The 68,220-nt window shown below is 55.6% G+C and overlaps 10 protein-coding genes across 10 annotated transcripts; 5 read left to right on the plus strand and 5 right to left on the minus strand.

Annotated features, from left to right (window-relative positions):
* Positions 1–2,318: 2,318 nt before the first annotated feature.
* BESB_023060 (RWD domain-containing protein) lies at positions 2,319–5,255 on the plus strand (the record flags this gene model as incomplete). Its single annotated transcript, XM_029361008.1, has 5 exons — positions 2,319–2,535; positions 3,127–3,236; positions 3,589–3,756; positions 4,284–4,518; positions 5,188–5,255. 5 exons carry the CDS (start codon positions 2,319–2,321, stop codon positions 5,253–5,255), a joined length of 798 nt encoding a protein of 265 aa, XP_029215823.1.
* Positions 5,256–6,777: 1,522 nt separating this feature from the next.
* Positions 6,778–10,746, minus strand: BESB_023070 (uncharacterized protein; the record flags this gene model as incomplete). The annotated part of the gene is made up of 5 exons (XM_029361009.1): positions 6,778–7,863; positions 8,388–8,579; positions 9,060–9,224; positions 9,730–9,887; positions 10,104–10,746. 5 exons carry the CDS (start codon positions 10,744–10,746, stop codon positions 6,778–6,780), a joined length of 2,244 nt encoding a protein of 747 aa, XP_029215824.1.
* Positions 10,747–11,586: 840 nt separating this feature from the next.
* Positions 11,587–12,365, plus strand: BESB_023080 (uncharacterized protein; the record flags this gene model as incomplete). The annotated part of the gene is made up of 2 exons (XM_029361010.1): positions 11,587–11,641; positions 11,950–12,365. 2 exons carry the CDS (start codon positions 11,587–11,589, stop codon positions 12,363–12,365), a joined length of 471 nt encoding a protein of 156 aa, XP_029215825.1.
* A 2,125-nt stretch (positions 12,366–14,490) lies between these two features.
* Positions 14,491–16,173, plus strand: BESB_023090 (ubiquitin-conjugating enzyme subfamily protein; the record flags this gene model as incomplete). The annotated part of the gene is made up of 3 exons (XM_029361011.1): positions 14,491–14,874; positions 15,230–15,433; positions 16,045–16,173. 3 exons carry the CDS (start codon positions 14,491–14,493, stop codon positions 16,171–16,173), a joined length of 717 nt encoding a protein of 238 aa, XP_029215826.1.
* Positions 16,174–18,183: 2,010 nt separating this feature from the next.
* On the minus strand, positions 18,184–21,480 carry BESB_023100 (putative MC family transporter; the record flags this gene model as incomplete). The annotated part of the gene is made up of 6 exons (XM_029361012.1): positions 18,184–18,243; positions 18,609–18,716; positions 19,257–19,495; positions 19,990–20,049; positions 20,362–20,565; positions 21,195–21,480. 6 exons carry the CDS (start codon positions 21,478–21,480, stop codon positions 18,184–18,186), a joined length of 957 nt encoding a protein of 318 aa, XP_029215827.1.
* Positions 21,481–23,966: 2,486 nt separating this feature from the next.
* Positions 23,967–27,363, plus strand: BESB_023110 (mediator complex subunit MED18; the record flags this gene model as incomplete). The annotated part of the gene is made up of 6 exons (XM_029361013.1): positions 23,967–24,197; positions 24,983–25,106; positions 25,470–25,557; positions 25,737–25,868; positions 26,328–26,421; positions 27,016–27,363. The coding sequence occupies 6 exons, from the start codon at positions 23,967–23,969 to the stop codon at positions 27,361–27,363; spliced, it is 1,017 nt and encodes a 338-aa protein (XP_029215828.1).
* A 5,444-nt stretch (positions 27,364–32,807) lies between these two features.
* BESB_023120 (uncharacterized protein) lies at positions 32,808–33,275 on the plus strand (the record flags this gene model as incomplete). The annotated part of the gene is made up of 1 exon (XM_029361014.1): positions 32,808–33,275. One exon carries the CDS (start codon positions 32,808–32,810, stop codon positions 33,273–33,275), a length of 468 nt encoding a protein of 155 aa, XP_029215829.1.
* A 2,197-nt stretch (positions 33,276–35,472) lies between these two features.
* Positions 35,473–43,258, minus strand: BESB_023130 (1-deoxy-D-xylulose-5-phosphate synthase; the record flags this gene model as incomplete). Its single annotated transcript, XM_029361015.1, has 12 exons — positions 35,473–35,643; positions 35,891–36,229; positions 36,467–36,563; positions 36,921–37,009; positions 37,249–37,390; positions 37,572–38,059; positions 38,259–38,779; positions 39,198–39,326; positions 39,683–39,793; positions 40,227–40,329; positions 40,851–41,010; positions 41,343–43,258. The coding sequence occupies 12 exons, from the start codon at positions 43,256–43,258 to the stop codon at positions 35,473–35,475; spliced, it is 4,266 nt and encodes a 1,421-aa protein (XP_029215830.1).
* A 2,662-nt stretch (positions 43,259–45,920) lies between these two features.
* Positions 45,921–47,659, minus strand: BESB_023140 (uncharacterized protein; the record flags this gene model as incomplete). The annotated part of the gene is made up of 3 exons (XM_029361016.1): positions 45,921–46,915; positions 47,132–47,316; positions 47,463–47,659. 3 exons carry the CDS (start codon positions 47,657–47,659, stop codon positions 45,921–45,923), a joined length of 1,377 nt encoding a protein of 458 aa, XP_029215831.1.
* A 1,556-nt stretch (positions 47,660–49,215) lies between these two features.
* On the minus strand, positions 49,216–59,679 carry BESB_023150 (DEAD/DEAH box helicase domain-containing protein; the record flags this gene model as incomplete). The annotated part of the gene is made up of 16 exons (XM_029361017.1): positions 49,216–49,912; positions 50,395–50,534; positions 50,887–50,983; positions 51,329–51,487; positions 51,712–52,186; positions 52,713–53,314; positions 53,872–53,936; positions 54,114–54,204; positions 54,503–54,623; positions 55,104–55,164; positions 55,473–55,574; positions 56,217–56,344; positions 56,687–57,284; positions 57,784–58,002; positions 58,195–59,236; positions 59,492–59,679. 16 exons carry the CDS (start codon positions 59,677–59,679, stop codon positions 49,216–49,218), a joined length of 4,785 nt encoding a protein of 1,594 aa, XP_029215832.1.
* Positions 59,680–68,220: the final 8,541 nt, after the last annotated feature.

The raw sequence follows: 68,220 nt of genomic DNA on the forward strand, positions 1-68,220 counted from the left end.
TGTCAGAACGACCCGGCTTGAATGGAGAAACTAGGTTATCTGTGGAGATACGTAGCGGCCACGGGATGTCCACCGGCCCGTGCGGCTGGGTGACCCCTACGCAAACAGCTCCGGCGACTCCATGGATGCAGACAGCCTAGTTTCGCCGTTCGAGTCGGATCGTTCGGACAGCCGGTAACTGATCCCTGTGGCTCAGAAGTCGAACCATACATACATCAAGACTATCTTCCATTGAGGCACCAGTAATCGCTTGAATATCTGGACGAGCAAGCGTCTAGCGACAATTCCCGATACGTGGAGGTGCTGCAGGATAGAGTAGGACGGGGCCTGTCGACTGGAAGACTCGGTGTAGACTTCTAACAACCAACAGTCGACGCAGTGGCACGGCAGAGCTGTCTGGTCAGGGAGCCCCAGCAGAATGGCTGCCACAGGAAAAGATGAGATATAACAGACATCAGAGCAGGGTTGAATTCCGATCGGTTGTGGTGGGTCCGAAGATGTGGAACAACGAAAGCGGTGAGCTATGGCGCATGTGAACTGGAAAGATATGTGGCGTGTATGGCCCTCTGTTCGAGCGGGAGTTTTCGCGCACCCTTTCCGGGAAAAGACGCACAATGACAACGGCCATGCCCTATTTTTTTTGCTTTCTACCAAAGACATCTCAGCTATCGCCATTTGTTGTTTGAATTGTTGGGGCTCAATTCTTTCAAAAGACCACGTGCTCGCGCAAGTGATACCACTGCCCGCACGACAGGTAAAGCACGTCGAGCGTTCTCGAGCATGCTTACGCTTGCCACATTCAGCATGCGTGTTTCTCAAACGACTTGTGGGCTGACCCGCTGAACAATTGCGAGCCCAAGGTGCCGAAACGAGATTTGAGAGTCGCCTTCTCAGCCGCTGCAGAGTCCACGAGTTGCTTGGGGGGCGCTGTTACGTCGCTTCACCTCTTTTCGAGGGTAGCTTGCAGTTCCGAGCATGAACCAGCTGAACAGTGGCTACGTGTGTGCTCGGCAAGACGGACAGGCAAGCTTTGTTTTTTCCTGTGTTCGGACTTAGGACATGTTCATTATCGCGGCGCCGCCAATAGCTGCTTAGGTTTGACCCGATGGCAGAACACAGGCACCAAAGAGATTCTTTTTGGAGCTGTAACACCCCTGGGTTTCGCAGGCGAATGCAGCGTCGGGTCCGCACGGACCGCACGAGACACCGTTGAGCTTGCATGGTAAAGTACATGCGTACAAACGAAGCTACAGAAAATGATTGTCCACTGTGATTATTCATCATCAGGCAATTCACACACCAGGTAGTTGGAAACTAATCCAGTAAAACTTTTTGTTAACAGCGCCAAGCTGACAAAAGCTGGTCCAAGCCGCTACCGCAGAAAGTACAGCCATGTACTCGGGCACGGGTGCATGCAGTTTGGCGCATGCAGCTCGTAGAACGAATCCTCAGATGACACGTCACGGGAGAATTAGACGCGCTGAACCACAATCTCTTGGTTACCGGGCGGGTTTTCGCTTTTCCGTTGACTGCTACAAGCGGATAACCGAAATGCGTCTTCTGCTGGATGTTCTGTTGCGGTGACTTGCCGCTGCAAGCTTGTGCGGATGGGTGTCTGTCATGCGCAGGTAGACAACCTGTCATTCGACGTAATATCGTGCTCTGGGTTCCACCATCACACTTGACCCGTGTGAATGTAAGCATTCTGTTTCCTGCGGTTTTTTGAGGTGGTCCGCCTTTCGTCCTCAACCACATGCAGTTTGCCCGCCGCACGGATTACGCCGCGAACAACAACGAGCAAACCCGAGGCAAACCACGCGGCTGTTTAGCGTTTCGTCTCTCTCGCTCTCTTGCGCCGCTAGGAGAGGAGCTTCCGCGACTCGCGTGTAAAGTATGAGCAAGATGCATGGCTTTACCCCCGATTACCCCAGACGAAAATCCCTCTGAGCAGGGCAGCATTCGGACGAGGGAGCCTTGCGTCAAGTGTTGCGTTTCGTCGCTCGGCTACCTTACCCAGCACCACAGTCAGCCGTTTCGGGCATTTTGCCTATCGCCTTCACTCGAAACGAACCCTAGATTGGCCCGAATATCGCTCTGCCTGTTTTGCTGCGGAGGCCTTACCGTTGCAGGCCTGTTTTTGTTTCGCTCTTTTCGCCTTGTCGCTTCGCTCGTTCAGTCCATTTCGCCCGCGTGAGTGCGTCTGCGGGATTCACCTGGTTGTTTTTGTTCTCGTCCCGCAGTCTACCTATTTTCTACAGATCTCACGACTCTAGGGCCTGCGCTCGCCTTGAAAGCAAGTTCTTTTTTTTAAAGGCAAGATGACGGACCACACGGAGGAGCAAGAGCTCGAGCTCGAAGCCCTAGAGGCGCTCTTCACTCGCGAAGGCGAGTTTGAAAAGCTCTCTTCGTCCTCTTTCCGGCTTTCTCTCGTTCCATGCCAGGATAACGAAGGCACAAACCACGTCGCAGTCACGCTCAGCGTTCAATATTCGGCGACGTACCCTGATGCGCCTCCGGAGTGGGAAATCCAAGAAAGTAAGGCGACCGTGGGTTGCGCACCCGCCCTGGTGCGTACATGCATGCTTCAGAAGCAATGCGGAGCAAAAAAGCTTCCGGGCTTCAACCCTTTGTTGCCTCAGCGTCCCTGCGGATCCTGATGCCTCTGCATGTGCGAGTCTGGGCGAAGAACGAAGTTCGTGTTCATTCGGAGCTCCTTCCCAAGAAAAAAGTGTGGGTCTGCGACCCGGAGAGAGACGCGGAGAGCGCTGGTCTCACACCCGGGGTTCATGCGCTTCCAGCTGAAAAGTGCTAACCTGGAGAGTTTTGCAGACAGACCCTGGAAGGGCACGGGTTGAGGGGTGGATTCGCGGCATTTTCTCAGTTCATTCCTCTCTCGCCTTCCTGCGGCCAAGTCCCTCGACTCAGGCGCATTCTACCGCAGGCATGCATCTTGCGTCGAGAAGAGTCTTTAACCATGGACGCCCGCGTGCGTCTGTCGCATCACTGTGCTGACGCGGGTCCCCGTCTGCGTCGATAGGCGAGTCTGTCTACATCCGTGGCCTTAGTCGCCGTCGGCAAAGCTCCGTTCACATTGTCTTCCCTTTTCGCTGCGTGCGCGCATGCCAGGCAAAGGCCTCGATTCTGAGGTTTTGCAGGAATTCAAGAAGGAGGTCACTGAAGCGATGGAAAGAGAAGTTGGAGCGCCTATGATGTACACCATTGCGGAATTCATCCAAGTGAGGGCTCGCCAGCGGCTGTGGAGAGTGGCGCATCCAGCGCGGCGCGTCATGTGTATACACACAGCCACTAGATATACTCTCCATCAGCTGAGTCTGCATCTGCGCTGCTGCACTCTTGCATGTCTGGACGCCATCTTTCCTTTTCGAGTCCAAGTCTTTTTCAGGGTCATTCTCTGTGTGCATGCATCGGCGTCCCGTGACGTGGCTCGCCTCGTTTTCTGTAGATATTAGGCGACAGGTTTTTGCGCAGAGAGACCGGTGTCGCAGGCCGGCGTTCAGAAGGAGAAGAGGCGTTCACCGTGGGTAGAGGGGGGGGTTTGAGGCGTGCGCCGATAACTTGTTTTTCCAGGACTGGCTTCGCGCCCGAAACAAGCCGCAGCAGTCCATGTACGACCAGATGATGAACCGTGAGAACGCGGGGAAGAGCGAGAGCAGCGAGGACGAGGACGAAGACGAAGACAGGGAAGACGAACCGCAGTACACAGGGCTCGGCGAGAAGCAGCTGTGCGCCGCTGCCGTAGGTCCCTCTCTCCGGTCTCTGGCGCATGCCACAGCGCAACGCGTAGAAGCAAAGCCTGGCCTCATACAGACCAGCAGCGATCTTCAAGAGGCACGCTGCCGCGCCCGCTAACTTTATCGGTTGACCTGCTCAGTGTGTGCGTTCTCGGTGGCATGCTCTATGCAGACGTATGCGCGTTGTCGCGTCTTCACGCGCGCTTGCATGGCTCTGCTCAGCGTGCGAGAGACGCCTGCATGCACTCTTGCGACAGCAGACGCTGTTCTGTGACCTGCGATGTGTAGAGATATATACATATATGCAAATATATATATATATATATATATATGTCTGCGCTTGGCGGTATACGCACTTTATGCGCACCTCCTTGTGAAGGCTCGAAGTGAGATCCGGAGAGTCGCAGACCTCGCACTCTTCCTGTCGATCTGCCTCTTCGAGGCGTCGTTGAGGGCTCGGGGTGCTGTCCGGCGTGCGCACGCCTCCAGGCGCGACATTCGGTCCGGTGCGAGTGTCTCTGGCGGTTTTAGGAGCGATGCACGAAGGAGGAGTTTGAACGCTGGGCTGAGCGCTTCCGCCAGGAAATGATTGACGCAGGAATTTGGAAAGGATCGGCAATCTCTGGAAGCCGCAAAGGCGTACTGACGGGCAAGCAGCTGTTCGAGAGAGACGCGTCGCTCGCCACAGCAGATACCAGCAGCGCCGAAGCGGAGGCAGATGAAGACGAGGAGAGCGCCAAAGCGAAGAACGGCGACGGCGGCGCAGGTGAGACGCACTTCCCACACGCGTGCCTCTCAATAAGAACGCACGCCACGCTCTGCTTCACGATGCATAAATATATATATATATATATACTATGTGCCTACGGATGGGAGCACGCGGTTTCATGCGTACTGAGACGCCGCCTTATAGTGCTCGAAGAGAGCCAGGCGGCGACAATAGGGACCCCTAAAGGTGGCTTGGCGCAAATAGGCCGCGAGCCAAAAAAGACAATTGCTGGCGGGTATCTGCCTCCACGTTCGCCCCTATATGTGTACGCCACGCGCCCTCGGTTTCGAGGAGGCGCACCGCATCGCAGAGTTGGAAGCCACAGCAGCAACTCGGCATCGTCTGGCACCCCGCAGTGAAGCAGTATGAAGACAGACACGTCGGCTAGCACTGGCAGTTCTCTTTGTCTTTCTGTAGCTGACGTGGCGAACCGCTGGAGCTTTTCGCCTTCCCCCCGCGCGCTTGAGCGGCGCTCGTTGCTGTCCGCGTACGCACAGAGACAGCGAATACCAAGATAGCGGGAAACTTGCCGCGTGCCGCAGCGAAGCGAAAACAGAATAGGAGAACGGCCGGTCGCTCCAGTTTGGTGCCTCCTGCGTCTCTTCGGTTAGCTCAGGGGTCAAGCCGCGTGGTGTCTCTGTTGCGATGTCTGTGTCCTGTGAGCAGAAAAGCGAATGTTTTGGACGGATGAGAGCTTGTTCGACGGTGCAGACGAAGACCTTCCTTCGGACTGAGCCCCTGTCTTGTTTTTCCGTTGCCGGTGAACCCGAGTTGCGCGCGCTACCTTCCCTTAACTGTGTGTTTATGCGCTGATACAGAGGGGGTGAGCGCATATTCATGGTTTTTGTCCAGATGTGCGCAGCGTATGCCTGCTTTCTGATCTAGATTTCTCCGAATTCCGAAGGAATTTCCGCATCTCACGCTGTCTCGTATCTATCCGCTGAACCTATTGTGATACGCATTTCGACCCGGTGGGTTCATGTATGCAGTATTTGTTTCCCGGCTTTTTCTGAACACGTTTCCCACACCTCTGAAGTATCAAGCCTGCTGCTCGTTCGAGTTGCCTCGGAAACCCCCCGCCCCATCCGCATGCAGGACGATAGGAGACTCGCAGAGCGAGAACGATTTTCCGTAACCGGTGTTTTTTTCCTGCATTTGCCCCTCTCTTGTAGCGACTCCGTGATGGCAAACATGTAGGTAAAAGTTTGCCTCGATTACCAGTTTCTGCGTGCCTCCCACGCATTCGCGGTGCAAGGGGGGGGGGGGGGAGGGGAAACGCGCCTGTGGGCTCTAGGATTTTAGGATTTCATCGGCGTGCTGCCGTCAGAAAAGGTAGATATGTTTCACATTGCTACGGTTGGAATTTATATATATTTGTCATGGATACTAGAAGACGACTTTCTCGGACACGCCCCCACGGCGTGCACATTTGCGTGCTGAATCACTTCTTACGTTCACCTAATGAACTGACAAGGGGCAACGGTAAAGGCTCGCGACCCCGAGAGGCACGTGTGCGCTTTCGCTGGTAAACTACGTCACGGTAATCACGTTTGCTTGGAAGGTGCAGCCTGGGCACCCGGCTACCACGCAGATATCTGCAGCGGCAACACGACAGTATCGGATGGCTCCGAGGTATCTTTCAGTTCTGCAATGACCAGACTACGCTCACACGGGTCGTATACTGCTACTTTTATAGACGCCGGAGAGAGCTACAAAGTAGCAATGAGCACCAGGCACCGCCTTCAACAACCGAGGGAGCTTCCTCGCGCTTTTCGGGCTCCAGGAGGTGAACATCTTGATGATTCAGATAGTAGCTCTTCACCGCACGAGTGTATAAATATCGTTTGCGAGAAGACCCGTGGAACACAAACTCCTTCGCTCACGGGCGTCAAAGGGTTTCAGAAGAATTGCTGCTCACACGGACAAACTATTCCTGCGAACATGGGCGAAGACGAATGACATCGCTGGGTTCACAAGCTGCCCAGAAAATAAAAGGCGGCAACCCCGAAAGGGTGAACGCCGACAACTCCACTCGGCCGAGCGCGTGCGCCTGTCGTTCCTGCCGGTGTATGTCGATGACGGGGGAAGCCATCCTGATTATTCACTTGTACAGAGGGCTGAGATGAGGAAGAGGCAGGAGGGTGACTGTAACTGTCAAATGATACACTTTTGAAGCGAGTCGTTTGTGAGCCAGAGACCTGACAGTAGGACAGGTCCGCTATACTGCTTGCGTGCAGTCTTAACTGCCTTGAAGCATTACCCTGGGACTGTTCTCCTGAAGTCCCTCCCGTTGGGAATAAACATGTCGACCTGTCTTATGTCCACTCTCAGGCGGTAATCGAGCCAGTCGTAGACGAGCTTATGAATTTTTTTCATGATGTGGCCGCGGCATTCGACTTTGTTACAGTGCGCCTCGAACATGCCCACGAGATGGATGCAGGCACCTCCCGGGGGAATCTTGGCCATCAACTGCATCTCCATATCAGCCGGTAAGTATGCTCCTTGTGAAACTGGCCGTGGCTCTTGCAGCCTCCTTCCGATGCCATTGCCTGAGCCGTTTTCGTTGACTGAGATGTCAAAGCCGTCTTCGTGGACATGATAATCTGTCACTTGATGTCCTGTTTTCGCAAAGACAGCCGTCCCAGGCGTGTGCAGTGGAGAAACTGACCCATGAAGTGGAGCCTCCCCAGAGGATTTTTCCATGACGGCAGAGACCATGTCGCTCGAACTACTGAAGATATCATGAGTGGCCTCCGTCGCAAATTCGGGTCGGGCAAATACTGCATCGCGAGCCAGGCTTGCGGTATCTGCAGGCATTCTTGGACTGACCTTTTTCTGCAGTGACCGAGTTTGACTGGTCTTTTCAGGGACACTTCCTGAGTCCACCTCTGCCTCATCGATAATCCATATCTCATCATCCATATCCTCCACGTCAACGTCCTCCTCTTCGACATCCTCCGCCTCTTTCTCCTCCTCGCTGTACGCTGCTCTTTTGACTGCTTTTTCTCCCAGGTTGTCGCGGCTAACCTCTTGCCCAGGGATAGCTTCTGTTTCTATATCTAATTCCTTGAGCGTATTGTTTAGGACTACGTCCACGAAGGGGGCTGGAAAGAAAGCGCGGAGCTCCTCGGCAATGCTCAGGGCTTTCGCTTTCTCCAACTTCAGAGACCCTGACCCAACCGGCGTCACCCCTTTCTTAAGCGATCTTTGCTGTGGTGACGGCGGGCCGGTGTTGGCCGCCGCGGCTACCTTGTCAATCGTTCCGAAAGCGTCCAGACTGCTCCCGAAGGGCAAATTAGGAATATTAAGACCCAGAGGGATAAATCCATCCGGACACCAAACCTGAACGAGTTCACACAACCACACGATTCTTCTAGGCACTCCTGTAAAACTAAAACGGCACGCACGACAGTGTGGTACAGACTTTCCAGCATTACACAAAGGTGACCGGCCGGGAAACGCATGCGGAGCCAGAGAGCACGAGCCACGGGCTGCAAACTTGCTAGCAGGTACTGACGGGAGATCTGCTCGTGTCGAGATGTATGAATCGATGGGAAGGCTGGCCAGAGAGGGGACCGGGCCATAGCCGCTGACATTTGGTAGACAGAGACCCAGTGGGTAGAAAGACGGGAGGTAACATCAGGCAACCAAAGGTGGCCAGCGGCATGTATCGGGCTATATCAACACAGGAATAGATGTGGTTGCAACGGGCACACCGAATACTCGCCATTAGCGAGGCAACGACGATGAGATATACCTCCATAGCTGGCTGCAGGATCACGGAAGGAGACGATTCATGGATAAGTGGATGAGCGAGGTCACTGGAAACTAGGCACGCACGAATGAAACACCCCGCTCTCACTCACCTTTCCGCGGTAGTATTCCACTGACCCGCATTTGGCATACTCTTGACTCAGGACTGCGTACGGGTTGGTTTGCTCTCCACCGAGCAGGAAACCCTCGGGACAAGTCAGAGAAGGGCCGACCTGTCTTTTCGCCTCGCATGTGCCAAAGTCCGAGAGCGTGTACCCTTGAGGGCAGAGGCTGCCACCACTGACCTAAAGGCAACCACGACTGTTTGCGTGAGCCGGTGAGTCGGCAGACTTCCCCTTAAAACAACTACAATTGCCGTGTGCTTTGGACCTTTTCCGATATCAAATAACTGCTAGGTCCCGACAATACTTCGGTCCTGATAGCCGAGGGACTCTGCTACCCACCAGCCCAGCTCCTGTATAACTCATGCTCCAGACAGTGAACACGTGTCACGTACGGAATGGGGGCATACCATATTTGAGTCTCCTCCGCTTCGACGCAACTCACATCCACTAATGGAGGAACTCTTTGCGCTATAAGGTCGTGCTCACTCTGGTGTGCTCGAGCATACACAAGACCTTAAACAGGCTGTTTAGAAATGTTTTTCACAAATGCTCTGGCACAGACGCAACGAAACACGCTCCTACATTTTTTGAGCGAACGGGAGAAAACACACGACTTGTATTATGACTACTCAACGGGTATGTTGCACTCTTTGTACGTACGGCGAGTGGGATGGAATCCAGCTGAGTGCAGGTAAACGCCCGTCCAACAGGTTCGTTACTCTTGTCGGTTCGCCCCTCCGCAATATCTTTCTCTTTGAATGCTGGGATCTCCGTGAAGTGAGGCTCGTATCCTGGAGGGCAGGTTAATGTGACTCCAGTTTCTCTCTGGTGTTGTTTTGAGCCACGTATAACAGCACACGCAAGAAACATATCTCGTTGTGAGCTTCTCCTTTCACAGCTCAACTTCTGCTTGCCAGCACAGCGGGCGGGCGCACACAGACACCTTCCCGCTCCTGAACTCGTGGTTGCACGTTTGGCTAAAATTGCTTGTTCCGTGCAGTTGACGATGGCACGTGTTGCCGCAGCTGCTGTCGCTTCCTGTCCCCTCACGAATGCTGACTGGAATAATGTGGGTCAGATAGGAATATTTGAGTGGTGTACGGGCAGTGGTGGCGGTTGGTGAAGCTTGTAATATACTAAGAAATGCTGCACAAGGCCTTCTCTGAATGAGTTCTCTCTCAAGAAGTACACAACACTCGACGCGAGACATGTGCCGATTTGCCCTCTGCGAATGGCTGCCCGCTGTGGAAGGGAGAGAGGCAACGGGGACGATACTCGCGTACATTAGACTATGATGTACATGTACGCCCGACGGCTTTCCATGGCTTACAGTAACAGCGCAGATCCCGGGAGAAGTCACACTCATACGTGCGCGTAGACCATGTTTCTTGAAAGATTTATCTCCAGGACAGGTCGTCCATGTCGGGACCGCCACGAGAGTTAAGCAGTGAGGACCCCAAGACACCCATCCCGCGGGACATCTGACTTCTGTGAACAGAAAACGCGAAAACGTTCTTCACAAAACTCATGAAGGAGGAATGAAGAGGACGCGTGGAAATACGAAATCGGACGGAGACGGACAACGCCGAAACCACGCTCAGTAACTTAAGTGGGAGGCCTCTAGGCACCTGCGCGTATGGACCCTGGTCTCTACGTTCGAGATGCACACTTTCCCGTCAAACAAAAGCACTACTCCGTCCTTACCATGAGGATACATGTATTCAGGCAGTACGGGTTCTGGCTGGAAACCGGTTCCATTTGCTGGGATCAGCGGTGGCGGCATCTCCAGTTTGGACTCGTAGAAAGCGTTCCGGGCGATTCCGAACGCTTCGTCGTCTATTATATCCAGTGGATTGGGTGCCAAGTTTGGGTAGCTTAAACTTGTGCGTACGGTAGTGGCCGGGTCCGACGAGATGTTTGCAGTCTGCGTCCCCGTTCCTTCCTCTGACAACAGAGGGCTGTCTTCTGCCGCAGCCTGAACACTGGCCGTTTGCTTCTCCACTTTTGTTTCCTCGAGCAGATCAACAAACTCGCCAGTTTTATGTTGAATGCGTGCTTCAACATGCAGCTGATAATCGTCGGGAAAGTCCTTGCTGACTTCATCGCTATCAGGTGCACCTCTATTATTTGTTGTAATGTGAACAGTCGTCGCGAGCCCTGGCTTTGACCGGGAGGGAATTACTATATGCTTGGTGACCAGGAGCCGTCTTTTTTTCCTGGCTTCTACGCCCGCGAGTAGTCGAGTACGCGATCCCGTTCTTGTTTGCAGCAACGAGTCGGCCTGTGCGGATGAGGCCTTTTCGACGAAAGAATGAAAAAGGGAGCGAAACAGGCCCCTGGATCGCATCTCTGGGTTCTCCTTCGCTTGGACACCATCGACATCCGAAGTAGCAATCTGACTGCCAGGAAGCCCGCCCGCGTTATCAATCACACTATAGGCTGCGAACAGCCGAAGAACCATCCCAGCATCCTTCCCGTGCGGTTGTTGTGTCACAGGAAATGATATAAACGAACAGAAGAAAAACGTTGCCACTGTCGCTGGTGACAAGCGAAAGAAAGAGTCACTTAATACTGTATGTCTACAGAAACCACGATGCGAACGTACTTGTGCTTGAGTCTGCGACAGCCTACGTGTGCACGAAAAAAAGAAAACAATTGCCATTGCGGTAGGTCGAACACTGTAATATGCCGTCAGAGGTGTCCGCTACCGTGTGCATATTCCATCTGTGTAGCCACGGGATACGAAGACACACTGCTCAGTAAGAAGTCACTAGGTTTCACGGGCGCATCAAATGCCCAACTCTTACGGTAGCCCACATCCGCCGCCCGAAACGTGAGGCAGATAGTGAGATGTACCTAGAATTGCCTTGCAAACAGCGACTGTATACAGACAGTAAGTCGACGGACGTACGATATATAGTAGAATAAGATGTAGGGGGTGTGGCGAGGCTTATATTCACCGATCGGCTCGGACAGAAGGGCTCTGCTACGCGGTTTTGCACAGCGTCCCAACTCCATATCGCGTTCGAGCATCGACCAGCTGTGCTCGTAAGAGCGTCGTCACCGTTAATGGGCACACCTCTTGGGAACTGTTATGCCACTTTTTCCCCTACCATTTCTTGATCGCAAAATTCGGACTCATCAGATTCTAAAGCGGCGGTTACTCGAATTCTTGCTACCGATCATAATGCAGCTACCTCGATTATTGAGCTGGCGATCTCTTACAGTTGCCACTTTCTGCAGTAAGCGTGAAGCCATTTGATACATATACCGGCAAGACGTCGCTATTTATTATTCGTCGGCGTGCTTTTCCCAGCACGACATATCACTAAACATGGGCCGAACCGCAGAGACACAGCATGATCAGTTTCACTTCCACCGGACCCGAGCGTTTTCTGTGGGCTGGCTTCCTCGACATTGCGTGTGTTTCGGCAACATTTCGGTTGTGCTGATCTGTTAGGGCGCCGAACTCGCCTACATCAGACAGCTGCGCCGATCACCTGCATTTACCTTTCTCGGTTGATGCTCTGCTCGATGTCTCGCTTCTCAGGTTTCATGGGGTCTGGAGTTGCCCCCGACACAGTCGAATGCAGAACCCACGAGAGCCGAGTGCTACCGAAACTTGGGCCGCTCACATTTCCCCTCACGGCAACGCCAAGGTATGAAGGGACTCAAAAAGCTGCGCAGCCCAGTGAATTTCACTTCGAGTCACGTGAAGAGTTCCTTCATTTGTTCTTGGATACTCTCAATCGGGAGTTCAACGCCGAGGATGGAGGCCTTCCCGCGCTGTTTATGGGTGTGGCGCTCGAGCCGGCACTGAAACGTTCGGCATCAGTTGCTTCTTTGAAGAAACAGATGCGTGCCTTCGCAGACCTGATGGGCTCGGATGGCCTCGGCCCTGAAGATCAACGGCTGCGAACGATACTAGAAGTCTTCTCGTCATACCCTGTGACAGAACGAGGGTGATAAGTTTGAAACCCGGCACGAACTGCGTTCATTTGTGTTCATGGCAAGTTTTTGTCTGTCCCCAATGCAACAATGAAAACTGTCATAGCTCGTTGAAGCCGCGCCAAGCGGCTCAGCTGACTGCCCCTCTTTGGAGACCCAGGCTACGTGAAAGCTGCGCGTGCGTAGCGCTACACACAAGACTGTGTAACCACTCCTATTTTTTCAGCGAGACTGTTCAGGATTGGAGCACAGCGGTAGCATGCGAGCGTCGGCGTTACGCAGCGCCAAATCTCGGAATATAGCCTGAACGTCTGGCGGGGCAGTCTGTCTTTGACTTCTACGAGGACGTTCTGAGGTGTGAAGTGCCGCATACGCCCTCCCAGAGAAACCAGAAACAGTCTTCTGCGTTCGTTGCAGAACTCCATCGCCCGTTTGGTGGATCCACGCTCCAGAGTGCAGGCAGTGCTACGCAAATAGAGTCTCCAGAGAAACGACGTAGCGAGCAGAGTTTGAAACAAACGAAGACAGCTCCTCCGCTTCGAGGACAGGAGCAACTGAGCCAAAGAAACGCACCCGTGAAATGCAGACCTCACCGTCTTCGGAACGCGACTGAAATCGGAATTCGCCGGCATTGCCGTGGCCGTCTCACTGCCACAGCAGCGCAAGAAAATCCCAGCTCCTCTTGATTGGCAACAAAGAACTCCAATTTTGGCCAACGGCGTTCGTTGTTTCTCCCAGCTGTTGTTACATTTGCTTGCTTTCATACTGACACACCATAACCTTTTACCTACAACTGTACGGAACGTGACAAACCTCCAGACAAAGAACTTGGTTTTCTTCTCTAATTCCCCGTGGTAAACACAGTCAACGAGTGGCGGAAGGACCATTCATATGTTATGCAGTGTCTTACGAGAGATACTCTAGATTTAGCATTCGTCTACAGCTACGGTAACTGTTGTGTTTAAATAGCGGTAAACCTTTTGATGTTAGTCTGTGCGGAATACTTAGGACTCCTTCTACGCAATAGCTCTGGATCGAGACTACACTACCGATTTCTTTCCAGCTGGGGGGGGAATTTGTCGTGCACTGGTTCTCTTGTTCATAGGACCGCCTCTTGTGCGTCAGTTTTGGAAAATCTTGGGTGGCATTTGCGGGCGCGTGCTGGTAGGAGCGCTCCACGGGTTCGGGTTCGTCCTCGATAGTATCTTACCGTATAGCGGAGCGCCGATTTTGGTTTTCACCGGCCGTCCACCATCCTCTAAACCTTCCGGTGCTTCCTGCGGGATCGAATAAACAAAGACATTATAGTTCCTAGAATACTGAAGATGACTCCGGTTATGAGATACATACAACCAACGTCTAGTTTTCCCGCTCCCACCAGAACCAGGTTTTCATGCTGATACAGGCGGGCTTATGTGAAGGGTCCTGTGGCAAAGAGGTCTGGCATCTTCGGCGCAGGGCACTCGCCTTCCATCGCCATTTTCGATGTCTTCACTTTGCTGGCTTTGAGCCCATTCAGGCTAAGTCGCCATAGACTGTTTTTTTCGTGTATCGAGCCGCCGGTTCGGACAGACTTCCCAGTGTTGCCTTTTTGTGCTTCTGGCTTGGCGTTCCTGGACAAAGAAGCCTGGCAACTAGCGTGACTCAGAGCCTTCGTCGTGATTCGCGAGTTTTTCCAGCATTGCATGCGTTCCGAGTCTCCCTCCAGCGCCCGCTCCCTTCCATTCGCGCACATTCCATTCCATTCTACCCTCTTGACAGCTGATGGAAGAGCTCGCCGGTTTGGCCTTTCCAAAGACTGCCTCGCTTTCTTCTGCTCCATTTTCACAGGTTTCTTGCGTGCGCTGCTCTCACCGCCGCAGCCTCGCCAGGAGCGGGCACCGACTTTCTGGCGTTTATCCTGTCTCTCTGAGGCCGTTTCTCCTCTCTCTCGCTCTCCAAGATCTTAACTGTGGTGGCGTCCGCGTCAGCGGCTCTTGCTCTCCTTTGTGTTTGGATTTGCTTCTCTCGTGCGCGCTTGAGTGAGCAGCAGCTGTCGAGTGCCCGCCTTGCCCTCTTCCTCTGTCTCCTCTCGCCTGGCGTCTTTTGCCTCTCGCTCCTCTACGCTGGTTTTTTTCTGTCGTGCGCTTCCTCTCTCATCGCCATGCCGGCATCGAACGCAGCAGCGCCCTCGCCTTCGCCGGCGCCGGCGGCTTCAACGAGCCAGGCTTCTGCGGCCGCCTCAGCCACAGAAAAACCGTCGTCCTCGTCTCACGCCGAGTCTTCCCCGAGTGCGCCGGCCTCCGGCACGCCGACCACGTCGGCTTCTGCGTCTGCCTCGACTGTCTCGCCCTCTCCCTCTGCAGGCGGTGCGTCGACTCCTGGCTTGATCGCAACCTCCACGATTGCGCGGAAACGCTTGGCGCAGGAGCGCGCGGCGTGGCGCAGAGATCACCCCCCGGGGTTTTCTGCGAAATATGCGCCCATGGCGGATGGAAAGGGTGGTCAGGACATCATGAAGTGGCAGTGCAAAATTCCAGGGAAAAAAGTAAGCCAACGGGGCGCCGAAACACCCCAGCCCCGCTGCGACGCAGCGGCGCTGCAGAGTCGGCCTCAGGCGGGCGTGCTGCAGACGAGCCGATGCCCTCATGTGCTTGACCTGCCAGATCCTAGCCAGCTAGTGTGTCTGTCTGGAGTACGTTTTGTGCATGTTTTGTGCGTGTGTGCGTGATGCCGAGTGTCCAGGTGCGTGTTGCCGCTCTCTTGCGCCGTCCTAACTGTATTCTTGTTTCGACTCAAGTTTCGATTGTTCGAGGGTCTCTTTGCTGCCCTGCCCGTTATTTTCATAACCCGCACCCCGCGTGTACGACATTTTGTTTTGCTGTGTCGCGCGCCGTCCTCAGGGCAGCATTTGGGAGGGCGGCGAGTATCTGCTGACCATGGACTTCAGCGAGGAGTACCCCAGCAAGCCGCCAAAGTGCAAGTTCAACCCTGTCCTCTTCCACCCCAACATCTACCCTTCCGGCACGGTCTGTCTCTCAATTCTGAACGAAGACGAGGACTGGAAGCCCTCAATCACCATCAAGCAGATTCTGTTGGGAATTCAGGTACCCCACACACGCGAGATCCACACCAGAAACAGGCCTCGCAGGCCCGTAGAACTCGTTTTTGTTAGGGGCTGCAACTGCGCTGGCGAAAGGCCTCTCTGCCTCCACGCCAGCGCTGCACGAAGGACGCGGAAAGCCGCTTAAATAAAAGCTCAGCGGTCAGACACCGAGCGACCTTTGCCCCTGCTGCACTTTCGTGTATCCTTTCAAACGAGTGTGTGAACTTCGAGTGTCATCGGGGGTCAGGACACGCTCCCCTGGCATGAGCAAACGCTCTTCTAGGGCAGAAAGAGGTCTTCCAGCGACCGGCGCCTGCTCGCGGGAGAAAGAAAAGAGGCAGACGACGGCGGTGCCTGCGCACGCCTTCCCTGTTCGCGGGCCTCGGTGAGAGGGCGACGCCCCGTTCAGGAGCCTGTGGGGGTTCCCCGGTTCTGGTTTCAGGTGCCGCCTCGGTTTTCGCCGTCGAGTCTTTCGAACTGTCCGCAGAGCCGAGCAGCGAAGACCTGCCTTTTGCGCTCGCCTTCGCCTCCTCGTGCCGGTCTCGCCGTGCGACTTCATTGGCAGTTTCCTCGGGTTCTCTGTTCACTTTTTTCTTCGCGTGTATGCCGCAGGATCTCCTGGACGACCCGAATCCGAACTCGCCAGCTCAGGCCGAGCCGTACATGCTTTTCTGTCAGAACCGCGAGGAGTACAACCGCCGCGTCAAGCAACAGGCGCTCAATATGCGGCCGAGAGACTGAGCTCCACGCTCTTAACGAGCCTCTGAACACGCTGTGGACATGCTCGACAGACGAGACCTCTTGAAGCGCAGGCAGACAGTGCGCCGGAGCGACAAAGCGTGGCTTCGGCTTTTCACCAAGTCAAGAACCGAGAACAGAGCGAGCGGGGAACAAGAAAAGAGATAAAAGGACGGCACCGCGCACCTCCAGGGTGCTTCATGAGTTCTGAGCCAACGCGGGTCGCGCATGATGTGTTGATAACTCCAAAAACGAGGGCGCGGAGCGGAAGAAGCACCCCAAAAGCCGCAACGAATGCAGCGTTCAATCCAGTCCTCTTCAACTCGTGGCCCTTGCGCTCTCGCGAGTTTCAGGGCGAATGCTGAGCGGCAGGGAGAACGCGCGGGAGTAGAGATGGGCTGGACAGCATGCATAGTCGAAGAGGCGTGAGAGTCCGTCGCAGCGGCTTGCGACAACGCAGGGCAAACTATAGCTGTCTTTCACAGAGCTGAGGTCTCTTTGCGAACGTGGGGCAGAGGAGGAAAAGAGGCGGTGAGGAGAGAACTTCAAAAGGCGTCTGCCGGTCAAGGCATTCAGAATGGCCGAGGGGGCGATACTGCAGAGTGTACGGAAGGCGGACTGGAAAAGGGCATGCCGAAGGAGAGAAAGAGAATGATAGACGGAAGAGGAAGAGGCCGGAAAGCTTGCAGCGTGCCGCACCTCGCGAGGGAGGCGAGGAAGCGTGGCTTGAGGCCTATCTCGGAAGTGACCCGAGAAAGCGTTTGCTTTTTTGGCTCCATTTTTATAAAGTCTTTGCCAGTTGGCATGCGCGGAAAGCCCCCTGGCTCACCAACTCTGCCTAGAATCGGCTGTTTCTGCTAACTTATACATGTGTGTTGACGTGCACATGTGTGTGTATATAGATGTACGTATATGCGTAGATCTATGTGTAAACATATATATATATATATATATATATATATATATATATATATATATATATGCACAGGTGTGTATGGAAGTATACGTGCATATGCACGCGACTATGCCTGCCGCGCCTCGATGCAGGTCGAGACGCGTAGTGACAGCGGCTTTGTTTTTTGCTTCGCCTGTGCGTGTCTGGCTGCCTTGCGATCCATGTCTGAATCCACACGCTCGCTTGAATATCTTCGAATTCGTGAAGGTGAGCCGACTTGAGCCTGCCTTCGTGAAGAGGCCGCGTTGACGGATCTGCCACGCGTGCGTGCTAAGGCTCGCTGAGGCACCGAGGAGCCCAGCAGCGGAGTTCAGAGAACTAGTTAAAACCCAGAGTTCAATCCGGTGATATACACACATACAGGGAATAGGCGACAGTCGAGCATAGAGAAGAAGGGCGAGGGGGAGGGGGGGGCAGAGAAAGGGGGGGAAAGAAGTTGGAAACCGCGACGACAAGCGAAGCGAAACAAAATGATTTGAGGAAGCTCACATGTCCCACAAACCCTATTCGATGGAACACGCAAGACTTCTACAAACACAAAGCAACAGAGAATCAATTTAAAAAAGCATCGTCTGCACGTGCCGCCGAGGGACGACTCCCTCTTGGGAGAATGGACACCTCGGAACCCATGCGTTGACTCCTCGCAATCTCTACAGATACACATGTACATGCATATACATACATATACATATGCATATATTATATATATACATATATACCTCAGAGCGAACTTTACGCCAGTGCCCACGCGCGCGTTCACATACCCCTATAATTTCGGAGACGAAACCAGTGCGACAATGGAGAAGAAAAGCGCATCTGCCTTGAAACCTGGTTAGACCCCAAGTTCCGTCGAACCTAAGAAGACTATGTAACGCCGCAGTCTGCCCTTGAATTCTGCGCATCTAGAAAAAATAGCTACAATCGTCCTTATGCACACATATTCATATATATATATATATATTTACAAGCAGGGTCCGCGTAGGCAACGTCCGCTCGAGGGGTCCGCTGGGGGTGAGGACATAGATGACCCTCCGTCGACTGTCTTGCCGTCGAACAGATTACTTTCGGTTGTTCAGGTGATCCTGGATCGCCTTCCAACCCACAGAAAAGACCATGCCCTGAACAGAAACACACAAAATCTCGGAACCCCTCAACATCCGAAGGAACATCCATCACACTCACGTACGTATATGCCTATAGATATATGCATCTACGTGCGTCTCCGCATGAGTCTGCCGAGGCCTACGGCTACCCCCGGCGCTTCCGTGAGACAGGAAGCAGAGCTCGCCGCGTGCTCTTTGCAGGCGCGCTAGTACTTGGACACAAGCCAGAGACGCAACCAACTATTTAGCTTCTAACGTCCCATGGTGCTCAAGAGAACAGTGCCTACATATACGAATATGCATACACATATATCTATATACACATAAATATATAGACATATATATGTTTGTAGTATGTTCGCGGAGCCGTGGCAGTGTACCTGCAGTCCATTGGTGAGGATTCGAGTTCCCAAGCCGCGGAAGAAGAGCCCCGTGAAGCCGTCCTTGCTCAGCACTTCGCGCAGAGTTTGCATATACGTGAGCGGAACCTGAAGCAGAAAGTCGACGGGACGATGGAGCATCTCGCCTCTAAATGGAACTCGATAACGCGTACTGTCCACGCCCGGCAGAAAATACAACCAAAACGGGTCTGCGTCTTCAAGGCGGGGCTCGCATTCGCATCCGCAGCTCTCTCGCACCTGCGCATGCGGCTGCACCACGATTCTGCAAACATGAGGCTGTTTATGTGGAAAGAATGCTTATTGTGAAAGCTCCTGCCTGCAGAGTCTGGAGCAAGCCACTCACTCGGGCGTTCGTAAGCATCAGAAACATACATGCATATATATAAATACATACACACGCGTTCATATATCCACACATACATACATAGTTACATACATACTTACAAACATACATACATACACCCGTGCACATATATATACGTATGTATATATATAATGTTGAGATGTGTTGGCAGAGCACATGCGCTCGCGGCCGACCACCGACCAGGCTGCGTACTCTGCTCGCGAATGCCTGTGTACGGGTATTCCGCCGCTGCGGAGGACGCGGATGACGGCGCAGGACCTTACCACGGAGGTCTGTTTGGTCGTTTTGAGGACGCGAATGCTGTTTGAGCAGGTGTCGCTGACCACGCTGCTGGCGAACCCAATCAGCGCGTAGCGCATATGCTTTCCGTAGGTGAACTCGAACTTGGGAAGCGTCTCAGAGAGATAGTTGTGCGTAAAAAACCACGGATAATGTCCCACCCAGGTTGCCCCCATCGCTGCCACCGCGCCGTGGTACAGCTTCGGCACGCCGTAAGTGCGAACTGCGAAGACGGAGAACGCCGACACGGCGACTGGAAGACGGCGACGAACTTACGAAATCCAGACAGGGACGTCTCGCATCACCGACGTGGACACACGGCGGAAGACGAAGGGAGATCGCGCGGCACTATTCACTCCGAAGGACAACCTCCGAGAGCGCCATCGAGAGGCAAACAACGCTGAAGAATCACGAAACGCCCTTCTCCTTTTGACAGACGAAGTGAAAGCCGGAAAGGCAAGAGACGCGAACACACTTCACTCCGCAGCCCGCTATGCACACATGTCGAGGCGAAGCGCGTATACAAACGTATATATTTATTTGTATATATACAGGAATGTATGTAGTGACGTATATACACACATACGTCTATGAATAAATCCGCGTCACAGCGACCAGTCAGTCTACGCCGCATAGGTTGTTATGCTTCTAGACGAGTACGCCTACGCTAACTCAGTCTGGAGAGACGGAGACGCTGCTGTCTCTTTCGTGCCTTACCCTTGGCGACGAGGACCTGAAGGCCGTTACCGCCCTCGACTTGTTTGGTCGTCTTCCAGGCTACACTCAGACATACGGAAGCGAAATGCGCGACCGACAGAATACGAAACACACCTGACCCGAGGAGACGAGGGAGACGATTACACCGCGCTGTCGCGCCTGAGAAGCCCTCAACTACCTCTGGCCCTGTACACAGCTGTGTCGCTTGCAAAGACTTCAAACGCATCTCTCCTCTCTCCCCATCCGCAAGGTTCCCCGCCTCCGTAGATCCTGTCTAGCCCCGAAACAAGGCACACGAGATTGCGATACAGAGAAACAGACTGAACGCGAGTAGCCAGGGGAGTCTATTGGCGACGCGCGCGTCAGCCTCACCGTCGAGCGGCATGAGAAAGAATCTCCATCCTGCAGCGCCACAGGACGCGAGCGCCGTTTTAATGCCGATAGGCAGGTCCTGCGTGCGCGGGCTCGCGTCGAGCGCCGCCAGCACGCCCACGTTCGCCGCAGTGTCTCCGAAGCGGCTGAGAGGAGACTGCATCAGCGCCGGAAGAAGCCCGCGGTAGAAGCGAACCACGCCGCCTGCGCCATCAATGCCATAGAGAAAGCCGCTTGTGTGCAAAAACAAACGGTTATATTCCCCCCTTCGCAAAAAAAATTAGACGACACAACAAGCATGCAACCTGAAAAACGAACCGCAAATCGCTCAGGAGGAGACAAGCGGGTGTTGAATGCGCGCGACGGCGAGGTCTGACGGCTGCGCATATCGCACGGCATATCGAATTCCGCGCCACAAGAAAGACTCGCGCTGCTCCGCGGCGTTTGTTTCCGCATGTACGAACTGCTATCGACTCCTTGCTGGTTTTCCGCTAGCAGTTTGTACACGGGTTGGAGGGAGGAAGTGAAGTCCGATAGTCTCATGTGTCGACGCATATGCACAGAGTGTAGACGAAACGGCCAGTCACGCACTGGTCTGACCACACACCAGTTCAGTCCAGTCGCCTCCACCCCCCACGCTGCCGTGCAGCGCGGCCCCGCGGAGAGAGAGGTCCATTCAGCAGCTTCCACGCCGCCGTTTATGGAGGCGCCGCCAGTCGCATTGAGTTCTAGAGCAGCAGATGCTCCTAGCCGTTACGCGCATGTCTGTGTTTCGCCTGCGTAGGCGTGCTGCATTGGTCAGAAGAATTGAAAGGCAGAAGAAATGCGTTTACCTTCGCCGTAGAGCTTCTTGATCGACCCGAGCGTCGTGCCGCCGTAGCGGTACTGGTAGTTCATCGTTGTCCTGAGCCACATGAAGGCGAGGACGTTCACAACTTGCGCAGAGGCACCCGCAATCCCCCCTCGAAAAGCCTGATCGCGAGAGTACATGAGGATTTCCAGAGGGGTACGAAGCTCCTTCTTCTTGCCCTGAGTGTTCAGTGAGGCGGGGGCGCTCGGAGCTACTGCGGCGACGCTCGAGGCGACGGACGCAGGCGAGGACGTCGTTGCGGCTGCCATTTTGCAGAAGCGGAGAGGCGGAAACGCGGACGAGGAAATGCAGCCGGGGCATCACAGGAGAGCGGAACTACAGGGAGGACACGGAAGGACCCTCTCGAGAGAGAAACGGCGGAGAGAGTTGCTGCGAAGCGGAAAACGATCCAGAAGACGTCTCCGCCTGGGGAACACACAAAGGCAAAAACTCCTGCAAAGAGAGGCAGTCACAGAGGAACGAACGGAAACGAACGGAAATCAACTAAGAGAGTCAAGAGAGAAGGACAGGAATGGATTAGGATGAGGCCCTGATAGATGCCACACAGCGTACCACAGGCCCGAGACACCAAACGCGTCCTGGTCGTTGTGCACTATCAACGCTCCTGAGGCCCGTCACAAATACTGCAAATGAAATGAAGCCAAAAAGAGGAAAGAACAGAAACCCTGGACTAAAGAAAAAAGGGTTTTAACCGAATTCGAGCGGCACCCGAATGTTTAAAGCTGCGCACCACGTGTGTTGCGATTGCCGCCCGACGCAGTCGAGGCGACCCGTCGCCAACGTCCTGAAAGAGTCTGTGACAGGCACACACCAGGTGTCGTCCTAAAAGACCGCCAGCGAGACAAGATACTTAGTTCCTGGGACACGCGATCAGTCACAATCGAGGAAAACCAGTTTCTGTCGCTGTAGGGGGGGGGAAAACGTTTTGGAACCGGAACGCCGCCAGCAGGTGTCCATACTCTACAGAACACGCGATTTCCCGTTCCTTCCAACGGCTGCCTTGTCACCGGATTTTCATGGGCCAAAATCCTGGCTCTCTGCCCAGCTCGCTGTGCCCAGTCTTGTGCTACTCTCGGTTTCTTCACATGCGTCCCGCTCTTTCTTCTCCCCGGACAGGTGAGAAAAATCGCATCGCTCCGGCAGGCGCACACCGGCTGGCAGGCAGCAGAGAGCGTGTGTCCGTGCCCTCGCGGGGCGTGACTTCCACAGCAGTTCAAAAACTTACCTCCCTCTACTGCTTCCACCCGCTATCTGGGCAATCCATAATTCAATTTGCTACTCCAATCTTCACAGTGTGATCTAGAAAAGCTGTCAATAGAACTCTGCTGCGGCAAGACGCGGCCCTCCTTCCGCCGTGTGACTCGTCGCCCTTTGCCCAGCCTCTGCGGAGGGCAGGGCTGGGCGGCCCGCGCGCGTACCACCCCCCTCCCAACATTGTCCCCCCGGTTTTGTTAGCAGGAAAACTCACATCCCTTCAAGCCTGAGAAGACATATGTCTTCCCAAATGAGACACGAAAACAGCTGTGACATGCCTGGTAAGTTACCGTCCATCGCGGGGTGAAGCTACCCCCGCCTAGCTGCCGTCTGCCGTCTCGCGGAGCAGCGGAGCCCAGGTGAGTTCGAACCAGATTCCGAAAGACATTACCATAATCTGGGCCGGAAAGCAGACGATGCAGGCACGGGCCCTTGCGAGAGATGCTGGGAGTTCGTCGCGGCAGTCCGGCTTTCAGTTGTGAGTTTCGTCTCGTAAGAGAGCTAGTGTGGCACATAACAGCAAGGCTCCGCCCGGCTAACGAAAAGCGTCGGCAGAACACACAACACACCTCTTGTAGCGCTGCTGGTTGCGCTGGGGAGCCCGCGATCAAGTGCGGTTGCAAAAGATATGAAGAGTGGGGGACGCTGAAGGCAAGAACCTCGTTTGAGGTGCAGAAGCATTCTAGTCGAGAGCCAGCCCCGGTCGCGCTACGGCGACACAGGCACCACGCTACGCGTGCCAAGGCGTGACTCGGTGGCACCTTTGCGCCGCTATCCAATGCATGCATGCTGCAATGATACAGAGACTCGCTGAGAAGGCCTCTCCACGGCGCGTTCGCAGCTCGATATTCACACAGAAGTCCCCTTCTGGGTAGAGAGTTTTCGTCGTTTGATGGCAACGCGGCATCCGAGCATCCTTGATCTCCCGTTTCGTGGCAGAGACAGCTGTACCCAGACAGCGTGCGTCAGTCTCTTCCTCGCACTTGGGTTCGAGCTCCCTTGCACGTGCGCAAGCTTGAACATCTTCAGATAAAACCCAGAAGCTTGCCGTATGGCGGGAATTTTCCGCTTTTGCGAGCGACGAAACCGTTGCGGTAAACGAGAAAACGATGTGCGGACGGGACCAGGCTGGCGAAATCCTCACTCCACAGGATGCCGCCGACGGGCTTGTGAGGAAAGCCTCCACGACTGCGAGAGTCCCTCCATATTCGCGGCCTGAGTCTTCCACCTCTAGTGTCTGCTAGCCCGTCTTTCTCTCTTCGAGATCCTTTTCTGCTTATGCTTTGTCTATTCCTCGCGCGACGGCCTCTGCCCTTCGTTCTTCTTCCGTTGATGCGCCCAGGCCTGCGATTGCCCGTGGGCGCCCCGTCTCGTCCCGTCTTTCCCTTTCTTGCCGCCCGATTGTCGCTTCTCTCTTCTCCTTACCTGCTTTTGTCTCCTCCATCGCCTTTTTTTTCTCCTTGCCTCGCCTGTCGCTGCCATGCTGAGCGAGACGCGTGAGGCTTCGCCTTCCGTGCAAGGCTCTGCGGCGCCTCAGACACATCGTTCCTCTGCCTCGGCCTCTTCTTCGCTGTTTGAGTTCTGGGACGATGAAGAGGCTGACGACGCCATGGCGGAGGCCTCAGTTTTATTCCAGGAGAAAGAGAAGCGGAATGAGAGTGAGGAGGGCGGCCAGAAGCGCGGACGGACTTACAACGAGTTCTCTCTGCAGGTGCTACCTCTTCTCCACACGCCCTACGTATATGCAGTGCAAGACCTCTGTCTGCGCATACCTGCAGTGGAGACGCCGTGTGAAAGAGTGTCTGCGCGCCAGGATGTTTAGATTTATGAGTGCGGAGTCTGCGGGGGGAAGCTTCGGCAGCGGTCAAGCCGGTCTTCCTCACGCCCGTGTGCCTGCCTCGTTTCCGGCGAGCGGCAGACGCTGTCCATGCACGTCTGTGCACACACCAAGATGCAGTGGAGGGCCACCTTAAACAACATGTACCTAAACGCGAGAGTCCTCGCTGCCCACGCGTACACGTCTCTTCGTGAGGGACGGCGGCAAGCGGGTTAAGGAGAGACTCCCTGCCCGCAGGGGAAGCCCTATTCGTCTCTCTGCGTATCTCCGTATTCATATATATCGAGCAAATATCTCCACGAACATCGTGATCCTCCGTACACGCACCTCATATACATATTCGAGCAGTTCTAAAAATGGACACACGTGCGTTTCCAGGCTCCAGCGCGCGCCTTCCCCGTGGCTCTCGCGCGCCGGCAGACGGAGAAACGACGGAGACACCCGCACCTTTTCACTATTTTTTCTGGCGGCGCTTATATATATATATATATATATATATACACATCTGTGTATGGACGGTTGAAGAGTCAGACTTGTATGCGTATACAGTTATGGATGGGAATGTCCGCACATGTTGACGTATGTGCGTATTCACATCTCCGGCGCTGTAGTGTGCGGCATCTGTGCGTTCGGCTGTGCAGTGTCTGCTTCTCGCCGAGGGTGCGGAGGAAATGGAGAGGAAACTTCATCTTCTTCACCAGACCGCAGTGTGTTTCAGCGACTGCTGGGACGCGTACGAGTGGACAGACATGATTTTCTTCCAGGAGAATCGCTCCACATCCAGTAAGTCTGTGCTGCGGCCTCGGCCTATCTCCGGTCTGCATCCCCTCCATGTCTCTTTCGTCCGCGTGTGCTGTCGGGCTCGCTTGTTCCCTGTCTTCTTTCTCTTCTTCGTGATTGGCATTTCCTCTGCGTCTTACGATCGTCTTCGCACACCCGATCCACGGAAGGACTCGACGCAGAACATGGAGCAGTCGCTCCAACCTGACGCAACGTGCTTCTGCGTCGCTTCACACGCGGAATAACAAGGGATTATGCATTCGTACTGGCGCCCCTGTTCACCGACTGCTATCTATTTACGTGTATGCGCGAGGCCCGGCAGTCATATGGAGGAATGCTTCTCCTCGCTGTTTTTTTTCTGGACAGGCGCGCTGGACATGAAGCAGGCGTCAGGCGCGAGTCGCCGACTGTCCGTGCGTATGTATACCGCGCCGGAGTCGATGAAGGGCCTCTGGTACGCTTCGTGTGGCGGATGTTCCACGCGTTGCTAGACTGCATATCGTTCGCCCGCCTTCTGACGCAGCTATGCACAAAATATCTCTTTCATGCGCTCTCAGTCGAGCGGTCTCCTGCTTTGTTTCGGGCTTGACGCGAGGAACCTTCTGTCTTCCCATTTCTACTGTGGATGCGCAGCGCCGTCCGCATGAAGGAGGAGGGGACGATGGTGAAGAAGGCAGCGAGCAAACGAAAATGCAACTTGACCCGTGTGACTGAGATTGTCGCGTCTGCTGGGATTATCGACGTTCTCCGGTTCCTCGAATTCAAGTACGCAGGAGATGTTGGTGCCCAGTTGAGGCCTCCGCATGCGGGCAGCCCTCAGTGGCCTCTGCCAGCGTCTCGGGACTTTGCTCTTCTGAGTCGCGACACCGGGCGAAGCTATGGTTTGAAGCCTAGCTGCGTCTGCAAACACAGAGATACATGTAGTTTGTATAATGACATGCATACGTGCATGTCGGTGCACGCACGTGCGTGCATCTACGCATAGCATCGTCTGTGTCGCCCTCTGTATGTTGGCACTTCTGTAGCACTCGGATCGGCGGTCGTTTGCCTGCGCGTGAGAGTTTTTCACGCATACGACACATGTTCAACTCTCCCCGGCACCTCGATCCCATGTATGTGCATATGTGTCGATGCGCATGAATATGCATACGTATAGGCATGGATGGTAGGCATAATTCGCGTGACGGTGTATCAGACGGTTCTTTCCCGGTTTCGCTTTCCCAGGCAAATCACGCAGGTGTTCGTCAAAGCGCAGGTCTACCTGAGCAAGGCTGCGACGTCAAATAGCACGACGCTCATCGTTCAGCGTCACTTCTCGGTGCGTCTGCCCTCCCGAAATTGCTTGAGATATCGTTTTTTGACGGCCTGGCAAGTCGCCAACCAGTTCGAGTCCGTGCGTCTTCTGTGCTTTGGGAGACGCGCTGGTGCGCCACTTCCGCGTCCGCGTGCTGGCTGCATGGTCCAGGCGCGCGGGGCGGCGCTTTGGTTGTCCCCTCGGTCTTTTCTGTAAACCGTCGCCGTATCTGGCGGTGTAGACCCCGTCCGCGTTCGCTGCCGTCGCGTCCTCGAGAGGGTCGACGCGGCGGATGCGTTCGGCCGAGCGCACTCCGTGTTTCAAACACAGCTGCCGACTCTCGCTGCGTGAGAGCTTTTCTTCCAGATGCGCTGTCTTTCTATGTCTCTGAGATGGTTGCCTGGCTTTCCAAGAGAGGCAGACAGCATTCCCGGCGCGCCGCTCGGTTGTGGGTGTCCTGTCGCGCCGTCACGCCATTGCAGTCCCTCGTCGCGTGGTCTGGCGCTGCTAAGTTTCGTGAAGTGCGTGTGGCTGTTTCCAGTTACTGATCGTCCGCGTCAGGTCGTCAGTGTCTGTGTCCGCCTCTGTCTGCTCTGCGGATTGTGTTTTCTCGCTCAGGATGCAGATTATCAGCATCCTCTCTTTGTGCGCAAGGGACGCCAAGCCGAACCCGTCGGGGGCTGGCTGGTCGAGGCGAAGGCCCGATGCGAGGGCGACGGACCCGCGGCAGCGGCAACCGATTTCCTTCTCTTCAACTACGCGGCGAATTTCGGACCGTACGACCCTCTCCTGTTTTCTTCCGATGGAATTCTCTCGAGAGTGTCTGCAGAAACACGCGTGCGCCGACATGCGAACCGCAAAGAGCCTACCTGGAGAGAAGAGCGTACATGCGTAATGAAAATAGAAATAAGCGAAACGAACGGATCTGAAGTTTTCAGGGTGTGTGTGAGTCAGGCAAGCATCTAGATACGTACATATGCATCTGTATATATATATATATATATATATGTATATTTATATATGTCGTGTCAGTCTCTCTGTCATATATATGTATATATGTGAATATTAGATATACACATTGTCGGGAGAGTTGCAACCGCGGGCTGCTCTGTACCGCATCGCGGAACAGTTCTGTCAGTGTGGTGTGGACACGCAAATGACTCGACACTTCGATTCTCCATTTGGATGAAGCGGTTTAAACTTCTAACTCTGATGTGGATGGGCGAAGGATTTAGCAGCTGAAAACGAATGAGCCAGGCACGCCGCGGCTCCGACCCGCACTTGCTGGTGTGCAGTCAGTTTCGCTTTTGCATGTTTTTTTTTTCGCGTGCACACCTACGAAAGATATATGTTTATGTGAAGGTGAACACGCAAATATAATGCGTATTTTGGGGAACTACCTGAGGAGCTTCCGTAGACAACGGTTCGACTCTGATCGATACGTTTTTCCTGCAGGCTGTTGAACCTGAGGAAAGTCGAGGACAATGCGTTGGCTGATGCGGAGCGCGAAATTCTACAGCCGCCTTTCCCGCGTCGATTCTGAAGTCCCGCGTAATGGCTCGCCCCTTGCCCTCGCGTCGCGTGTGAGAGATGAGCGAGAAGCTGAAGTTGACTCTTCCCGCGCATCCGAGTCCTCCAGCGCATCTCTAACCTAAACCCTAAACGCAGGCCGCTGCAGGACAGAGGCGAAGGTGCGCGCCCTCCGCTCTCTGTGGATGCCTCCGAGGGTGATGAGCTTCCCTTTCACACGCCGACGCTTCGTGGGTGCCTCGGGGTTGCAGTTGTGTCTTGCGGGTCATTTTCAAGGCAAGGCCGGATTCCGCACATGCGAGTAGTTTGACTTGCAGGGAGGAAACAAAGGTCTTTCGTCCTGCGTTTGGAGTCGTCTCGCATCGAGTCTGTTGCTCCTTGGGGAATACGTCAGTGGAGGAAAACAAACAGCCGGTTCTAGCAAATCTCTTGGATTCGCGCCGGCATCGCGTTTTCTGTCTTGTTGCGGACGCCGGTCACATTTTGTGGAGCATTAATGGGCGCGCTGTTTTTTTTTATGGGGATTGAGCTCAGACAAATAGTGCGGAATTTCGGTGAACTCTCGCATGTCGTGCGGGCGCGGGATTTTCGTGGCGTGCGTCGGGGTCGTCCCGGATTCCCCCCGAGTGCATCTCAGGCCTCCTTTTCAAATGGAAAAGTGTTTCTTCTTGTCGTGTCCACCTACCTCCACTCCGTTTAGGGTTACAGTGCTCAAATCAATGTTTCAGTTCGCTTCCTTAACAACTCGCTTCCCAGAAAAATTAAGATTTCGCGGGAACCTTTCTTTCGCTTTCTCTGACTCTGAAAGCCAGACCTTGGTCGCCGTCGCTCTTTGCTTCTGGCTGCCTGGACACGGAGCCTGCACAAACAAACTGTCGGCGGTTTCCCGCTCTGCTGCCTTCAAACGTGCGCACCCGACGGAAGAATCTTGTCCCCGTAGTCTGTCTCAAAACCCCGTGTGACAGGGCACTAGTGAAGAGTTTTCCGTTTGTTCTGCTCATGTTTACGTAGATAAATGCCATACTTCTCTACGTACAGAGGTAGAATGAGGAAAAGAAAAAGAGCGCCTCCGTGCACGCCCTTACGAAGGTGGCTTGAAGGTGCTCAGCACTAAGAATTTACGCATCTATTCGACTGCAAAACAATTATGCCTTGTGCAGTTCCTTATCCGCGTGAATGTTTAACTACTTATATACGCAAGTCCTGCCATTCTTGAGGGAGGCCATACATTTCTGTCAATATTTGTACCTATGTTTGCATTCCGTCTTGCAAAGAGACGCTATAGAAAACCACGGGCGGGCGCAGATGACTCTGCCTCTGCGGATTGAGTATAAGGCTACACAGCAGTGCCGTTTGCCGAATGGTGCAGGGAGTTTGATGCGACTATCACGGGCAACGGGCTTTCCTTGGCGTCCATACAGGTTGAGGGCGAAGATTCGCCAGTTCTGGCGAAACGAGCAAGATGTTTCGCGTTAAAAGTGCAGAGAGCGTTTTTGTCAGAAGGGGTTCGTTCTCTTGCCGCTGCAGCTGTGGTCACAGAAAGAAAAGTTGTTTCTCTGCGATATCAACGCGCTGAAAACGGGGGCTTAGCTGTGACAAGCAGTTTGCCTTCCGAGCCTTCATATGCTTGGCCTCTTGCACGGTTTGTGTCGCAGTGAGGAACGCGCAAATACTCGATGTCAGAGGTGCTTGTACACGTGCACGATGTTTTCGTGAGCGTCGCGGCGCTGGCAAAGAGAACGCGGTTTGCTGGTGGCAACGTTGCAGCAGAACCGTCTTCCCTATCCAGTTCGTCACGTCACGATGCAGTGACTCAAAATTCGAGGTCTGATGACGGCAATCTGAGCAATGATACACTGCGAGAGGTTTCGTAGTCGTACTGGAAAAGTGGTCTGGAGTTTGCCGTCGAAAGTCGGCAGGACAGCCAGATCCAGGCTTCTTTATAAGTAAAACGTTGCGTCATCGAAATGGCAGACAAAGTACAAGTCAGTGCAGCTGGGTTTGTTTTAGTGGTTCAAAGATATGCGGACAGGCAGGAAATTGCGGACAGGAATCATAGATCAAGCTGCAGATACACTCCCAAAAACCGAAAGGTACGCGAATCCCCGTGCGAACAACTGGGGTTGCACGTTTTTTCCCACGGGCCTCGAAATCCATATTTCTCCACACTTCCCTCCCACCTGCTCCCGCTCTGGTTCTCCCTCCCGCCACATGCGAACTGGGTGAGTTGTTCCAGCGCATCCCAGGCAATCCTTGCAGGGACCCTCTGGGAACTTCCTCGGCGTGGGGGGGGCACGCACTGGTGGGGTTACACGCTAATCGCAAGCGAACGGCGAAGCTGAACAGTTGTGACTGTGTAAAACTGGAAGGAGGTAGATGCCATCGAGTCGTGCTCTCTTCGGCTCCTGGTGTCGTCTTGCCAGCGGTGACTGACGCCATGCAGGACGCCTCCACTTCCCCCGCCCGTCGCCTGCGAGCCAGTTGTTTGGCTTGCCAAGCTGCCCTTCCTCCATGCATCTCGCCATGTGCACCTTCTTGTCTGCGTCTTCTTCCCTCGTGTTCTTCCCCGTCCACGTCGCCGCCGTCCGCGGCTGGCACGTCACCGCGAAAAGTAGAGTCCCGCTCAGTCCTGGCGCCAAATGTGGAAGACATTTGCGGCGACGGCTCTGTCCTTTTTCTGCGCCTCTCTCGCGTAGGAAATTTCACAGAGTCTGGATCAGCAACGCGTTACCACACGCACTGGTTTCTCTCCCGGCCTCCACTCCTCCGCACTGTAGCGCTCGTCGCCACGGTTGTGTGGACTGTGCGCGCAGCGCCGGCGGCAAACACTGCGAATGCGATTAGACAGCACGAGCGGGCTCAGAGTAAGGAAGCGAGGATAGGGCGAACTGGCTTGAACAAACAGGCAGCACATACAGGGATGTTGGTCAGCAGCCATGCTCGTCGTTCTGTCTTCTCATCTGCAGCGACATTACCCATTGTCTATTGTCCACGTGAAGGAAATGCAGAACAGGCAACAGGCAACTCACAGCACTTTCGCAATCATGCAAAGCAGTCTGGACAGTGGCAAAGGGAAAGACTGCGCCTAAGTATTCGAGAAGGAGGGAGAGATGCTATCAGATAGACGGGGGCGAGTTGAGTGTTTATATATCAGTGTTTTGCACACCACCTTTTCGGAAACGAATTCATAATGACGCAAGACTGGTAAAAGGCCAAATGTGAGACAAGAGCGCGTCTACAGCTGGGGGTACATTGTTCGTCCACGGTTCAGCCTCTTTGTTTCGTTGACATGTCTTCCAAAATTCAGCGTTGCTGTCTTATCCCGCGAGAAAGGCAGGCGGTTCTTCCACGTGGCATTTTCCACGCTGCCTCCTATTTGAGTGGTCTCTGCGCTAGTGCAAAAAATTGCCGTTTGTCCTCAGTAAAAGAACAGCTCAGCCTTTCTTCGACATTCGTCTCTCAGGGCCGGAGTTGGCTCTACGCCGCAGGCTTGTACGGTTGGGAGAGCCCGACGTGCCCCAAGGCGTGAGCGAGGCACTTTTGAGGATGGCCCTGGTACGCGAAGTCTCTAGCACCGCAGCGAGGATTACTGATATTAGCTGAGTCACGAGATACTGCAGTAACGCCAGGAAAATCGGCTGACTGTCGCTGTTGGCAGCAGGCAGGATACGTGGGAAAGTGCGCAGGGGGTGTAGCTCGACCAAGCCAGATTCTTTTTGTGTTATCCGTCCCACTGAGTCGATCTTGATTTGACAGAAATGCAATTGAGCAAGAAAGGAACGAAACGGACGCGTTGAAAGACGCAAGGGGCATGCCGGTCTGTTTTCTCTTTTCTTCTCTGAAAGACGCCAGCTGGGAAATATGCAGCACGGCTGTGCCTTGTTTGGTGTCCAGTCGATGCGGCTCGGGCGTACATACACCCCAGCAAAGGCTTCAAAGGTTCGCGAACGACAAACGCTGCTGGCAGAAAACGACTTCCTTGTGGCCGAGCTTTCGCTTCATTATTGGACCCTCTTTGAAGACCTCACCCCCACTTCCTTCGCCATCGACTTTTGAATTTTCCCGCATTCTTCCTCTTGACACTTCTCCACCTGGACAGGCTCGGCCAGCTCCGTCGCCGCCCGTGTCTCCTCTCTTCTGCTCATTCTTCGCCGTCCCTGTTTGATTCGTTGTATGGATCTTCGTCGGCTGCTGTGGCCCTTCGGGAGCACGGGGAGGGCAGGCAGAAGCAAACTGAAGAGGAACCCGACGAGCGAGACGCTGGAGACGACTGTAACAGAGAATCCGAACCCGCCTTTCCGAAAGACCTTGTCTTATGCTTCGCTTACGACCGTTTGAAATGTGATAGCCGGGTGTGGAACGCGTGGCAGGATGCCTCCTCGAATGCATCCTTTTCTTATCCCCCGGACAGAAAGCACACAACAGATATTGGCGATCTAGCTCGTGTTGAGGTAGCTTTCGCTCTCCCTCGTCCGGGTCTTGGTCATCTGTCCCCTTCCGCTCCTCTTTCTCCGCGGCCTTCAGCTGTGTCTCCTGGATCGACGCCAGCCTCTCCTTCCGTTCTTCTTCGCGCCCTCCAGGGAGAAGTCCCGGCAGCGCCTCGCTGTCCTCATCGCTCCCGGCTGTCCCCGCCAGTTCCTCTCCGTCGTCTTCGCATTGCTTGCCTTTCTTTTTGCGCCCCTGTGTAGCTCCGCGTTCCTCTTCTGCCTCGCCTACCTCGTCTCTTGCGCCTGCTCCATTGCTTCAGACATCTGCATCCACAGCGGCCGACGCCGACGAATCAGCTCCACCGGAGTTTGAGTTTCTTCTCGACGAAGAAGAAGCGCCGTACAACGGAATAGAAGTTCTCAAGCGACACTTGCGCGTCGGCCAAGCGGGAGATGCGTGGCTCTCGGGCGTGTTCGCCGCGCCTGGAAAGACGCAGAAATAGACTGTGGCAGCAAACGCAGGCGAACAGCACGGAACCGAGAAACGCGCGCGAAAGGAAACGCAGGGGGAGGGCTCTCGATCTAGACTTGACCGCGGCCAATGCAGTGAGGACCGCACTACAAGCCGAGAAGCGGAGGCTTAGGGGGCGAAAGACGAGCGGCCAGACACCAGCAGACGGGAACAAAATGGACGAGAGCAAAACGTCGCGAAGGAGCAAGGCCTCGACGCGTCAGAGACGGAGGACGCCGACGTCAAGTCTGGCAAAGACAGCAGAGAGCGAGAAACGAAGCCAGACGATAAAGCTCAACAGAAAGAAGAAAACGAAGACGGAGCTGCCACGCGACGCCAACCCTGCTGCAGTCTTCTGCAAGGCTTCGTTGTGCGGGGCATTCACCCGCTGCCAGAGGCACCCCACTTAGCAACGCCGGATGAGCAAATTGCGCGTGCCAAGGGGATTCGCGAAAACGTAAATCGCTGGTTCAGAAAACTCGATTTTTGTCGCGCCTTGAGACGATACCGCATGGTACGTTCGCCCGCGACGACCTCCGCGGACGCCCGTGTAGACTTGCATGTCTCTATCTAAATCTAAATATATGTATATATCGGATTTATCTCTCTCTATGTACATATATCTATCTATGCACCGGAAGCAACTTCCTGTAGACGCGTCTATGTACGCCTCTCTCCTCCGTGCGCCTCCACGGTAGACCCACGACCTCATGCCGTTCACAGGGTTCCTCGTGCTTCGATTGCTGATGTGCAGAGTGAAACGGATCTCGAAAGCTTACCGGGAAGCGGCGAGGAGAGTGACGCCGTACGCGCACATCCTGAGCTCCTCGCTGTGCGCCTGAACATCGCCCACTGGAGCAACCTTTTCCGTGAATTCAGGCAAGCTGCTGCCGTGTGCGAAAGATGGGAGCAGGGCAAACGAAAAGGAAGTCTTTACTGCTGGGTAAACGGTGGAAGCTGACAGAAAAGGAACCCATCGTCCACACGAAAGCAAGCAATATCTACATATCAGCATAAGCGTCCACGACATGGCGCGCACAACTCAGAATATTGAGTTCTTTATAGTCAGGCGTTTCCCCACGTGAACGTCAGACACTGGGTACATAGATGCATACAAGCACCTATATGTATATATATATATATATATAATTTTCTGTGTGACAAGCACATACATCGAGTGCTAGTCCCAAGGGCTGATACAGGAGAACGCGTAGGCCCAGGCTACGACCGTATAAGTACAGAAGGACGCCTCCTTCGGCACGTACGGTTGTATAGGCGTGTGTGTCTGGTTTTATGAGTGAAGGCCGCCGTGCGCTTTTGCCTGCCGCGTTTCGTTTTGCGTGCAGGTACTCGAAGCCGAACCTGAGAACGTCAAAGGCCTGTATGTCCTGTCTACTTTTCTAGCGGGACCAGGTGGCTACTACGGTGCTGAAGCGCATGCGCACCGAGCGTTGGATTTGCAGCCGTGACACCCCGAGTTGCGCCAGTGGCTGGCCTCTTCGACGCGCAAAAGGAACGAGCGCGTAACGGTTACCCACAGCGGCTCTGTAGGCATTCCAAGCGCTTCCGCAGAAGAGAAAATGGACTGACCGAGCAAGGCTATTATAGAAAAACTGCGGGAGGTGCAGGCTGTCGTCAGATCGTGTCTTGAGACGTCTCGGCTGCACCTACCTAGCACAAATATCCATGCGTGGAACACTACCAAGACTATGGAGGTCGATGTCCTCGGAGGCTACGGGAAAGACGCGAAGCGGCCTGTCTTGATTGAATTGCATGCGGCGTCATGCAACAGCGAAACGCCGACATGGAGTGAAGAAGCGTCTCCGTAGACGGCGGAAGATAGCAGAGAAGCACGGCTGCGCAGCCACACAGGCCCGCCAAGGCTGCTGCGTTTCTTACTGAAAATTGCGTTCGTGGACACAGGCAAGCTGAGCGACGACTGAGCCTGGTTCTGAGACACGAGAAGACAAGGCGCTCCAGCGGCAGTGAACCTATGTCTTCGTGAAGCCATCACGACGGGGTGATGGGAGGCTTGACAAACGAAACAGCGGTCCCTCGCCTCACCCCAGGCAAGACGGAAACGACAAACAAATGAAGGAAAAATGCAGACTGGAACGACAAAGCACTGCGACAGAACAAAAGTCACTGCTCCTTGCCCCTGCATGCTGCCATGCATCTCCCGCGTGAGTGCGTCAGGAGACACCGCGTTTTCCTCTAGTTTGTTCACTTTGCTAAATCTTCGGAAAACGTCTCCTCCCGCAGTCCCGGTGAACGCCGCTTTGCGTGCCATGTCTCGGGAAAGTCTGCTTGTCCCCCTCGAGCGAACTCGCCGCAGGAGTTCTAGACCGCGACGTATCTCGTCGCCGGGGCTCTCTCGTCCGTTCCAAGTGCTTTGCCATTTCTTTCCTTCGTGTGCGAGACGGTGTGGCAGATGGACGCCTCACTCACATCGCCGTCGATCGGCCCCTGACACCGCGCTGCGTAGCAGGTTTCACTTGTGCAGCGGTTCTTCTCAGCCTTTCCATCGAAAGGCGTGGGAGCAACCGACCGAGGCCAGGGACGGAGGCGCAAGTTGAGACGCATTTCAGTGTCGTTGGGAGCAGTTGCTCAAGCGGCAGGAGACGAAGAGCTCTGCAAAGACGGCGCCGGGGAGGACACAGAGCGAACGAGAGAGCGAAGCGCGCCAGCGAAGTGCTTGGCCGTGAGGCCGGCCTCCTCGTATTGCTGCTGAAGCGTCCCCGCCTCCATGAAGCTGTGCGGCATCGTCAACGACCGAACCTGAAGGCAGCAAGTTAAACTCAGAGGCGCCTGCTAAGTCTGAACCGCAAGCTATACACACATAGGCCACGTGCAACTCTTTAGCCCCCCCCCCCCCCCCCCCCACGCCTCCGGCTCGGGGCGGATGCCTCCAATCAATTCACAGGACGGGCACCAGATACGCGCGATACTTCCGGTTTCTCGATGAACACCGTTCTGTGCGCTCCTTCGTATGCAGTTTGCTTCACATACTGATTCCATTCCGCACCTTCAGTTCAGCCGAGTCGAGAAGGCCGTCGTCGGTGAGGGCCTTGAGGACCTGGGCGCCGAAGCCGCCGACGGCTCCCTCCTCGACAATCAGAAGCGCAGAGTGCGTTTTGGCCAGGGTGCGCAGCAGCCTCCGGTCAAGGGGCGCGAGGAACCGTGCGTCCGCCACCGTAACCCCTACTTCTGTCTGATTCCGAGGCGAGTTGGCGTCCCCTTTGGCTGCGGCCTGCGCGGCCGTTGAGGAAGTCTGTCTTGGGTGCGCAGGCGAGCACGCCTCCTCGACCAGGAGGGCCGCATGCACTGCATCAAGCAGACGAGTGCCAAGCGAGAGAATCGCCACCTGGAAACAGCGAACGAAAGGAAACACACAGTTGGTGTCTGAAGGGTGCTGCGGGTTTTGAGTACGTAGGGAGAAGGTGGCGGGACAGTCACTATCAAAGCCGCACAGACGGGCTGCTGTCTCGCAGTGAGACCCTTCGGATGCGGTTGTGCGGCGCATGTGATTCAAAGGGAAGGCCATGCATCCAGGCATCAGACGACCCCGCGTCTCTGAGTGAGGAGAGAGACAACAACTCACTTTGTGCTTGGCCGCAGGGTGCGCTTCCCTCACAATTCGCCCTCTGCCGATCTCCAGGGCCGCGCCCCGCTCAGGGAGCTCCTTCACGCCCGCGTGCCTGCGACAAAAGGAGACGCCATCGTCGAACGATTATAGGACAAACGGTCAGCGTGGAGGAGAGATATCGCGGCTGACATATCCAGATACTGGGCACGAGAACAGCGGAGACTGGACGCGTAAGACCCCAGAAATGAGAGGCGTATGGCAACAATGGGAACAGAGACTCTAAACGCAGCGAGCGCCACGCTGTAGTGCAGCGGACGGCAGGCAGAACAACCAGATGCAACACAGACCTGCGTCAACGCCACTGCGTATCTGGTCTAGCATGCATCGTCGCGATGCAGACATGCGTAGAAGTCGCACACGTCTTCTATTTCTTCTATCTTTGAAGCGACAGGCCACTTTTCCCACTCACCCAAGATACGTGTTCAGAGTCTCCATGCCGTACGCCGGAGCGCGGCCGTAGCGAATGGCGGATGGCCCGTCGTCGTAGCGGTAAGCAGTCTGAGGGACGCCACACACCATGTTGTCTCAGTTTGCCTCGGGAGATCGTCGCTCCCCGAGCGAAAGAAAGGAAACCCTGTGCATGCGCACTAGCGCCTATGCAAATACACACGCGCGGTGCGCGTGTGTGTCCTGCACAACAGTTCTCGAGGCTTCTCCTCGATGTCCGCCCCAACCCTGCCCTGAACCCTAAATAAATCCTTCCCGCCCTCCTCCCCCGCGCGGCAGACGCCTCTCACCTCCATCATGTGGATGAGTTCGAGTTCGTCGCTGGGAGCCATGACGACGAGATTGGGGACACAGCCAAGATAGGCGAGATCAAAGCTGCCCTGGTGCGTGCTGCCGTCAGGACCCACGTATCCGGCGCGATCAATCAAAAACCTGGGAATGCAGCAGACGAGGCGCATGTATCCGACATTGTGTCCTAGATTTCGCCGAAAGGCTGGCTCAGGCGGAGCTACGGATGCGCCGCGGTGCGGACCGCGTCTCCTTCCCTTCGCTCGCTCCTCTCTCTCTGTCCCTCGTGCGGCGCGCCGTGTCTGTGTCTCCTGTTTCGACGCACCTGACGGGGAGCTTTTGCAGCGCGGCGTCGTGGATGATTTGGTCGTAGGCCCTCTGCAGGAAGGTGCTGTAGATGGCGCAGAAGGGTTTGAGGCCCTCCGCCGCCATGCCCGCCGCAAACGTCACGGCGTGCTGCTCCGCAATACCCACGTCAAACATCCGCTCTGGAAAGCGCGCGCCAAGCACGTGGAGCCCCGTGCCCCCCGGCATGGCTGCGGTGATGCCCACGACGTTGCGGTCGTCCTCAGCCAGGCGCAGGAGCGCGCGGGCCGCCACGGAAGTTAGGAAGGGACTCTTTTTCGCCGGGGACTCTGACGCGCTCGACTTCGGGGCGGCTGCCTCTTGCTGCTTCTCGGGGGTCTTGTGGAAGAGGTCGGAGAACCCCGCCGAGACGCCGTGGAGCCGGTCGGCAGCAGCCAGAGCTGGCGGGTAGCCGTGACCCTTCTCGGTCTTCACATGCAAAAGCGTCGGGCCTTTCAGCCCCGTTTGCTGTGAGGATAAGCGCGCACGCGGCACAGAGGAAAAGGCACCGTGAGCCCCGAACGAAATCAACTAAACGCCCAACCCACCCTTTCCCAAACACACTCAATCAAACAACCACGAAGCTGAAACGCAGGCCGCCATCCCCTACGAGTTCCGCCGGCGAGTGCAGATCCAAGCTCGGGCATCTAGCCAATCGGCGCCTCACTTTTATAGCTGAAAGAACGGCGACGAGGTTCTCCACATCGTGGCCATCGACCGGTCCGAGATAGTCGAACCCCAGGGCCTCAAAGAACGAAGCTTCTACATGCGCCTTGGGCTGGTCTGATTCTTCGTCGTCCTCCTCCAGGTCTCTGGCGAGGGTCCCTTGCTCTTTTATCTCTCTCTCTCGTCCGCCACACTCTCCTCTTTCCGCTGTCACACCTGCCTCTGCACCGTCGCCCTTTATCGTCTTGCCGCCTCGCCGCAGCCTCTCCAGATCGAAGACGGCGTCGCCGCCTCGGCCGGCGCTCGCTTTTTCTCTGTCCTGTGCGGAAGGCGCCTGCGAGGCTCCCGCGTCGGGGGCCTTCGTCCGGTCAAGAAGCTGCAGCAGCGACGACAGCCGCCATGTTTCAGAGAAGAACGTGCTGTTCATGCCCATGCGGAAGAAGCTCTTGAGCGACCAGAAATCCCTCACTTTCAGGAGCTCCTGCGTGTGCCGCGAGACCGCACTAGCCGGAGCCGTGCCGCCTGAGCGGACACAAGAGACACGAAACAAAAAGAGAGAGTGAAGGAGAAGAGCGGCGATACACCGCGACAGTAAAGCCCCTGGGATCCAAGACACTCGGTCGCCAAGGGGATGAGGCGACCTGCATTGCGGCCTCTCTACTGGCCACGCGAGGCCAGCCGAAGCGGTCTACGGCGCGAATGGAAGCAGGACAGCAAACTGGATGAGAACAAAGCGCCTCTGCAGGTCAGACCATGCAGGTCTCCACCCTTTCAAGGCCGACTAGCTGGCTCGAGCGGAGAGGCACACACACCCCAAAGACAAACTTGCATTCGTCGCCTCAAGTGCGGGGCCTTGTAGGTCCTCTGGAGGCGCGTTGAACCTGCTCCCGTCCCTATGTCTCTTGAAATGAGAAGTGAGCATTTTCTGCCTCTGCCTCACCTGCTGACGCGACGCCAGTCGGCAGCGAGACCTGCTGGTTGTCATTGAGGATAACGAGGATTTTCGACTTCAAATAGCCGCAAGCGTTCAGAGCTTCGTACGCCATTCCGCCCGTCAGACCGCCGTCGCCTGTAGCGCAGGGGGCAGGGAAGTCGCAGCAGGCACGCCGATGAAAACACGAAGCGCGGCGCGGAAGCTGTCCAAACCTTCCCGAACTGGCGTTTCCAACTTTTGACTGCGCTGCTGCGTGAACCACTTTACCTAAAGAGCGCGGTCTCCCCACCCGCCGCTTTTGTTACGGGGATACCTACGAGAAAGACAGTGCGGGCTGAGGCAAGTCGCGCCGTACGGACATCGTCACCTTTGAAAGGTGTCTCCCGCATGCATACGCAAGAGGCGGCTGACGTGCGAAGGGGACACGGCCCTGCCGCAGCGCCGGCAGAGAAAGGAGTTACAGAAGGAAACTAGAAAGGCCTAAGTCTCACCTATCACAGCGACATGCAGCGGCTTGTCCTCTCGCCTTCCGTTGAACCGGGCGAGATGCTCGCGCGCGACCGCCATTCCCTGGATGCTGCTTATGGACGTCGAAGAGTGGCCTGCGCACATGGTCGAACAGCGTAGGGTCCACAAACGCATATCTGGGTCACTAGAGAAGACGCCTACCACGGCCATGCATTCAATACAGCGTTTGAACGAGGAAACCAGAGAGTCCGAAAAGCATATTCGACTGCACGAACACTGGAGACATGTGTGTACTCCACGTGGAAATCCGATATATGCCTACGACGACGCGAGACCTGAACCGGCGCTGTCTCGCGCATCCCGAGAGAGACCGCATACAAGTCGCGGACTCCGCGGTGGCGCCACGCCTGCGACAAGTGAAACGCGAACGCGGAGATCTCATACACAAAGCAAAACACGCTGATCATGGCCAATGGGCAAGGAAACTGCCGGGCAATTCGTATCACTGCAGCTGCTGCCTCGCAAGGCGTGTCAAAAGAAGTTCCGCGTCTGGCGCTGGCGTCTCACCGGCACCGAAGGCGTCGTAGACGGATTCCGCCCTCTTGCAGAAGCCCGAAATGCCACCCTGTTGCCTCAGCGACCCCATCAGGTGGCGTCGCCCCGTGAGAATCTGAGACGCAGAGACCAGGGACAACAGAGACACGAGACAAACTCCGCTGCAAGCTCCCGCACCTGAGCCCACCGGAGCGCCGAGGGGATCCTGTTGGCCGCACAGCAGTCAAGGCGCGAAAACCCAAGGCGCGCGAGGTGCCAGGGCTCCCCTGCGCCAGCGCCCTCCAGAGCGAGAATGTGGCTGTTCTCACCTCGAGCAGTCCCAGCGGAACACGAAACACGTAGGTGAGGCGACGATTCACAGAAGGGCGTGACAAAAAGGAAGGCGCGTTGTCACGACGCCCTGCAGTGGCGAAAGGAACGGCAGAGGCGTCCTGCAACCACTGACAGCGGGCGACTGCCGACAGTCCTCTGCCTTCTGGCCTTCATACCTTGGGTTCTCGTCTGTCACTACCGGCTACGTGCCTGTCCCCCATGCTCACAGGGCGTGCGGCACCGCCTTCGCTGCTTGTGTCAACGGGGTTGTCGCATTCGCTTCCTCTGTGTTCTCTGCTGATTCATCTCTCCTGGCAGACCTACCTTATGAGGATAGGCCTGATGCGAGACGTCGTAGACGATGCGGTCGGAGGGGACGTCGAGGACGCGTAGGAGCGCAACGATCACCTCCACCATCCCAAGAGAGGACGCGAGGTGCCCGCCCGTGTGTGAGACGACGCTCAAAATCTCTTGGCGAATCTCCCTGGAGCCGTGGCGCAAACACAAAAATCCACCCACCAGCCGTGAAAAAAAGACATCCAGCTGACCGCCAGCATTCACCGACGCGATGTGTGCGCGTGCAAGGGCCTGCACGGCGCGGCGGGGCTCGCGGGGCGAAGGCGAGATCCCCAAGGCCCCTCCAAAGGGTAGAGAAAACCGCGGGGACTGAGGTTGATGAAAGCTGCCAAATACAAGAAACGGGTCTCGGTCAGCCGCTCGGGAGAACCACGCTGAAGAGCGCAGGCAAAGATCTTTGTGGCACGTAGAGTTACCCACCGGCGGGCACTGCGAAACTGTTGGATCTCGAACACTTACCCGCAGAGCTGCGGAAGCAGATGCAAAGGAAGTTTTTTCAGATCCACGGGAAGGTTGACGGAGGAGAGCAAATCCTGAACCGCCGCGTTGCCCTGGTTATGCGCCTCTTCGGCTTCCCCCTTCGCGACTCCCTCGCGCGCGGGACGAGGCCCGCGCCGGGGCAGCCAGGGGGGCACTGACCGTCTCTCGAAGGCGAAGGCGGCAGTCGGATCGCCTGGCGACGCGCAGTTAGTCGGTGGTTTCTTATCCACAGAGGCCTGCTGAATGTCCAAATGGCTGACCGTTGTTGGTGCAAACTCAGCGCTCGCAGCGAACACACTGGAACTCGCACCCGCCGCGCCAGGCCTCTGGCTTCCTCTCTGATGACCCCTGTGTGGTTCATCGCACACCTCCTCTTCGTCCGCGAGTTGGAACGGCGCAGAGGGCAACGGCGCCGTTGCAGACGGAGACTGCGTTGGCGAGAGAAACGGGGCTGCGAAGCACACCGACGAGGACGGAGGAGCGGGGGCGGCAGGTGGGAACAGAGGAGAGAGCAGGCCGCAGGAAGCGGGAGAGGCAGACGACAACGACGCCCGAGCAGCAGAAAGAGAAGAAGGGGGACCTGCGAAGACAGCGGGATGGGATGTAGCTGGGCGAGGCCACGCGAGACTCGCGCACGCCGCCGCTCCCGCCCCCTGGCACCTACACAGAGCGACGTGAGACGCGAAAAGTGGCGAAGAAGAGGAGGAAGGGGCCGAAGCAGAGGCAAGAAAGGAAGAGCGCGGGGCGTTTGCGCCGCGCGCGAGGAAGCCTGGAGGGCCGAACGCCGGTCGCTTCTTGACGGCGCCAAGCAACCGAAGGATCCGGAACGTTTCCCGCTGACCCTTGGTGCTGGATTCCTCCAACAGATGTGTCGCCAGCGCAGAGCTGCGCCCCGGTGAAAGGAGAGAAAACAAACATTCTTCTCCGGTGAAGTGCTGAACACACTTCCGCAGAGAAGAGGAGAACGACACCGATGAAGGCGGGGGCCAGGGCGCGCAGCGGCTCGGCTCTCTTGGCAGATCCAAACCGCCGGATGCCTGCCTCAGGGGGTGAGTGCGCGATAGAGATGCAGCGACGGACGAAGATAGAGGACTCGCAGCCCATGCAGAGCTGAGAGACAAGCAGGCAAGAAGCGCCAGAAGAGGCACCTGAAGAAGCTGGAGACGAGGACGGCGGCGGCCAAAGGGGCAGCGAGCACCGGAGGACAGGCAAGTTCTACGCGCGAGGCTGCGGCAAGAAACTGAACACGAAGACCAGGAAGCATCAGCCGAAGAAGCCCCGACAAACGGACACGAAGCCGCAGTCAGCGGCCCCCGCGTGGACTCCGAGTTGCGGAGTGAGGATGAAGACGGCGTGAAAACGCGGGCGCAGCAAGGCGTACGAACGCAGGAATGAGACTGCGTGGACAAGGCAACATGCACAGCCAGTTTCTCACTTCCTCCACTTGGAAGACTCAGATAAGCCCTGCATGAGGGTCTGTGGGGGGACACGGATTCTGACAGTGAAGGCCCAAGAGGAGGGTCGAGCGCGAACGAAGGATGGCGAGAAGAAAAATGAACAGAAGGTGCGCATGCATTATCCGCCTCATCAGGGGATACCCAGGGGCTGCCCTGACTGGCTTTCATCTGTGCGTCTCCTGTTTGAGGGCGATGCTCCAGAGTGCTCATCGTCCTCGTTGTCTCCTCGGTCTCGCTGCCGGAGGGCTTTGTTGCCCAGGCGGCCTCTCCTGCAGGCTTGGCGTTCCTTCGGCCCTCTACATCGCGCTGAGTTCTGGCACCTCGGCTGGCTTGACAGCAAGGCCTGCCGCCGCGGCGGCTCCACAGTCTCCGCCTCCGAGCCTGGAGAGGCCGGACGTACCATTTGCGCCTTCGTCGGCGGCTCCCCTCGACCGGCATGGCGCAGTCTAGGGCGCAGAGAGGTGGAGAAGGGGGGACGCTCGCGCGGAGATCCTCAGGATTTCTGGCTTCTGTCCGCGCAAGGCTTCCTATTCTCGTTCCCGCGCTTTTCCATGGCGCTACCAACCGCGGCCCGCACATTACGGAAACGCAACCTCGCCTTCCTCCTCCCTCGATCTTCCTCCGCGTTTGCTTGCCGGCCCCTGGGTTTTCTGCCTTGTCTCCGCTCTTGCTCTCCCAGACACGGAAGACGCCTGCGTGGCTTTTCAGTCCAGTGGCGCAGGAGGAACGAATCACGGCGTGGAGAGACCGCCAAGAGGCGTGCAGACGCCAAGGGTAGGGAAGGAGCCGCGTGCGATGACGCAAAACGAAGAAGCGATGGGTGCAAAGTCGGCGCAAGGAGCAGGTTTGTGACGAGGCAAGAGTTCGTCGTCGATGTGCAGCAGGCCGCGGTGCCCAGCGCGCGGGCAGACAACGGGGCAATTCGAACGCGCGTGGAGGGAATTCTCACTCCCCAACTGTTTCCAGAGCATCACGCCCTCTTTAATGACCACATCGCTCCACAGAGCCAACCAGGAAGGATGAGAAAAGGCTCGGAGGACTCGCGATCTACGCAGTTTCCCCCAATGTCGCGAGAGGCAACACAGAAGACAAGAGAAACCGGCCGCGACGCGTGTGCGCAGCGCGAGGTCTCGCCTCTGCGTTCCCCGAAAGCAAGGAAGGTGCGGGCGGGAAAAAGGTTTTCCTGCTGCCTGTTTCGGTTCGAACTAAGCGAAGAGACTCAGGAGGAGCGACCCTGCTGGGGAGCCTGAACGCAGAAGACAGACGCAGGAGGACCCCCGGGAAGGTGTGTGCCGGAACACTTCCGCGGTTTTCTCCTCCGCCTCCCTCGTCGTGTTCGCCGTAGGCCGTGCTAAGCACGCATGCGGAAATTGCTGCGTTAGCTGTGTAAAATAGCGACAAATATGGGGAACTCGACGACACATTCAAACAGCAGCTGCGTGCGGCACGGCTTGACGGACAGAGGCGTGGGGCTCAACGACAGACGCGCCCGGCCTGTCTCTTCTCCGAGGTCTTAAGGGCAGACAGGCGTGAGAAAAAAGGGGGAGCTCGAGGAAAACGCAGGGCTTCCTCGTAGGCAGGGTGTACCGAAGAAGATACAGTGTGCCCGACGGGGACCGAGAATCTTGAAAGACAGACAGCAAAGGAGGTGTGGAAAGAAAGCTCTTGTCGCTGCAGTCGGGGCGGCGCCCGCTTTGCCCGATCAGATAGGGCTGTGAAAAGACTCCACGCCATCCGCGATGGCTTGTCTTACGCAAGAGAGCCCTCTGCACGGCTTCTTCAGACAGAGCCGCCCCTTCCGCACACTTTTCGCGCAGCAAACACTCTCTCGCCGTCACTTCATCCAGTTCATGCTCCAGTCGCCTGCGCGTGGCCTGCAGGCACGATCGGCAGTTCAGCGGGTCGATCCACAAGTCGATTCATTGCAGCGGGCCTCCCCGTGACAACTGACACGAATTCACGCATTCAGTGACCAGAACGGCTTAGTATCCTTCCTTCCTCATTGCGCAGCAGCTAACAGAACAAGGCCGACACAATTCCCCGAAGGGCCATCCCTGCACAGAGTTGCTAGCAGCTCCGGCTGCCTCTGAACGGCAAGACAGGGGACAGTCAACCGACTCCAGTTTTCGGAATTAGCCTGCGCTGATTGGCTTCCTGGCCTTTTTTCCATGATTTATACCCCCTTACAGCAGAGAGGCGCTGTATATCAGTATCACTACACAAGGCCTTCCGCCGAAATCTGACGGTTGACAGCCACCCCACCGCATGGTCAACTGGGCAGCCGTGCACACTCAGTGGAATGCGTTGCCTTGCGCAGCCGTGTTGGTAATATTAGGGTTTACTGTTACTAAACAGTCTCTTCACTATTATCCAAATAAACCTGAATAGCATCGTAAGTGGTGCTGTGTCTGCTGATGCTCTCACCACCGGGATGACGCAACGGATTTGCTTTACAGGGTTCGGCTTATCCGGATTAACAGTCCCATGGAACACCGCGACAGCGCACTCTGTCAGCGCGAATCCCTACATATTTCTAGGGGATCTCGCGTGGAAGGCGGAGTATCGGGGCACGCAACAACTCACCACGCACTGGAGCCTGTGCATATCTTTCAACTCCACGGTAGCATTCATGCGAGCGGAATGCCGGCGGACCACAAAACAGTAACGACTGCATGCGTGGTGCCCGTGGCTGCCGCTATCAGAACCACTGCGACAAACGCCTGCCACAAAACAATATAGGAATCCCACACTGTGGGCGACAGCAATAAACCTACACGCTCCACACGCATTGAATTGCTCCTGCTTGGTGAAAGCACTTCTATGGGGACGAGCTGGCGAACACAAATCGCTCTCCACTTGTCACCAGTATCCTATGACGCATTCAACCACGGTGGACTCCTCTCTCTATACACAAGGTCCATGCCTTTTTGATGGGCGGTGATCCCTCTTCACGGCGGGCTGCGATGACATGAAGTCCCATGCCGGTGGTCGAGCAGCGCACTCGATCTGCCCTCCTCTGGTCGCGGTACGGCGCGGCTTCAGCGCTACGGCGGAGCTTGAGCCGCGGGGAAGAATGACCTTGCATAATCGCGTCATATCACTAATCGCACGCCGGCTGTACTGTCAGATCCATATCTTCGTCATCCGCAACGCGTCCAGACTCATGGGGGTCACCCGAGCTACGCCCGGGACAACATGTTTCACCGACATGTGGGCCGGTGTGTGGCTGCCTCAGTGGTGTATCGGATGAACTCTGTGATGATGATGACGATGATGGTGCGTTCATCCCACTGTACGATATTGCTGCTGACTCCTGCATTTGAATGGAACCCTGCCCGCCCGCTGTAACACGCGCCAATTCTCTGCAGCGGCGCTCTCGGGTGGCACGCAGTAGCTCGGGTCCTCTTGTTATCAGAAGGGTGCGCATAAGACGCTCTAGACGGCAGTGTGTCATCAACGGCCACAGAGGTGGGGATTTACGTGAGGACAGGAGAACACGCTGTTTCTCAGCAGTCATGCCCAGAAAATGGATAACCTTCATTTTGCCATCCCCTACACGAAGTGGTGGCCGTGGCGGTCCCTTATTGCGCGAGTTCCACCGACCTTCTGGAGCTGCACGAGTCAGTGAAGCAGCTGCAGCAGCCATCGCAGTCAGTGACGGTCGAGGCCTTGTGAGAATCAATAGTGCTTCTTGGGTCGTCGTGCTTCTCAGGGGTGGAACGGCACTTACTCCTCCATATGGCGGGAGTTCAGACACAGCCGCAGGTGAGGAAGGCGGAGGTGACGGCGAACTGAACTGTCCATTTACACCACCTGATACCGAACCAGGCGCCACATGCCTCAACATTCCTGAGCTCCCAAAAGCAGTTTCCGGTTGGTACTGTAGCATGTTTTGGCTTCCGTTTACCCGAAGTGAAGCATCCTGGTTCGACCCAGCAGGCACGGGTACCGGAGCACTCATCCACGTTCCAGCATCCTGGCTATTCAACGAGGGCTCCCCAGCAAGCCGCCGCCCGCCTGCGCCTTCGGTTTTCCTTGGCGAATCGTCTGCTGCAACGAGAGCAATTCCCGGTGGACCGCCTCCTCCTACAGCACCTACAAAATGACCCGCGACGGTAACAGATATTACAAGACGAACGAGAACGCCAACCTCGAAGCAGTGGCTTACACACCTGTTTCTAGACATGTCCAATAGCGAGGCTCCTTTCCCCACGGCTTCTGCAAGGAGTGGCGCCGCAGGGGCCACATTGTTGCAGCGTGGGCTTTTCTGGCGTCGCCGCACCGGCTCACATGGCACGTCTAAGTGCGTACCAACAGGTGTACCATCAGGTTGAACCTCAACTGACCCAGCCTGTCCGAGGCCTCCCACGAACGGTGGATCGAATGCAGAGGACTGTGCAAATGTTGGCATTGCAAACTCGTAGAACGCCTTGAACATCTCCTGGCTTTGGAGCTCAACGACTCGAATCGTACAGCACAGCACGAGAACAGTCAACCTGCTCGAAAGGAGCCAGACACACACCACATGCTTCACATGAATACTCTCTTGAAAGCATGCCGCAAGATAAATGCCGCATAGCGAGTGTTGCTCCCTCGGCATCGCCGCACTCCCTACGTGGTCGCCGTGCAGCAATCGAATTACCATATGCATTTGCTGCTGTCGGTCAGCGGATGAGCATACAACATTGCGGACCTAGTACTTTCAGTTTGAAGAGCAACATTCGCTGGATGGAGGAGTCGCAGGCATCCTTGAGAAGTGTTGCCAGCTAATCGTTCGAGGAGTGCTGAACCACCCCGCGGATTTTGACGTTCCGCGTTGCAGATCGCGTTCTGCTCCATAGTCGAACACAGACCCTTCCACATAACTGGCGTGCGACAACGATTGCACACGCGTAGAACGAGCCCTTTGAAAAGAGATATACATACGGGAGGCTCTCGTAGTATGTACCTGAGGCGGCAGGTCCCTCTGGAGCCACTACGAAGGGTTTCTTGTCATAGGGGCTCGCGTCTTGCAAGAATTCACAGAAAAACCGATGCCAGCTGAGCGGAAACCACGCAAGCTTGCAAGAGTGTGTATGAGACGGTGGGTCCACCCCCTTTTCACTACCTGACTGCCCTAATCCCCGCATCCGCCATGCGCAGATGACAGTACCGCAGAGATTCTTGGAGGGTCGTCAACCAATGTAATCAGCTTCTTCGGAGCCACGGTCCGCTGGCATGCACCTCTTCTTACGACATAAGACAATTCAACAAGACAACTAGCAAATCATCAAGGGTATACACAAGCTCAGCCAGGCAGTGTTGCGCGGGAGGGAGTGCAGGCAATCACGATCCTGCGTAAAAAAACCTCATTTCCGAGTGACACTGCTGGCGATGCCGGGTTCAGCACGTAAAAACTCGACCATGAGGGACGCAACCGCAGCGAAGACACGCTGGCAAACCACTCCAGACACAGCTACTATTCCGTGTGCCGTGACCGAGTGCGCGCTGCAGCAGATACGACTATGCAGATACCTGTGGATTGCTCGACGCATGTGTACTCTACAGGATAAGCTGAGAAGCCGAAAGAGCATTATCAGTTTTGCACCTGCTTCCGCTGCCCTCCTACTGCTCGGGCATACTGAAGACAGCGCAGCAGGCCGTTGGCCTCTCGGAGATACCGCTCCTCTCACGCAGTAATCAGGGCTCCATGAGCAGAGACAGGGCCTAAAAAGTCGTTGCTGCCGTGTACGAAGTTTGCTGGGTCTTGACCGTTTCACGCATATACAGCCTTTTGCTCTGCGGCATAAATCTACGGTCTCGTATAGGACACCAAATCTGTCGGATTCGTCTCCATATGCTGGAGTGTGCGGTTGCGGAAAGGAACCAGAGGTTCTGCTGCGCAGGAGCGCGCCGCCTGAATGGGACCACTGGCCTTGTCTGCTCGCGTTTGAGCGCACACAGATGCATACCGGTGTCAGGCTTCACACACAACCCGCACTCCCCTCAGCACATGCGATGTCCGTGACGGACGTACGGCCGGGGGGGGGCGCGCATGACGGAAAAAGCCGAAACAAAGATTGAGAACCGGGGACAAAACAGAACTATATGCACACGATAAATTGCGACGAGAATAGACGATCGAAGAGCAAGATTTGAAAGGAAAGTGCAAGATTTTACAAGCATCAGGTTTGCTAGCCGAAGTGATCGGCGTGTGTGTGAAGAAAACGGTTTATTCCTTGCTCCACGGTCGCCTTCGCAACTTCTGTAGGTGCAGGTCCAGAGGGCGCACACACAATCACGTGTACAGAAAGCGCCTGCGGCCCTTCCGCCAACCTAGCCTCCACGTCAACCCATGTTGCAACCCGTCGTCGCAGGGCAACTTCTCAGTCCCTGTTTCCTCAGGAAATTGATGACTAAACTCTAAACAGCCAGTCTACTTTGCTCGGTGGGATGAGAACCCGCACTTCTTCAGCGAGTTCTCGAGCCGCCTTGATGTCTTCCTGTGTTAGAGACAATTTGAGGTTTCGTGTCTCCGATCCTTCTGCGCTGCATCTGTCGAGGGAGCCGATATATACATTCTTGCAGGTCTTGTTCCGCCCGGAGGCAGTTTGTGTCTGCTTTTCTTTTGCGGGGCTGCCCGCTTTTCCCTCCTCACATGCGGAGCTGTCAGCAACAGAGGAACTCTGTAAGCTGGTTCCTTTAGTGCCCTGTTTCTCCTTGGGTTTGTCGATTGGCGGACCATCATACCCGCACGTTACCCCTACGTTCTGAATGAAGGACATGCCACTGCGTTGGTCCAATTGTCCATCGAAACTGGCGGTTTTAGTTCCCAGTTCGATGAGCACCGGCTCACCTGCTAGTTGCCCTCCATATATAGCGCGGTCCACGAAGCTGTTCCTGACTCGGGGGTCATCTCGAGTTTCTGCTTTGTTACTGTGTGCGAACCAGTTACGGTTTGCGGCCGGGTCATTTTCCGCGGAGCCTTCCAGGCTTGCCGAACATCGAGAATTCTGCGTCTGGTCCTCCAGCAGCCCAATAATTTCCTCCGCGTCCTTCGTGGCGGTTTCTAGGATCCTCGCGTGCTCCTTTCGCTTCAAGCCACTGACAATCCTGGCAGACAGGTAAACAAGACATGTTGGCACGCCTGACCAGCTGTCTTGCCTCAAGGGACAAAAGGACAGAGACAGATGACGAGGGGTCATTTCCTCATGTATCAGAGACGATAACGGGAAAAAGCACGGGCAGAAATATGCGTGATATCCTACGCGTGTGATGGTCACTGAGTAGACGCGCACGAGCAAGTGCAACAGAGCAAACCTGGCTTCAGAACACATGAATGCCTGCGAGTCGTCTAAAGAAGAGTCACATACGCCAGGTCCGCTGTGGACTTCTGGGGGCAGGGGGGGCCGGAAGCCGGCTGCCCCGGCTCGGTATTCTTGCTTCACATCAAGTGCATGGAACTCAAACGCGTAGCGGGTGTTCGCGAGCGGACAGACACGAGAAATCCATCCCACGAGGAATCCAGCGCACGTAATCAGGAGGCCGTCCCGACAAGCATGCCGACTGGAGGAGGCCTGTATACTGTCCCCTACCATAGATCGCTCTGGCCGTGTTGTTGTCGGCCGAAGAGGGTGCCTGCACCTCTCAGCTGAGCGTCTGTCTCCGCGAGCTGAAACCCGTCCGTTGTCGCCGCCATAGCCGCGAATCTATGCATGGCCTTCTCATCCAGATTCTGAAAGCACATAATTAGTGAAACATGATAAACGAGGGCGTCTGTATCTCATAACCGGACTCATCTTCAGTATTCTAGGAACTACAATGCCTTTGTTTACCGGAGCTCTGTACAAATGATCCGCGATCCAGAACAGCACTTCCATGTCGGCTCATTATTCCCTTGTTACTCGACACGCGTCTCATTCCTCGTTTCCACGCTGGCACATGTACGTGCCACATGCTGAGAACCAAGACGCCGCCCCACCTTGTGCGCCGCTGTAAGCGTTTCTTTCCCGGTTATCGGCCTCGGAAGTGATACAACGAAGAATCGTGTGCCTGGGCCTGCGTGCGGCATTTACGTTGAGACGTACTTTGTTTAATGGATCGATGAGTACGAAACAGAAAGACGGACACCGCGCATCGCGCCCCACTCGCCCGCGGAGCTGGTGAAGCTGGGTCAGTCCAAACCTGGAAGAAACAAAGGGACAGAACAACTACAATTTGGGGGGATTTCAGAATCCTCTTGGCGACTCTGAGGCGAAAGCCTCCTGAATTCTAGAAACAGAGGCAATGCCCAACAAACCGAAAGTAGCCCGTACTGCTGTCGGGCGAAACACAGGGACAGCCAGCACTCCCGCGAGGTTGATATCCAGGTCTAGAAAAGTTACACGCCTGGTGGCGCCTTGATTATTCGCGAACAACTATCGGGTTTAGACGAAATTCTACGCGCTTGGTTATTGAGACGTTTGCTTCTGAGGCCCCTCATATATTTATTTTCTTCTGCTTTGTGCCTTTGCGCTCTCGGTGTCTTACCTCTCGGCGCCGTCGATAACGATAACCGACGCATTAGGAATATCAATCCCCACCTCGACGACTGTTGTGGCAACGAGCAGATCCACGCGGCCTTCTCGAAGATCAGAGAGAGCTTCTTCCTTCTCTTCAGGTTTCATCCGCCCGTGCAGCAGACGCACCCTGCAACACAGACGCGTTAAGTTACAGACCCCTAGTACCCATTAAGGTGCTTTTTTGTACCTTCGCATTTCACTACTACTCAAAAAATTCATCTCCCCCTTATCGAACTCGAGATTAATAGATTTCTTTCTTTTCGTAAGTTTATCAATCTGTAGTATGCAATCACGCCCACCCACACAGACGGCGCAGCCGTTCAGTCTAAACGATTACAGCGAATCACATACCGTACGTCAGGCAGAAGTCTGGCAAGCTCCTCAAATCTTTGAACAGCAGCGCTTTCTTTGCTGTTGTGTTCCTTCTGTGTGCCACGCTTGGTCGCGCAGGTCCCCCTGCGTTCTCCGTCTTTGTTCGTTCCCTCTAGCTCGCCCTCATTTGTGCGTCCTCGCTGGTGTGCTTCAAACTCGAGCGCCAAGCTTTCGGGTGTCGCCTCTCCGCAGGGGTTCGGTGTTGGCGTCCCCTTCCGCCGTCCCTTCTCAGACATCCCTTTTCGCTTCGACACGCCGACGCCGTCAACCAGCGGACAGACCCAAAAAACTTGGCGCTTCTTTGAAATTTCGTCCCTTATGATGCGCATCATCTCTCCGACCTCAGCCTCTCGCCGCTTGTCGATGAGGTAAGTCTCCACCTGGGGACGTCTATACTCCGTCTGCGATCCCGGGGTCGTCTGCAGCATATCGGGCTTCTCTTCCCCGTCGCGATCTGAAGGTGGAGACAGGCACGCGGAAACAGACGACAGCGCAAGTATCGCATCCTTCCCGCCAAGCTCTGAGACTTGACTCGCGCGCAGAGATTGATACAAGCAACGCACCGAACCTGAGCAGTGGCGTAGACGAGCAGCGGCAGCGAACTGCGCCGACCGAGGCCTGAGAAGAGAGGCCGTCTGTGAGTCGGAGGGGAGCTCCCAGACAGATGTCTCACGGGTTCCGGTTTCCCGGTCGTCGGCTCAGACGACGAAGAGAAAACACTGCATGCGCTCTCCTTCAAGGCTGGTAAACAACCGGTAGATTTCAAAGTCGCGGACCGTTTTCTGTTTCTCACGCCTTTTTGTCGGGAGCGCCGCGGCAGAAGACGTGACGCTCACTACACACGCGCTCGCGCGTCGTTTCCTCTGTTTCCCCGGCGTCCTCGCGGACCATTGCGTGCCCTCGCTTCTCCCGTGAGGCTCTCAAAGACTCTACAGCGGTCGGCAGAATGCGTAAACCGCGTTCCCCCCGGTAGTGCTCACTGGGCAGGTTCCGTCCTCGTTCCTTCTCTGGCTCCGACGGCCTGTGTTGACTTTGCCAAGGGCGAAGCTCGGAGGCGAGGAGCTTGGAGAGCTTGAGGTCTCCATATTTGAGCAATACCTGCGTCCGTGGGATTGGCGTTGCAGTCATGAGAAGAACGTCCGCAATCCGGCCGCCCTCGACGCCTTCGCCGGTCTCTGTTCTGCCCGCGGCTTCCGGGGGGCAGTCGCGAGCTTGCAGACGTTTGGGTTCTTTACTGCTGTCAGCCGAAGCATCGGCGTTTTCCCCACACCCTTGTTTTGAAACGTGAGCTTCTTTTCTGGCCCCCTGTACGTCTTCACTTGCAAGCGCGGCACCATGCGGCATTGTCTTGCGGACGCCAGCGCCGTTCTCTACGGTGCCAGGGTCTGCCGCTGACGACCTGGGCTTTGGGCATTCGTCTTTTGTCCCTTCACTTCCAACGCGTGGATGCTTTTGTCCTTGGGAAGACGCGCTGGAGCTCAGATCTTCTGCTACTGGCTCGCCGGTGGCTCTGCGAACAAGAAGTTTCCACCTCTGATTGACGCCGAACTTGTGCTGCTCGTCGACCACCAGGAGGCCAAGGCTAAGTGAAGAAGGAAGAAGACGGGCACGAGCGGTCGATGCAAGAGCGAGAGCAGATCCCAATTTCAGGAGCAGCAACGGAAAGCTGGGAGCAAGAAAGAGGCCAGGTCAAGCACTCGCTAGAGACAAGCGCGACGAGGCCTTGGCCAACGAGCGGAACGGGCCCGAAAACGAAGCAGGGGACAGTCCCTGCGTCGTTTTCAGCGGTGGGGGGAAAAGAAAAGAGGTACCCGCAACACATCCACATCCACTAGCGAACAGGCGAGAAGCACCAGCCTCCAAGGAGCGAGTGGGCGAGGGCGCCGGCAACGACGCAGTACGCAGAATTGAACAGCGGCATGCATGACAGCAAGACGCAGGTTGGTCATGCCAAAACTGAAGCTTCGTGAACAGGCTGCAGAACCAGGAATCACCGCAGGCATAAACAACTTGGTTGTCTGTATCTCATAACCGGAGTCGTCTTCAGTATTCTAAGAATCACAACGTCTTTGTTTCTTCGATGTGAGTTAGCAAGTTTGCGAGCAAACCCCCCCGGCGTAAGAGCAGCTCTGGGCGTACCGAGGAAAAAGGACGTAGTTTTGAAGAAGCGCGTGAGTGCCCACAGTGATCTCCGCGTTGCCCGTCTGCGTGAGGGAACATCAAAGAAGCGAACACAGAGGACAGCAGTCAAGCTTCTCCACCATAGGCCGATTCGGAAGCGCGTCACATCAGTCCTATCGCGCCGCGTGCTGGAAGCGCTGCGACCCCGGTGCAGCACGTCGGCGCGCTATGCGCACAATTTGGTTGGGGTGAGGACTCACATTAATCAGCCGAATTGTCGCGTCCTTGTCCGGAGAATCGCTCACGAGCAGGTTCACGCGGAAGCCGAGAGGGCCGAGGAACTTCTCCAAGCTGGGGAGACGCAGACATTCAACACCATGCGGAGTGGAGAGCGGCGCGGAACACGAGAGACACAGAGGAGGCTAGTGCCGCGCCAGGAGGAAGAAAACGAGGGCGAGGGCCCTCGCCAAAGTCCAGAAACCGAAACAAGGTGCACGCTAGCGGAAACAGGGCACAGCAACACAGGGCTACTGACACTGAGAGATACTCGAAGACGCACTCTGTAACGACGAGCTGGAAAGAGAAACGTGCGCTGCTCGCGAGACGCTCGCAGAATCCTCGACATGACCACGGAGCTCCACAAACTCACCTGAGCTGATGCTGGCGAGCGAGAGCCGCTGTTGGCGCAAGAAGTGCTGCCTGATGTCCTGAGGCTGCGGAAAGGAGGAGCGCCGCGGCGGCCACCACAGTCTTTCCGCTTCCCACATCTCCTGCGACACCGACGGACAAGGAAAGTAACGAAAAACAACGAGGCAAGGTGCTGCTGACAGTCACCTTAGAGGTCCTCCACACGGAATCGAACCCGGGAAAGCCTTGTAGCAGTAATCAGGCTGGACGCCTGCACAGTGCGCCGGTGTCCAGGTGACCTCCATTAGCAGCAAACGCGCCACGGCGAAGCTCTGCTTACGACATAGGCATTCGACTTCACAAGCGAAATAGGCGGATATGCCAAATACACGGTTGACGGTATCCATTTTGGTCCGGGGGATGGATGAGGGTCAATCACCGCCTACTACAGGGAGAGGCCTTCCAATTCGGTGGTAACTTCATTTTGCCAAAACTCGATTTCGGAACCTCAGCATATTACCAGCGCAATACAATAGTTCCCACCTGGCGCACGTGAACAGTAGCCAGCACTTCAACCCTCTGTGGGCGACAGGGTACGGTACGCCGACTGATCTCTGCATTACCTTGGAGCAGGCGTCTCATCGGCCGATCGCTCGCCATGTCGCCGCGGATCTCCTCGATCGCCTTAAGGATAAACAGAAGAACGGAAGGGGATACACTCCACCCATCGGCCTGTGGTGCTTGAGGGTGCGTCGTAGGGTAAACCCTAAACGACTCTTCTCCCGCGGCTACCGGAAGGCCAGCGCTAACTAAATCACAACGAGGAAAAAACACAGCTGACGCCAGGGGACTTGTCGTCTGACGACAGAGGGTTCGTTCTATCCTTGTTCTAGTGATTCAAGCTGACTCGACACGCTGCGCATTCTTCAGCATGCAGCTGCGCAACGAAAGCGACAGGGTTACACTTCGTCCTTTCCAGGAGGCTACTGGACCTGCATTTGGGAGGGCGTGAGTGGAAACGTGAGAGAGGAGTAGAACGCGCGCAGGACGTCTTCGCCTCCGCGGCTTGCGTAGCCGCGGAATTGGGACTCGACCTGTTAGGCATGCAGTGAGAACGTAAAAAACGCACCAGACCGTTACCGACGACGGGACAAACGGGCACAACCATAAACCCTACCCAATGAAGAGGGGTGGCTACCGCAAAAAGAAAACAGAAGTAATGCTCACAAGGTCACAAGGTCGACGTTTCCAAGATCGATCAAGCGCCACGGGGAGACAGCACGGGCGCAGCGACGAACACGGGGACGGGAGAGAAGACACGAGAAGGCAAAACGACTCGCCGCATGGAAATCTGGATGTTCCCACGCTCTAACCTACAGCGGCAGTCTGAAACAGGCTACGGCCAAGGAACGACGCACAGGAGGAAAGCACTGACAGACGCATGCTCGGAACGCTCTCGAGATCATCATGTTCCCCGACTTGTCCTCACTAGCATGTAGCCACAAATTCAGCAATTGTCGCCGCATTTTTCGCTCTATGTGAAGCCGCCGCTGGCATGAGCACGTGCAAGGACCTGGCGGCGAAATAGGGAAGGAAAATTTGGAGAGACCAGCGAACAAGCAGGCACATATAGTCGCGCCCTGCAACCGCGCTGCGCCTTGCTTGCGTCGCTCGTAGATCTGAGCTGGAGCTAGGTGCGTTCTGCGCATAGCCGCGTAGCTCGTCCCAAGCCGTACCTCGCGAGTGCGCATCTTCTTTGCTAGTTGAAGCCACAACATCGTGGAGTAGAAGAGGTCTCTCTTCGCCCTTTGAATGTCTTCTGACGACTCGGGATAGTGAAGCGCCCGCATAATTCTGTCTAGCGCTGCGAAGAGAGCACAGACAGAAGCTGAGCGTGTTCCAGTGCTCACCGAAAACGTGCAGTATGGCTCAGGCCCTGCCGGTCAGCACAGCCTACTCCCAGTCCACACCTGGCTGTGTGAATCCTCTTCCGCCGCTCGGGCTGCGTTGCCGCGGGCTATCTATGAATGTGCAGAGAGGGCGTGGGTGACGCCGTCTGTGTACGCCGCCGTTTGCCAGGTTAGGTGGCAGTGCCCATGACACTCGCGGCTACTTGGTCCATGTGACTCCAACATTTGTCTGGCAGCTGGTGCCGCGACACCCTCGTCAGTGACATCAAAAAGAGACTAGACGGTTCTTTCCTTACTCCACAGCCCCCGCTTTCTCCTCAGATACTCTGGGACCAGCTCAGCGAGTCTGTTGGCTCTCAAGATTGTGTCGATGCCTGCTCGGATAATCTTGGCGGGAACGCCCGCGACGGAAGGATAAATGGGCATGAGTTTCTGAACCGGCGGCGAAGCAGAGGGAGTCTCATTGTGCGCCGGGGCTTCTTCAGTGACAGACCGGGTCCCTTTCAGGACGCCATCCGTTCTCTGGTGCACAGGCTCTGTTCCTGCCTCGGCTGTCTGCACGGAATGTCTCCCTGCGTCCTCGGCCGACGGCGAGAGGACAGCCGCCTCGCGGCTCCCGTTTTGCGTCCCTGCGGGACAGCCGTGAGGCTGAAGCGACACACAGCCCGTCTGCATCGAGGCCGTGACAGAATGCGACCGCGTGGCGCGCTCGTCTTCGGTCTGATCGTCAGCTGGGGGCAGAAGCCCGGTGCTTTCTTGTTCCGCATCTGGTCCGGCGTCGGGCGGAGATACGGAGTCTTTCGCCGCGGAGGCGAAGAAGACGTCTTCTGAAGGTGCAAGAAACTGAAATTTCGGATTGTGCATCTTCATCCGTCCTGTTTTGCCTCGGACAAGCTGACCAGAAAACGGCACCACAAGCAGACGATGTGGGACATCGGACCAAGGCAAACGACGGCGAGGACGAAGGTCGATCCAACCGGAGCAGAAGTTGGGATTCCATTGGGAGACCACAAAAAAAGACGAATAAGGATCTCTGCGTCTCTGGTGCAGCTGCGCATACACACATCTGAGAAACGGGGTACCAAAAGACATGGATGCACGGCGTATATGTAGTGGGCACACCGCTACGCACCAGAGGCACGTTTCGTGCTGACGAAACAATACAAGACGAGTCGCAGAGAGCAAGTGCTGCCATGTCTGGTGTGCCTTTTCAATTCGCTGGCGCACGCCTTCTACACTGAAGCAGATGCAGGTCGAGAGTCACCACCAAATAACCAAAAACGATCACAAGCAAGAAAAGGACTAGGTCCTGAGGGGTGGAGACACTACCCTACGGGACAGGCAGCAGCGCATACCACAGTCTCAGCAAACTGCAGCCATGACCGCGGCTAACCTTCCCGATAAGGCAGACGACGTGACGTCGCTTCAGCTTGACAACTTGCACAAATTTGTCAAACCAGGTAACGTGGATTCGGGCGGCGTCTTTTCCTCCTCCGGCTGCGTCCTTTGGATGCCCTCCCGACGGAGAGGGGGAAACGTCCCTAATAGTCGCGCTTGAGATCATCATTGGTCGTCCGCCGCGCGTTGCAGCGCGCACCCGGCAGTGCCCGATCTGAGAACGAAACCCCACGAGAACAGCGCACATAACAGGACGCAACAAAGAAACGTATGTCTTCAGTGACGTATACAACTATGTACCTGTATACGCACCTGGCTGTGAGATGCTTAATGCACAAGGAGACACCTGCGCATGTGGCTGGCGCTGGAGTCCGCCATGCGCCTCTGCGGGCCCTGTGGGGCCTACCTTCTCAATGCATCCGACGATAGCTACCTCCCGGGCGCGACCGACAATGTTTTGTGCATCCTCCTCCACCGCGTCCTTCGCTCTCTTTGGCCGCCGAGCCTGCCCTCTGCCCCGCTCCGTGAACCGAGCCCTTGGGGCGTCTTCTGTTTCTTCCTGTGCAGCAAGGTGCCTAGCCAGCGCTATCTCGAGCTTGCGTCTCAGTTCCCTCTGCTGATCCTCGAGCGACATCACCCCCCTCGGGGTCTTTCTCGGAGTCTTCTCATTGCAAACATCGACTTGCCCATTTCCTGCGGCGTCGGACCCTTCTTGAGTCGCGCTCTGTTCCCCGCCCTCCAGTCCTCCGGTTCCCTCGCCCAGTGCGGTGTGCTGCTGCGTTTTCCGCTTCTGTCTTTGATCTACACCGAGAGGTGCCTCGGTTGCGCTCGCGGCCTCCCTTTCTACGCCCGCGACGCCTCCTCTTAGAGAGGGTGTATTGGGTTCCGCGTTGCTTGAGGAAGCGGCAGCCACTGGCGTTGACGACACACCGCCAACGCGACTTTCTTTTACAGGATGCGTGTCGCTCGCCTTCTCAGTTGACGGCTGCCGCGGTACGGCTCGGACGAAGGAAAACTGGAACTTAGAGGAAGAGTCTGCTGTTCGCCCCTTGTGCGGCTGCGCGTCTGACATGTGTATCCACGCTGCTCTGTTGTCTCCTGCCATGAGATCAACTGCACCCTCTTCGCGGGGCAGAACTGAGCGCGCGCCGGGGGCCTCACGTCCTCGAGGAGCTCCCGGCTCTGTCTCTGCCTCCACTGCCCCGTGAACATCTACTCCATCTGCGGCTAGACGGTGGGCAAGTGGACCCGCGTAGCTCTTCGTCCACTCCGGCGTGCGACTCTCAGAAGCCCCTGCGTCACAGGTTCTTGACGGCTCTGGGGGCAAGGCGGCCGGCGTTTGGAGCGCAACATACTGGCAAGGTAAAAAGAGGAGAAGATCGAAGCAGGATCTCAAGTTTGCCAGTTCTTCTAGAGCCTTCGACCGGATCTCCGAGATACCCCGGAGGCTGCACAGCGACTCCGACGCCAGCGAAGAAAGGCGTACTTCCGCCGGTGCGCAGAAAGGCTCTACCGAGGTGCCTGCAGGCTGCTGGCAACGTGGCTTTCTTCTGCTTGTCGAAGCAACACTGCAGGATTGGTGAGAGTCCAATTCAACTGCAGGAGAGCGGGGAAAAGCCCTCCCCAAGTTTTGTTTTTCTTCGGCGCCCCCGAACGGCGGCGGTAGGGCGCTGCCCCCGAAAGGAAGGCGTGCGGCTGCTCACTCGCCTCTTCTAGCAGGTCCGGCGTGTGCGGTGATGACGAGAGAGAAGGTGGGAGAGAATAGCACAGAGAGGAGAGCGCCAACCGGCGACAAGGGGACACGCGAGCGACCCCCGACCGCGGACGTGCGGCAAGGAAGCCAGATGGGTACGCGAGCGGTGTGCCAGTGCCAGGGAAGTCCATTGAGCATTGGGAGAATAAAGGTGTTGGAGGCTCAGCTTCGCTACGGTGAGCACAGCGCGGTGACCGAAAGACGCGGCGGACTCGCCGGCGGCAGCAGAACTCAGGAGAGAACGCCGGAGGGCAGGTACACCTGGAAGGCGGCCTTGGGGGACAAAAACTCTGCGAGGAGGCCCTACCCGGATACGGATGCCAATGGCGCGTGTGAACGTAAGAACGCGCATCATGGTCATGGTGAGGCGACGAAGATGCCGCATAATACGTCAAGAGAAACGGGGTGTAAGCAAGGGAAGGGTTCTGTAAAGTAGCCAGGCAGTGGTGTGGAGGCGCCTGAACGCCCCTTGGGAAGAGGCTCAAGAAAAGAGAGGAAAACGAAAGATTGCTTCGACAATACGGGCTGTCTGAGTTGCATACTCTTTGTGCACCGACTACCGTAGCAAGTAAACAGCGTCGTTCGCCGACTGATGCAGATGACCGGTGAAGACAAATTTGACGCAGCGAAAGAAAGATAGATGAACAGTTTAGAAGCTGTTTGAGACTGGAAGAGAAAAGCATGGATGATGAAGCGAATCGAACCGATGACGACCCGTTACTTGTCGTCGTTGTCGCTGATGGAGCGCAACCCTCCTCTATTGCAGCGTGGACCGCTTGCTGCTTTGCAAGAGCGCTGCGCGGCCGAAGCCGCACGAAAGCAGACTGTTCGGAGCGGCATAGTGGTCGTATTTCACCAGAGCAGGGCAAGTGAGAGGCGAGGTTTCGGTCATAGAGTGGAGAGAAGTTCCCCGAAGAACGAGGAAAAGCTTGGCAAGGAGTGCCATGTCGGTGGCAAGACCTGGATGGCGGGAGAAAATGAGTCTCAGCCAGCAAAAGCGGAAGTGTAGCTACCAGAAAGATGCCGGCGGAAAGAGGGCCTCGAGTGACGGTGGAATCCCAGAGATACCAGAAGAAGAGACCGTAAAGGAAAAAGCAAAGGCTTCCAGCCATGAGGCTGAAACCAAGCCGGCAGACACGTGGGGTTGGTGTCTTGCGGTGACTGGAGATCGACGGCTACGAAAGCGGGAAAAAAACGAAAAGAAACAGCGTTGATTCCATAGAGTGAAGCGCGTGAGGGCAGCTTTCGCAGCGTGTTCGTGAAGAAATAAATGTGTCTCGTCTCTGCGGTTGTAGCTATTGTAGAGACTGGGAGACACCAGAGACACGCGACGGCAGGCGCGAAGAAGGCACCCGTTTTGACGGCCAGACTCTTCCTTGTGGGAACAGACCGATAAATTGTTCAACACCACGAACGTGAATGCACACTGCGAGCGTTTGAGTGTCTTACTGCTCGAGTTTAACACGCATAAATACAAACAATGGCATTCCCCCCTCTGCGTGCAGTCAATGTAGCTGCCTGAGAAGCAGGAGCGCGGGGGCGGCGGCCTCTGGCGGTCGAGTAGGCGCGTAGACAATGCAGCAGCTGTCGTGCTGAATTGCAAACTACACACTCTTTTTACAGTGGACATCATGCCCTTCGCACACCATAGAGACATTCACTTTGAGGAGTCTCTCTCTCAGCAATTGAGTGGACATCATGCGCTTCGCACACCATAGAGACATTCACTTTGAGGAGTCTCTCTAAGCAATTTAGTATCGCGGGAAGCGCATCCGTCGCTTGCATACGGCATGATCCATCAGGCTAGAGCCAGTTTGTCCGATCTTTTGGATCAGCTAGCAGATCCGATGAGGAAAACCGCGGGACTGCGAACGATATTGCATCTCGCATCACGGTGAAGTGCCTGCAGATTTTCGCTTCCAAGGAAGCAACGGGCGTGTATGGCTACACGCACGTGATATGCTTTGCCGCTCTCCAGTGCGCTGCTCGACGACACATGAAATGTCCCGGGGTTCGCGCCTCAGCAAAAAGAGCCGCAATCAAAGGTGCCTTGATGTTAGTGCGCCTCAGACAGGAACACTGGCAAGTATAGACGGTGGCAGGTCGACTTGCCATTTGAATGCAGTGCTGCTGTCACACGTAAAGGGAAGGAAGCCCCAAGGCGCACTCTCAATTCTGTAGGCCGGCTTTACTCTATGCGACCGGTATTGTAGTCAGCAAGCAACAAGAGCTACAATACGAAAAACCTCTACGGCCAGTGTTCATCCAGCCATCTCTGAAAATGTCTCCTTGGAAGCGGCCTAGCTGGCGGCTGTGGTTCTTGCCTGTTGCCACGCCAGGTCCCTTGGCATAGAACGCTCACATGGTGAGCTGGTGGAGCCCATCAGCTGCACAACAGTTTGCAAGGAACTATTCGTTCGCTCTGAGTGCAAGATGGGGACCACAAATCTTCTCGTTCACCTGCAGGGCCTAGGAAAATGGAAACAACAATCACTTGAGAGAGTTGCCTCCGCTGTCGCTTTCCCATCGCGGTATTTGCTTGTCACGATGTCGGCTGAGCACACGAGGTGAGCGAGTGTTTGGACCGTCAGAGGTACTTGGCTGACTCCACTGTTATTGCGGGGGTTTGCAACCTGTGCCGCCTACGCACATCAACGACTCTGAAGCTGTGAAGATGCGTGAAGCGAGGGAAACAGTGGAGTGGACAGACAGAGTCAAAAGGGGAAACAGGTTGTGCAGGAGACTGCAATAACTGTTTGATTAAGAACATGACCAGTACACAAACCTTTTTCAGCTCTCTGTGAATGATACGGCTCCTGGATCGCTTCTTGCGCCGACAGATAAAAATTATCAACAACCTGTACTTACCAACCGATCTACAACGTATGATTGGCTTGTGGACCCATGAGACGAGAGCTTCAGTTCTCTCGAATGGGAGGAGGTACAACTCATGCGGCGACTGGTCATGCTCGGTGAAGCTACGTCAAGAGATGTCATCCCACCATAGATCAGCCTTGCACTACGCATTTTCGTCGTTAGACGCGCATCTGTGGGGCCGCGGACCCGGCCTTCCAGCATCAACTCCAAATTTCTGCAATAACCGCACGACCGCCTGTAGCCGTCGGTGAATTGCCTCTTCACTCCTTTTTCGCGGCGGTTTATCTTTCATCTCGTGACAGGGAGGCACTTTTGAGGTTGCTCGTATCTCCGCGTAGGCGCGCCAACAACGCACCATTTGTGCCCCGGCCTCCTAAGGCCTCCCTCCCTCGCGGTTCACTCTTTTCGCGATGGCACCTGCAGGTGCACAGCGAGCGAAGTCCCTCACCTTTGCTGCTGCTCTTTTGCTCGCAGCGCTCGCGTGCAGGACCGGGCACTGTTCCATCAGATCGTCAAGCCCAACGACCGAGACGCAGCGGGTGAATAAATGCACCTCGAGTGGAACCCTTAACTGGACTGGCGGACCTAACAAGTCGTATACGTTCCAGTGCCAAACGAACGCGAAACTTAACCCGGGCACTCATTTGGTTTTTGTTCACCGCGATGGGCAATGTACCTCCGAAACTAAAGAATTGGTCGAGGCTGTTCCGGGTTCATTTTTGACGCCCAACCCTCCGGGGCTTCGCCAATCGCTCTTGCCAATCGCCGCTTCCTACACCCTCCAGCTTGGCGACTCCCCTGGCGAACAGCAGGTGTTCTGCTACACATGCACGGAATCATCGACTTTCCTCGCTAAAAAAAAAAAACGTAGAAGCAACAGCGTGCAACATCGTGGTCACAGTGCCCGGCAGAGTCACTGACACGACGAGCCCTGAGCCTGAGGCGCCTAGACCTCCTCTTCCTGAGGAGCCTAACACTCCGGATCTCGAAACATCCACTTCTTTGGGATCTTTTAGTTGCACTGTCTGGTGTTCAGCAGTTTTCAGCGGAGCTGCATTGTTCACGCATGCGCTCTGGTGAACTCGGTTGCTGCGGGCTCTTTGAGTGGGCAGCTGACAGTGCTAGTACCAGACGGGGAGGTACTTAACCCGGCATTACGGGATTAGCTAGTGCTGACTTGCTAATCACGTAATGCCACAACAAGTGCGCGCCCTTGCGCGTGTGAGGAATGATAACTACTCGAGGAGTAACAGAACCTGTGTGAATGTCCGCGTCAACGTGATCAAAAAAACATAAACCTGACTAAGAGTGTGCAGGCAGGCATCGCCTGTTGCTGGAACTTTTTGTTTGCAGCGCAGTGCTGCTCCGTACCTCCCAGTTGTGAAGCGTGGCGATGAAGTCAAAGCCATCGCACAGATCCACACATATTAGTTTTTAAGGTTGAGGGGATGCTTCGGGTAAAACGCAGACAGCCACGTCATTTAAACCACAGTCAGAAAGTTTGCATGCCTCCCCATATAGAAGCCAATCTGCAGGCGGCGCACCCTCGCACCCGAAGGTTGTCTGCAGCATTTTAGGAGCTCCTTTGTTCTCGTCAAGTGGCTATTCAAGGCTTGTCACAGGCTATGTAGCGCAAGGCTGCAGCGTCCCATTGGACTGCTTAGCGTTTCTAGACGCGGTGGATCACACCGGCATACTTCTTCATATCGAGTAAAACCTTGGTTATACTACCTGTAACATAGCGAAATCACGCGCAAGGAGGATACTCTTCTGCACACAGCATCATTTGTTCGAATAAACGGTTAGGCAAACGCACATTAGGCATCCAGAGAGTCTCACTGACTGTGTTAAGAAACGCGCTCAATGCCAACACAGTCCGGCTTTTTGGTGATCGCCTTCCTATTTTTGATATCTGCGGAAGACCCGCCGTGGGCCTCTGAACAACTTTCCCTCCTCCTCTGCGGCGTGGTCTGGTACTAGAGACGAGGTGAAAATCGAGCTTTGCATCGTATTCGCGGTGAGGAGTTCCGGGATAGGATTATATCTTTATTGTCTGAAAAAGGTGAGCCGTCCGATGCGCCGAAGGCGACACAAAGGCAGTTTCCGAATGACATCTCTTCGACTGCACTGCAACATTTGAAGACACATCTGTGGGGCCGAGTCATCTGTATCCGATTCAGGGGCCCAGTTCACCGCCACACTAAATAGTGATTCGACGAAAGACATTTGTGGGAGATCCGCGCCGGTCCGTCCCTGCGCGAATCGAACAGAACCAAAACCTCTTGTCGTCTAGTGAAGCGTTGATCCTCGAATTGTGATTTATGCCCAGTGCCTTTGGCGAAGTGCACTCTTGCAACAATGGCTGGTACGATACCGCCACATGCCAGTACCCTGGCTATTGCTGTGCTGCTGCTGTGCATAACATCGCCATTTAGAACTGTGCTATGTGATAATGGCACATCCGGTCCCTCTGCAGAATCTGCAACAGTGCACATTTGCAATGGAAAGGAAACACTGAAGTGGACAGGCGGACCTCACAAATCGTACACATTTCAATGCCACAAGGGCGCCGTATTGAAACCTCAAGAGCAAAAGGTGTTCAGGTACTCACAGGAAACGTGCACATCCAACCAAGAAGATTTGGACAAGGTCGTTCCGGGATCAATTTTGTCTCCGAACAAGGGAAAGCTGCGACAGACGCAAAACCCGGCGTCCTACACCCTCACACTTGGCGCAGCTCCTGATGAAAACCAGGCTTTTTGCTACAAGTGCACTCCACCAGAGACGTTGTTCATTGGTGCAGGCGAATCGGATTCACAGGCATGCACCATCGTAGTTACAGTACCAAAGAAGAGTACTGAGCCCGACACGTCCAGCGCCCCGAAACACAACAACGTAATCGCAGGACTCTCCGTATCGATGGTTATCGCTTCGGCGGTCCTGCCAACTGTTTGGGGAAATGAATAGTCGCAGTGTACTTCCTTCTTCTCCGTTGTCAGGGCAGCTGGCCCGTGCGACCTCACCATGGCGCTACAATCATGAAACTCTCAGCGAAATAAAAAGCAGACGACCCGGCCGCGTTGATCTATCCCCTGCACGTAGTCCTGTCGTCGCCGCTTCCAGGCGCCACGTCGTATTTGTGACAGGCATCGACCTGCAGTTTTGCGTATCTCGTTGCAGAACAAAACCTTGTCAACCAGAATCTAAGGAAGTCCATGGTGATGGATCACGTTCGCATCGGATACTTGTCGTGGGAGGATGCGTGCTTGGCACAATGTCATCTGACAGATTAGACCCACATTCAGATCCGCAAACACAAGTTTCCGCTCGGCCTCCGACGTCAGATTAATGCTAATTGAGTTGTCCGGTGATAGCTGAGGGTGGTTTAGCTCAAGCTCGTTAGAGACGAGTGGAACAAACCCATTAGCCTCCTACGGCCTCGTGGTTATGTCTACCTAGAAGCAGTGCTAGCTTCTGGTGGACGACAGTCTCATTGCTGGCAGCTACATTGACCTCATGCCTTCTTGAACCCGTCCCAGTGAACAGTACCACGCGTGAAACGCATCCACTAGCGACGGCGGTCACGGCAGACAAGAGGGTCAGGCGATTCCGTGCCCCTCAAAACAGTGACACAACCCGTCCACGTCCCCAGGGAACAGTAGCGGTACACATGCGAAGGACGAGCACGGCAATTCGAGTCTTCATGAAGGAAGAGCACGGCAATTCGAGTCGACGCCGGCACCCTTGGGGCTAAACCCTGAACCCTAAACGGGCGCTGACCACGAAACTCTGGTCCATTAGAGCGTAGTCCTGGATTTAAGAGCCTTTCAGTATCCATTTAACGCAGGTGGGTTCTCAACACTCCCCCAGCTAGCACGGTAGGCACGCGCTGGTACTGCAGAGAAGAGAGTGGCCTTAACTAGTCTTGGTACTGTGAAGTAGAACAGAGCGGCCAGCCGAGGGTGGCAGGAGAGTTACGACCGTGCAAGAGAAAAGCCGCATTACAGCTCCACCTCTATTCGTCAGTGAGGTAATCCAGCCCCCTGGTATGGGCGGTGTTCTCTGTTTTGTTCACCAGCACTACCGCTTAGCTCCTTGCCACGAGAAAGCAGAATGCAAAGCTCTCTCAAAGAAGGATTGCTTCGCTGGAAGAAATAGTGTTGGGGAAGAAGGAACGCGTGTGCAAGAGTGATGGGAGCGGCAGAGACTGCACGAAATCTGTGCGCCCGCCAAAGACGCGTCTCGCTTTTGGAAGTAGGGAATGTGTTCTCTCCCGGACAAGGCGACGAGCGCGGCGTTCGCTCGCGTTGGCAGTATGTTCTGGCCTGCAGCAGTTTGTGTGGCTGTCATGAAAGAACAAAGGAGCTGCAGAGTACCCAGACTGCCAGAAGCTGTGGCGTGGAGATCTTGTGGTGCGTCTGCTGACTGAACATTAAACACCGGCGTGAGGCCTCGAAGCCGGGCAGCTAGTTGACATGCCGGCTCACAGCGTGGACAGTTCTACAGCCCTAAACTTAACAGATGCCGCGGAACTGAAAATCTGCAGTCCCTCCAGCCGGACATAGCTTGTAATCGATCCTCCTGCCGATCGGAGTGGTCCTTGATTTTTTGAGTAACGATCCGAAACAGCAGATCCCCATTTAGTTCCCTTTTGTCTGCAAAGGGGCGGTAGGGAAGTCGTGTGGGGCCGAGGAACCCGGCAACCTGATTCATTCTTGCACGCCAGGCGTCCACCAAAGCATTGTGCTGGAGCCTACTGAGGTCGACCCGACTCAATCCGGAGTGGAAGATCTTCGAACTTCGCATCCCGCTCAAAGGTGAATCTTTTTTTTTTCGCCAAGGCGTGTCCAATATTAAGATGAGGACTGCTGTGACTGCGGTTGTTGCCGCACTAGGCGTGGCCGCGCTACCGCCAAAGCACATTCATTGTGTGGCCTCCTCGGAGCCTACGGAAGAAGCTCAACTGTGCCAGGACACCAAGTTGGAGTTGCCTGGAGCCGCCAACGTTTCCTTGAAGTTAAACTTCCAGAGCACGCAGAAACGGAGACCGGAGAGCAAGGGGTGGGGGGGGGGGGGGGGGGGGGGGGGGGGGGGGGGGGGGGGGGGGGGGGGGGGGGGGGCGGGGGGTGGATCCGGCTGCGAAGACCTCTACGAATATATAAAACCTGCAGTTGAGGGTTTACAGTTCGACTGCCACTGCAAAGGCGCGATTGTTACCGCTGCGCACTAGTACACACTATCCCCCTGGTACTCCAATGAGGCCATGCGGTGCGACTACAACATGGGCGAGGAAAGGATGCTGTCGGGAGAGCGGTGAAGACCACAGTGTTATTGTTTTATCTCAAACCATTGAGGCTACGAAGTGGTTCGTAATTGTACCGGACAGATGCAGTTTTTCACCAACTCTCTCGGCTCCTGACTCGGACGGCTGGCAGTCCTGCAGGGTTCGTGAAGACGAGAGCATCCCGTGGCAGAAAACGAGAGGCAGACCCAATGGCGAACATGCACGCCGTTACAGACAAGAAAATCCGTAGCCCCGCTCCCGACCTGGGCAGTCACTCCAGTTGGAGCGGGGAGGATGAGGGGAGGCGGTTGCCTTGCCGCGCGGCAGAGGAAGTTCGAGTGCTCATAGAGTAACACACATCTGTCGCCGAAACTATGCCTCCAACGGACTGTCTTTTCCTACGCTGCAGCAGAGAAAACACAGATGCAGAGCGCTTTTTAGCGCAGGACAAGTCGAGTTCCGTTTGGTCGCCCGCCTGTGGCAGGCACGCCGCGGTGTCTTGCAGTGGTTGTGGCAGC

The sequence above is a fragment of the Besnoitia besnoiti genome, chromosome XII (assembly GCF_002563875.1).
Source record: "Besnoitia besnoiti strain Bb-Ger1 chromosome XII, whole genome shotgun sequence".
NCBI classification, from domain to species: domain Eukaryota; phylum Apicomplexa; class Conoidasida; order Eucoccidiorida; family Sarcocystidae; genus Besnoitia; species Besnoitia besnoiti.